Raw genomic sequence first — 60,948 nt, 5'->3', positions numbered from 1 at the left:
CAGACCACTTAAGATTTTCTTTATTTTTTATCTGGAACCAGAAAAGACCTAGAATTGCCAAAACGATCTTGAGAAAAAAGAACAGAACCGGAGGCATCACACTGCCAGATCTCAAACTGTATTATAGGGCCATTGTCATCAAAACTGCTTGGTACTGGAACATGAACAGACACACTGACCAGTGGAATAGAATTGAGAGCCCAGAAATGAGGCCCCACACCTATGGACATCTAATCTTTGACAAAGGGGCCCAGACTATTACATGGGGAAAGCAGAGTCTCTTCAACAAATGGTGTTGGAAACAATGGGTTGAAACATGCAGAAGAATGAAACTGAATCACTGTATTTCACCAAATACAAAAGTAAATTCCAAGTGGATCAAGGACTTGGATGTTAGACCAGAAACTATCAGATACTTAGAGGAAAATATTGGCAGAACTTTTTTCCGCATAAATTTTAAAGACATTTTCAATGAAACGAATCCAATTACAAGGAAGACTAAGGCAAGTATAAAGCTATGGGACTACATCAAATTAAAAAGCTTCTTCACAGCAAAAGAAACCACTACCCAAATCAAGAGACCCCTCACAGAATGGGAGAAGATCTTTACATGCCATACATCAGATAAGAGTTTAATAACCAACATATATAAAGAGCTTGCCAGACTCAACAATAAGACAACAAATAACCCCATCCAAAAATGGGGGGAGGACTTGGACAGAATATTCACCACAGAAGAGATCCAAAAGGCCGAGAAACACATGAAAAAATGCTCCAAGTCTCTGATTGTCAGAGAAATGCAAATCAAGACAACAATGAGATATCACTTCACTCCTGTGAGAATGTCACACATCAGAAAAGGTAACAGCAGCAAATGCTGGAGAGGGTGTGGGGTCAAAGGAACCCTCCTGCACTGCTGGTGGGAATGTCAATTGGTCCAACCTCTGTGGAGAACAGTCTGGAGAACTCTCAGAAGGCTAGAAATGGACCTACCCTATGACCCTGCGATTCCCCTCCTGGGGATATATCCTAAGGAACCCAAAACAGCCATCCAAAAAGATCTGTGTACACATATGTTCTTGGCAGCACAATTTGTAATAGCCAAAACCTGGAAGCAACCCAGGTGTCCAACAACAGATGAGTGGCTGAGCAAGTTGTGGTATATATACACAATGGAATACTACTCAGCTGTAAAAAATGGTGACTTCACCGTTTTCAGCCGATCTTGGATGGACCTTGAAAAAATCATGTTGAGTGAAATAAGTCAGAAACAGAAGGATGAATATGGGATGATCTCACTCTCAGGCCGAAGTTGAAAAACAAGATTAGAAAAGAAAACACAAGTCGAACCTGAAATGGAATTGGAGTATTACACCAAAGTAAAAGACTCTGGGGTGGGTGGGTGGGTGGGGAGAATACAGGTCCATGAAAGATGATGAATGAAATAGTGGGGGTTGTATTGTTAAATGGGAATCTGGGGAATGTTATGCATGTAAAAAAAAAAAAAAGAAGTAGAAACGCAAAGCAGAAATTGACTGAGTTTGGAGTATGGCACCAAAGTAAGAAAGCAGAAGTACACTATAGTTTGCAGTGAGTACCTCCCTAATACTTCCTCTCCACTTTTCCAAGCTTTGGGTCCATGATTGCTCAACAATTTGTTTGGCTTTGTATGTTAACTCTCTTTTCAGTCACCAGGTTCCAGGTGTCATCAGGATGCCGGCCAGACTTCCCTGGATTGAAGACCCCACCAATGTGTCCTGGAGCTCAGCTTCCCCAGAGACCCACCCTACTAGGGAAAGAGAGAGGCAGACTGGGAGTATGGACCGACCAGTCAACGCCCATGTTCAGCGGGGAAGCAATTACAGAAGCCAGACCTTCTACCTTCTGCAACCCACAATGACCCTGGGTCCATGCTCCCAGAGGGATAGAGAATGGGAAAGCTATCGGGGGAGGGGGTGGGATATGGAGATTGGGCGGTGGGAATTGTGTGGGGTTGTACCCCTCCTACCCTATGGTTTTGTTAATTAATCCTTTCTTAAATAAAAAAAAAAAGATTTTCTTTATTTTGCCTATTTTTTATATTTATTTATTTCCTTTTGTTGCCCTTGTTGTTTTTATTGTTGTAGTTATTATTGTTTTTGTCATTATTGTTGGACAGAACAAAAAGAAATGGAGAGAAGGGGGGAAGACTGAGAAGTTTAAGAAAGGCAACCCAGCCCCCCTGCCCCTTCCCCGGGGCCCAATCTAGGATTCAACATTTGTCTCAACTACAGCTGTCCAGGACAAGCCAGGTGAGGATAACTTCAGGGCCTATACTGACAAGCACAAAAACACTCCATCTATTTAAGCACCAGCTCGGTGTTACCCAAGAGAGGGATGAGTCAAGCTGGCGGTGCAGGTGACATCTGGGGAGGACATGGGGCTCCCTTGTACAGTCTTCCCTGTGGGAGCGATCTTCCAACTTCTACCCCTCTACCCCGTGCTCTTTGTCCACGAGCTCACAGAGGCTCAGCACACAATGTATCAGCAGGTGCCCCACTTGCTAAGTTATTTTAAAAAAGAAAAAGGAGACATGCAGAGGCTGGGGGAGTAAGTAACAAAGCCGGGCAGGAAAACAGAAGCTTCAAGGCCAGTGCTTGGAGATGAGACACCTCCCCCCAGAGCCGGGATGGGGCTTCAGAGGATCAAGAACAGCCCCATCTCTGCAGCCCCTGAGCAAAGCCTGGCCCACAGGGGGCCTCTTCTGGCCACTGTCATCATCTACCTTTTCATCTTAGCCTCCGGCTTAGAGGGCCCACCATTGTCACGGCGCCCAGGGGCATGATGCTCAGAACCGCTGTGACAGAAAGGACAAATGGTACTTTTTTTTTTTTTTTACCCCCCAGGCTTGTGAAGTAAAGCAGTTCAAACAGGAAGACCTCAGGCCCTAGCCTTTGGCCAGTTTAATATGTGTATGCTTAACCGGGTGTTATTGCCAGCCTCAACCCTGGCCAGTTTAAGATGAGAGCAAGTGATACGGCCAGAATTTTAACTGCTGGCTGCCTTAATTAAGACTGTCAGTGGGCAAGTTTCTATCCTGTCACACAACAGGCTGCCCACCCCCACAAGAGCTCAGGACACAGACAAACTTCTGCCTCTACACCCAGGGGCTGAGTAAAACAGAAGCAAGGCTAACTAGACTAACTAAAGATATGTAACCCCCAAACTAAAGACACTTCTGCCTACCCCAAAGGTCCTACTAAAAATTATACAAGGTGCCAGGCGGTGGTGTATTCCTTGTGCGCCCACTATGCACGAGGATCTGGATTTAAGTCCCCCATCCCCACTCCATTGCAAGGGGGAAGCTTCGAGAGCAGTGAAGCAGGTCTGCATGAATTTTTCCTTCTATTTTTGTTTTGTTTTTTACCAGGGCACTGCTCAGCTCTGGCTTATGGCGGTTGGGGTGGGGATTGAACCTGCGACCTTGGAGCCTCAGGCATCATCAGAGTCTGCTTGCATCATCACTATGCTGTCTCCCCCACCCGTCTGTCTTCCTTTCTATCTCCCCTTCCCTTCTCAATTTCTCCCTGTCCAACCAAATAAAAGGAGGGACAAAAAAAAAAAAAAAAGTGACTGGGAACCATGGATTCTTGATTTGCTGTACAGGCACTGAGCTCCAGCGAGACCCCATGGCAATAAAGTAATTTAAGTATTTCTTAATGTAAGCCGACAGCTTCTCCTAACAGTGGGCAGTTTTTACCTCTTTGCGCACACCAGCCTCACCCTCACAATGCTTAAAAAAAGAGGGTTGGGCACACAGCACAATGGTTCTGTAAGACTTTCCAGCCTGAGGCTCTGAGGTCCCAGGTCAATCCTCAGCACCTCCACCAGCTGGAGCTCAGCAGGGCTCTGGTAAGGAAAGAAAAAAAGAAACAAAAGAAGGAAGGAAGGAAGGAAGGAAGGGAAAAGAAGGGGCTGCATGACGGTGTACCTGGCTGAGCGCACATATTATAGTGTGCAAGGACCCGGGTTCAAGCTCCAGGTTCCCACGTGCAGGGGGAAGAAGTTTCACGAGTGGTGAAGCCGGTCTGTAGTTGTCTATCTCCCCTTCTCTCTCAATTTCTCTATCCGGCAAATAAGTAAAATTAAAATAAAATAAAGGGAGTCAGGTAGTAGTGCATGGCTTAGGTGCAGGTAGCACAAAGCACCGTAAGGATCCGGGTTCAAGCCTCCAGCTCCCCACCTGCAGAGTGGCTGCTTCACAGGCGGTGAAGCAGGTCGGCAGGTGTTTTTCTCTCCCCCTCTCTCCATTTCTCTCTGTCCTATCCAATAACAATACTAACAACAATAATTATAACAGCAACGATATACAACAAGGGCAACAAAAGGGGAAAAAATAGCCTCCAGGAGCAGTGGAATCGTAGTGCAGGCACCGAGCCCCTTAATCACCCTGGAGGCAAAAAAAAAAAAAAAAAAAAGGAAACAGAGGAATAGCATAATGGTTATGCAGACTCTCATCCCTGAAGCTTTGAAGTCCCAGGTTCGGTCCCCTGCACCAGCTGAGTAGTGCTCTGGCAAAAAAAAAAAAAAAAGGAAAAAACAGGGACCAGGTGGTGGCGCACCTGGTTGCGCGCACGTTACAGTCCAGAAAGACCCGCGTTCGAGCCCATGGTCCCCACTTGCAGGAGGAAAAGCTTCATGAGTGGTGAAGCAGGGCTGCAGGTGTCTCTCTCCATCTCTATCTCTTCCTTCTGCGCTCAATTTCTGGCTGTCTCTAAACAATAAAGATAATAAGATTTACAAAAAGACAAAACCCTAACCAGTCTTTCCTGTCCCTTTCCCTGCGGCCTTATTATTCCTGTCCCTGGTCCCTGCCAGCCGAGTGGGACACACACAGTGGGCGCCACTTGTCCAGTCCCCATTCCGGGCGGGGTGAGGTGACAGAGCCCCCCAGGCCTGGGCTGAGGTCCAGGTGGCCCCAACTGGGGACGGGATGGCCTGAGCCGCTTGCAGGATGGAAAGGGGGCGGCCGCACCCGGCTCAGGTGTTTTTACGAGATTTCTGACGACCACCATTCCATGGGCCACCACAGGGTCGGCCGGTCGCCACGCGTTAGCAAGTAGATGCCCCGGCCCGCCCACTTCCGCCGGAAGTCACTACGGATGCGAGCGCACAGTGTTGACGTCACTCCCGCCCGGAAGTCATCCGCCGGCGCTAGGTCCCCGCGGTAAGGCTGCCAGGTGGGGCTCTCGATCGCCGCTGCTGGCGCGTCCCCTACCACCCTCCCCCGGGTCCCCAGCGTTGGGACAGCGGCTCCCGGGTCGCCTCTGAGCTCACCCTTCTCCGGGGAAGCTCTGGTCGGGTCCTCAGGGACCCCCAGAGGACCCCGGGGAGCCGGGTGTCGGGTCTCCAGTGTGAACACCACGCGCCTCCTGCCCCCGGTTCCTTCCGTCCCCCCCCAACACAATAATGGACGGGGCAGGCACCCACCCTGCCAGCTGTCAGACCCTTCCTCACGAGCCCCCTGTGACTGTCGCCTTCATGTGTCTCCGCAGCCAGCTCCTGCCTTCCGCCCGAGGGGCCATGTCACTCGGCTGGGTGGGGGGTGGTCCTGCTGTGCCAGGCGCGCCCCGCTGCACAGGAGAGGACGCCGGTTCGGATTCTCCGGGAACGCCAGCAGGAGCAGCGCCAGAGCTGGACAGTTAACCAGACGGAAGGGACGATGTAGACCACCGCCCCAGCCCCCCAGCCACGGACCTGCTGAGAACTGCGCTTCCTGGGCCGCCTCCTTAGTTCTTGGATTTGGTGGCTCCTTTGGGATTCCGACCCAGATAGGAAGTAACTTCCGCTTTTTTTTTTCTTTCTTTCTCTCTTTTCTTTCTTTCAATTTACTTAATATTTGTGAAAGACAGTATAGATAGACGGACCAGAGCCCTGCTCAGCCCTGCCTGATGGTGGTGTTGGTGATTGAACCTGGGACCTCACAGCCTCAGGCATGGAAGTCTTTTGCAGAACCACTGTGCTGACTCCCCAGCCCATCTTTACCATTTCTGAAAGCAGGCCTGCCTCAGGGGTGGGCTCTTCAGAGGGGTGATGCCTGGTGTGTGTGTTTGTGGGTGCTCACTGCAGTAGCTAAGGCTGCAACTTCTTTGGGGTGTGTGTGTGTGGGGGGGCGGATTCTATACTGTCTGTGTGCTTCTGCTCAATGAAGTGAAGGGACACTTTGTCACCAGGGGGAGGGAGAGTGGATGCCTTTTTTCATATTCCCTACTTTTACTTTGGAATTGGCAGACAAGAAAAGCAGGCCACGATAGGTGTTTTTCTGGTATTAGAGATATTTATTTACTTAATGGGAGAGCAGAGCAGACAGATGCAATGCTGGGGATCGAAGATGGGGCCTTGGGTTTGTAAAGCATGTGCTCTACCCGCTGAACTACCTCCCCTGCTGCAACCACAGTGGAATGATTAGAAGTGACTGGGATACCATGAAAGGGAAAGCTCAGGGTTATCCGGAAGGTGCCACTGGCAGGCAGGACTCTCCTGTCCCTCCTCCTCAGCCCCCTTATTTTCTCCTTTTTAGTGGCATAAAGCTTTATTCGCATTTGTCCCCACTTTGGGAAAGACTCCAGGATGCTGGGAGTCGGGTGATAGCCCAGTGGGTTAAGTGCACGTGGTACAAAGTGCAAGGACTGGCTTAACGATCTCTGTTCGAGCCCCCAGCTCTCCACCTGCAGGGGAGTCGCTTCACAGGCAGTGAAGCAGGTCTGCAGGTGTCTATCTTTCTCTCCCCGTCTTCCCCTCCTCTCTCCATTTCTCTCTGTCCTAACAACGATGGCATCAATAACAACAGTAACTACAACAACAATGAAAAACAAGGGCAACAAAAGGGAAAATAAATAAATATAAAAAATTTTAAGTTGTGGTCCAGGAGGTGGCACAGTGGCTAAGGCACTAGACTCTCAAGCATGAGGTCCTGAGTTCAATCCCTGGCAGCACATGTACCAGAGTGATGTCTGGTTCTTTCTCTCTCTCCCCTATTTCTCATAAATAAATAAAATCTTTAAAAAAAAAAATTTAAGTTTTAAAATAAAAAAGACTCGAGGGTGGGTGCTGAATACCCACCTAGGGTCTGCCAGGACAGGTCCATGCAGGGCAGAGGTGCTGAGAGATTCCTCACTTAACAGTCCTTGAGTGGGAAGGGGATGTTTTAAGAGATACTGGCAGGGGCTGGGTGGTGGTGCACCTGGTTGAGCACACATTACATTGTGCAAGGACCCGGGTTCAAGCCCCTGGTCCCCACGTGTAGGGGGAAAGTCTTGCAAGTGGTGAAGCAGGGCTGCACGTGTCCTATCACCCCTTCCCTCTCAATTTCTGGCTGTCTCCATCCAATAAATAAAGATAATAATAAAAATTTTTTTTAAAAAAGGCAGGGGCCGAGCGATGGCACAGTGGGTTAAGTGCACATGGCATGAAGCCCAAGGACTGGTGCAAGGATCCCAGTTTGAGCCCTCGGTTTCCTACTTGTGGGGGGGCGGGGCTTGCTTCACAAGTGGTGAAGCAGTATACAGGTGTCTATCTTTCTCCACCCCCCCCCCCGTCTTTCCTTTTTCGATCTCTCTCTGTCCTATCCAACAACAACAAAAGCAATAGCCACAATAACAAGGGCAACAAAAATGGAAAAAAATGGCCTCCAGGAGCAGTGGATTCATAGTGCAGGCACCGAGCCCCAGCAATAACTGTGGAGGCAGAAAACAACAAAAAAAAAGTAGTGGCAAGACTCCCCCCCCTTTTTTCTCTAACTCCCCCCACTTTTTTTGTCTGGGGTGGGGAAATTTTATCTTCTCAATTCTGGAAGAATTAAAAAAAGATAACAAGAGCAGCACAACCGGAGTCTGGAATAGGACAAAATCCAGGGGAGGGGAAAGGCCACAGTAGTAGAAGGAAGAGAAGAGATGTGAAGTATTCCAGGTGAGAGCCACCTGGCCAACAGTGTCTAAGTCTGGGCAGCCCAGTGAAGTGGCAGTAACAACTGCCTTCTGCTTCTTTGCAGCCCCAGGATGGACTTCCTGTTTCTCTTCCTGTCCTATCTGGCTCTAATGCTGGTGGTGGTTGTCACCATCTGCTGCTGCTCGAGAACCCCTTACCCCACAAGGGGGGCACAGGTAATGAGGAGCCGCCCATAGCATCAAAGGAGCAGTGTTTGGGAGGGAGGAGGGTGCTGGCGAGAGCCCAGGCAGTAGAGAAGGAATAAATATGAACGCTTCCTGACTCTGCCCTCCACTCTCCTTCCTCTGCCTGAACACCCTTTTCCAGGGCCAGGTGGACATGGAGGCCTTGGTATCAAAGGACACATGACTGAGGAAACCCTCATCCTTGCCGACACCTCCTTCCCCACTCCCACCAGCTGAGCCCTCAGCATCTCCTTTGCCGATTGAGGGATGGGGGCATGAGGAGTCAAAGTGAATCTTTCCCTTTTCTCTTGTCCTAGATGCTGTCTCACATAGCTCCAGAGTGCCTTCAGAGAGCCGTGCCAGGACTGCTTCGTTACATCTTCCACACTCGGTATTTCACACTTTGCTTTTTGAATCTTACTCTTCTTTTCTCTCGAGCTTTGATTGACGCTGTAACAGTGCAGTGATGGAAGCTGGGAAGGGCCAAGAGTCCTAGGTTCAAACTTCTGCTCACAGCTTAGCTGCCTTTTAGCTCTGGGGTCGTGACAATCCTTTTTAATTTGTTTAATTAATTAATTAATATTATTTTTACCAGAGCACTGGTCAACTCTGGCTTATGATGGTTCAGGGGATTGAACCTGGGACTTTGAAGCCTCAGGCATGAGAGTCTCTTTGCATAACCATTATGCTATCTACCCATGCCCAGTTAATTATTTTTATTTACTTTTTTTTTTTTTTTTTTTTTACCAGAGTACTGCTCAGCTCTGGCATATGGTGGTGCTTGGGATTGAACCTGGGAACTCAGAGCCTCAGGCAGAAGAGTCTCTGGGAACTCATACTTGAGAGGCCAAAAGCCTGACTACTGCATCACCTCCCCAGCCTCAGCAGACATCACTTCTGAATACTGGATGTGCAGAATGTATCAGTTTCTTTTTTAAATTATATTTATTTATTGCATATACACAGCCAGAAATTGAAAGGAGGAGGGGAGATAGGGAGAGAGACAGAGAGACACCTGCAGCCCTGCCTCACCACTTGGAAAGTTTGCCCGCTGCAGGTGGGGACCAGGGGCTCGAACCCGGGTCCTTGTGCACTGTAACATGTGCGCTCAACCAGGTGCGCCACCACCCGGCCTCAATGTACCAGTTTCTTATGTGGTTCTTACTGTCACTACAAGCAGAAAGGCCGTGGTCGGCCCTTGGCCCACATCCCCGAATGCTGTGTGATCCTGTGATAACAGCCCTGTGACCACTTCCTTCCAGAAACCGTGCCTTCGTGGTCCTGCATCTCATCTTACAAGGGGCGACTTACACCGAGTACAGCTGGGAGATATTTGGCTGCTGCCGAGAGTTGGGCTTCTCCCTGGGCTGCCTTCTCCTGCCGTACCTGCTGCTGGCTGTCAGCATGGCATTTTTCACTTTGACCTGTGTGACCGACCCTGGTAAGTCCAGGCTCCTGGCTTACAGACAGGTGACAGCTCACCTGTGGGTCCCCGGGACTTTGCACTGTGCATTTTCAGTGGGCAGGTGGGGCTCATGAACTCCCACCAGGAAAGCTGTTGCCATTTTAAAGAAAGATTTATTTAAAAAAAAAAATTTATTTATTGAATGAATAGAGAGAGAAAATGAGAGGAAATGGGAAGATAGTGAGAGAGACAGAGAGACACCTGCAGCCCTGCTTCACTGCTTGTGAAGCTTTCCCCCTGTAGGTGGGGACCTGGGGGCTTGAACCTGGGTCCTTGAGCACTGTAACATGTGTGCGTAACCATGTTATTTATTTATTTATGCAAAAGAGAAGAGAGCAAGCCACAGGGCACCACGCAGGCACTGTCAGAGATGGAGCTGGGGACTCCCATGCCTGAGAAGCCACAGCTTTATCCACTGCGCCTCCTCCTGGGTTACAGCTGTTACCATTTACAGAGTGAATTCTTGGCCGGGGGTAGACAGCATAATGGTTATGCAAAGAGACTCTCAGACTTAAGGCTCCAAAGTCTTGGTTCAGTCCCCCCGCACCACCATAAACCAGAGTTGAGCAGTGCTCTGGTAAAAAGAAAAATAAATAAACATTAACAAAGGACTTACTACTAAAAATAAAAAAATAATAATAAGGGAGTCAGGCAGTAGCACAGCAGGTTAAGTGCAGGTGGCGCAAAGTGCAAGGACCATCATAAGGATCCCGGTTTGAGTCCTCGGCTCCCCACCTGCAGGGGAGTCGCTTCACAAGCGGTGAAGCAGGTCTGCAGGTGTCTATCTTTCTTTCCCCCTCTCTGTCTTCCCCTCCCCTCTCCATTTCTCTCTGTCCTATCCAACAATAATGACATCAATAACAACAATAACTATAACAATAAAACAGCAAGGGCAACAAAAGGGAATAAACAAATAGATATTTTTAAAAGTTAAATAAATAAATAAATAAAATGAATTCTTGCTGGCGCTGTGTGCTGAGCCAGCACAGGTCATGGGGACTCCAGGTCACCATTTCCTTAAAGATGACCCTGGTTCCCACCTGCTTCAGGCACCATCACCACAGCCAACGAGCTGCAGTTTCTCTGCGTGTATGAGTTTGACGGTGTGATGTTCCCCCAGGACGTGCGCTGCCCCACCTGCGACGTGAGGAAGCCAGCGAGGTCCAAGCACTGCAGTAAGTGGTGAGGCGCCGCCTTGCCATGACGACTGAAGGGTGCACTCTGCTAAGGGCGTGAGGCCGGGGAGTAGTTCCCCCAGCAGCCTGGGGGTGAGGCCTGGAGTTCGTGTGTAAGTGGGCAGCCCCGGCCCTGGTCCATTACAGTGTTTTGTGGCCACGTGGCAGGGCATGTGTCCCAGGGCTGTTTCTGTAGGAAGCACCCTTCACAGGAAGGGCCAAGCTCTTAGGCTAGTGCCAGCTAAGAAAAAGAGCAGCAGTAGGGCTGGGCATCAGCGCACCTGACTAAGCACACTACCTTGCGGGAAGACCTGGGTTCAAGCCCCCGCATCCCACCTGCAGCGTGGACTCCTCACAATTGTTGAAGCAGGGCTGCAGGTGTTTCTCTTTCTCTTGCCCTCTTAATTTCTCTCTGTCCTATCAGACAACAACAACAACAAATTGCGGAAGGTGGGCAGTAGTGCAGCAGGTTAAGCGCACATGGCGTGAAGCACCAGGACCAGCACCAGGACCAGCATAAGGATCCCACTTCGAGCCCCCAGCTCCCCTCCTACGGGGGGGGGGGGGTCACCTCACAAGCGGTGAAGCAGGTCTGCAGGTGTCTGTCTTTCTCTCCCCTTCTCTGTCTTCCCCTCCTCTCCATTTCTCTCTGTCCTATCCAGCAACAACTATAACAACAAGGGCAAGAAAGTGGAAAAAAATGGCCTCCAGGAGCAGCGGATTCATAGTGCTGGCACCAAGCCTCAGCAATAACCTGGAGACAAAAAAAAAAAAAAAAAAGCAAGAGCTGAGTATGTGATTTTAATTTCCCTAGTAGCCACATTACAAAAGTTACAAAGCAGGTGATGAAATAAACATTCATCCAGTTCATTTAGTCTATCGTTGCCTAAGATGGCTGTTAGCATATAACAGAAGTGACCCTTTCTGGCTGGCTAACATTCTCATGTGCACACAGTCTTTGGATCAGGGTTTACCTTTCATTTACAGCAGGCCTCAATTCAGACACCAACTTTTCACTGGAAATTGGTCCATTTGATTCACTCTCATACATGTGATGCCAGAGATTGAACTCTAGACCTCATGCTTGACTGTCCAGTGCCTTCTCCACTATGCCACCTCCTCGGCCAATAGGTTTATTATTATTTATTTACTTATTATGATTATATATTTTTTGCCTCTAGTCACTGGGGCTTGGTGCCAGCACTACCTGGTAGCCATTTCTTTTCCCTTTAAATTTTTTTTTTTTTAAATTTGATAGGACAGAGAAATTGGGAGAGGAGAGGGAGACCGAGAGGAAGAGAGAAAGATAGACACCTGAAGACTTGGCTTCACTGCTTGTGAAGTGACGCCCCTGCAGGTGGGGAGCCGGGGGCTTGAAACCTGGTCCTTGCGCTTAGTACTATGTGTGCCTAATTGGGTGCGCCACCATCTTCCCCCCATTATTATTTTAAATATTTATTCCCTTTTGTTGTCCTTGTTTTATTGTTGTAGTTATTATTGTTATTGAGGTCATTCTTGTTGGATAGGACAGAAAGAAATGGAGAGAGGAGGGGAAGACGGGGAGAGAAAGATAGACACCTGCAGACCTGCTTCACTGCTTGTGAAGTGACTCCCCTGCAGGTGGGAGCCAGGAGCTCGAGCTGGGATCCTTAAGCCGGTCCTTGTGCTTTGCGCCGTAACCCGCTGCGCTACCGCCTGACTCCTTATTATTATTATGGTTTTTTATATTTATTTTCTCTTTTGTTGCTCTTGTTTTTCATTGTTGTAGTTATTGTTGTTATTGATGTTGTCGTTGTTAGATAGGACAGAGTGAAATGGAGAGAGGAGGGGAAGACAGAGAGGGGGAGAGAAAGATAGACACCAGCAGACCTGCTTCACCGCCTGTGAAGCGACTCCCCTATAGGTGGGGAGCCGCAGGCTCGAACTGGGATCCTCACCGGGATCTTTATGCCGGTCCTTGTGCTTTGCACCATGTGCGCTTAACCTGCTGTGCTACCACCCAACTTGCCCTATTATTATTTTTTAAAGTTTTATTTATTTATGAGAAAGAGAGACAAGTGGAGCATCTCTCTGGCACATACATTGCCAGCAGTCAAACTTGGGAGCTCGTATTTTAGAGTCCAACACTTGACCCACTGTGCTGCCCCCCAGGCTCTGCATTTAGGCTTCATTTGTCACCAGGAAGAACAGACGACTGGGGCCAGGTGGCGGTGCACCTGGATGAGCACAGCTGACCCTGGGTTCAAGCTCTCAGTCCCCACCTGCAGGGGGACGCTTCAAAGTCGTGAGACTGTGCTACAGGTGTTTCTCTCTCTCCTCAATTTCTTTCTGTCTCTGTCCAAAAATAAATCATGATATTTTGAAAAGAATAGACTCTTATACTCTTATATGTTGTAGGCATTCTTTTTTTATTTTAATGAAATTTGTGTGATGAAATGTTGGTTTTCAAGACTGTCTTCACCTCCCCCAATATGTGGTTGTTCCAGATATTTATCTTCAGAGTCTCTAGAGCTGGCTGGGGAGTCAGCATCATGGTTCTCAAAGACTTTGAGGCCTGAGACTCGGAGTTCCCAGGTCTGATCATAATCCATAGCTGAGCAGGGCTCTGGTCTCTCTCTGTGTGTGTCTCTCTCTCTTTCTTGCTGTATTTCCCTTCATAAGTAAAATACATCTTTTGTGGTCTGGGAGGTGGCACAGTGGATAAAGCATGGGCTTTCAAACATGAGGTCCTGAGTTCAGTCCCTGGCAGGATGTGTACCAGAGTGATGTCTGGCTCTTTCTCTCTCTCCTCCTATCTTTCTCATGAATAAATAAATACATTCTTTAAAAGTAAATAAATAAAACATATTTTTTAAAGTTTTTCAATATTGAATCAAGTACAGAAAAAGGATTGCCCCTCATGTCCACGCCCACAAACCACAGCTGGCAGGATGGTTCATCTTTGTCAGGAGAACCGCCCAGACTTTCACACCAAAGCATCGGCGTCAGGTCTGTCCAAGATGAATGGTCACCAGTGTCACTGCCATTGGCCTAAGGGACGTGGCAGAACTTGAATACGTCTGAGCAGCCATAGGCTGGCTTCCCAAGCTTAGTGCCTGGTGTGGCTACTGGTGCCCATGCAGGTCTTTGGTTTGGTGGTCCTTGTGCAGGGAGCTGTGTTTAGAGTGGAGGCCTCAGCCTGTGACCCGACTTCCTCCACAGGCCTTTGTGACCGCTGTGTGCACCGCTTTGACCACCACTGTGTCTGGGTGAACAACTGCATCGGGGCACAGAATGTCGGGTACTTCCTTACCTACCTGGCCACCCTGACGGCCTCAGCCATGACCCTGACTGCCCTGAGCACCGTGTTCCTCATCCAGCTGGTGGTGACGTCGGGCTTGCACCGGGACTACTTCGTGGATGAGCTCGGGCGTTTCCAAGCCATCGACACTGTCTTTCTAATCCAGGTAATGAACGCTTCAGATGCTTCTCTCCTGGACTGTGTCTTCCTTGTTTCATTTCTCTTTCTTTCTTCTTCTTTTTTTTTTTTTTTCTGGCTGGGGAGGGGGGAGTTAACATTTTTTAGTAGTGATTTAATAGTGGTTTAACAAGGGCTGTGTGTTTTCTTTTCCTTCCATTCTTTTTTGCTTGTCTTTTTTTTTTTTTAAAGAATTATTTGTTAATAGAGAGACGCAGAGCATCACTCTGGCACAAGTTATGCCCGGATGCAACCAGGATCTCATGCTTGAGAACCCAAGGCTTTATCCACTGCACTGCCTCCTAGACCTCCATCCCATTCTTTAAAAAAAAAAAAAAAAAATGGGGCTGAGGAGATAGCATAATGGTTGTACAAAAGGACTCTCATGCCTGAGGCTTCAAAGTCTCAGGTTCTATCCCAGGCACCACCACAAACCAGAGCTGAGCAAAAAAATATGGGGGGGGGGGAGGGGATAGGTGGTGTGTGTGTGTGTGTGTGTAATCAAACTCAGGGTCTCACACACTCCAGGCACTCAATCTACCTCCACCATCTCTCCTTCTCTGGATGTCACTTTGATGCGTGCACCAGGGTCTCGGTGTTTGACTCTAAAGAGGCTGTATGTACAGCACGGCTCCCCGGGCCCCACTTGCCTGGGCCGCTTGCTGTGCTGCCTGAAGCTCTGGGCTGGGAGCAGCAGGTCAGAGGTGGTGGTGGTGGGGGGGGGGTTGGGGCAGCAGCTCTGATGGTCCTGAGCCAGCCTGGGGTAGGTAGGCTCTGGCCTCTCCCAGCAGCTCCTAACCCTGTTCTCCGTCCCCAGTACCTGTTCCTGACCTTCCCCAGGATCGTCTTCACACTGGGCTTTGTGGCCATGCTCAGCCTCATCCTGGGGGGCTACCTGTGCTTCATGCTGTATCTGGCCGCCACCAACCAGACCACCAATGAGTGGCACCGTGGTGACCGCATCTGGTGCCAACGCTGTCCCCCTGGGGCCAAGCCCCCTACTGCTAAGCCCAGGACCCACCGGAACATTTACTCCCACGGCTTTTGGGCCAACCTGGGGGAGGTCTTTCTGCCTGCAGTTGTGGTCGTGGGGGAGGAGAGGAAGAAGAGGTGACAATGGACACTGTTACTGCCTTCTGAGGGATACAGTTATTTATACAGATACTTTCTCAGCCTTGGCTGCTTTGTGCTTTTTTGCTTTTCCCTTGGTTTCCCTGTGGGGTCTGAGCTGGCTCTCAGTGCTTCCGGAAGAGGAGGGAAAGCACCCAAGTGCTGGGCAGCCTCAGCCTGTGTGCCCGGGCCTCTGCGATCTGGTGTCCGTGTGTCAGGGCTGTGGCTTCTCCCGCCCTCATATCCTAGCCCAGTACCAGAGCCCCCCACGCCCACGAGGCCTTGGGGATGTGTCCCACCGGCAGGAGGACCTTCATGTGCTCGGAGGCCTCCCCACTGAGAGGAAGACCTGGGTTTCTATTCCCATATCCTAATCACACCCAGAGGCCTCTCTCAGGCCACAGGCAACTTCCGGTCGTGGGGCCTCCACCTGCCTACTTGTGCCTGGGGTGGCCACATCCCAGCCTTTTCTGCCCAATTCAAAAATCACCTACCAGGGAGCCAAGCAGTGGAACTCAATGTTACCATGCTCAAGGACCTGGGTTTTAGCCCTCTCCTCACCTGCTGGGGGAAGCTTCACCAATGGTGAAGCAGAGCTGCAGGTGTCTCTCTTTCTCCCCCCTCCCAGTTTCTCTCCCTCCTATGAAAATAAAATAGCAGAAAAAAAAAGTGGCACCAGGAGCAGTGGATTCATAGCGCTGGCACGGAGCTTGAGTGATAACTCAGAAGGCAAAAAATAATAAATAAAAGCACCCTTCCACCCCTGCTGGTGCTGGGGACCGTCACAGACAGTGGATCGGAAGAGGGGTACACTGCGGGCTTCCCAAGACCCTCCTGGCCAGGGTTCCCGGGAGCCACCATCTATCATAGGCGACTGTCGGCCTCCCCACCCCAGTGCGAGTGAGACCCATAGTGAGGCCGCTCCCGGGTCCCCGCAGGAGGCCCCACTGCTCTGACCCGTGGGCGTGGCCAGCGGCGGTCACGTGGCGGGGCGGGGCCTCCTCCGGCCGCCAGGGGGCGCCGTGGGCGGAGCGCGGACGGCGGGGCTTGGCCCGTGCGGGCCGCCGTCGCTTGCGTTTGGCCGCGGATCGGCTCGGTGGCGGCGGCGGCGGGACCGCGCTCTCGGGGGCGCCGCGGCCGGCCGGGAGCGGGCGGCGGCCATGGCCCGGTGAGCGGGGCCCGGCGGCGGCGGGCGGGCGGGTGGCGGCCCCTTTGTCTCCCGGCGGAAGTGCCCGCGCCCGGCGGCATGAGCGACATCCGCCACTCGCTGCTGCGGCGCGACGCGCTGAGCGCCGCCAAGGAGGTGCTGTACCACCTGGACATCTACTTCAGCAGCCAGCTGCAGAGCGCGCCGCTGCCGCCGCTCGTGGACAAGGGCCCCGCGGAGCTGCTCGACGAGTTCGTGTTCCAGGCGCCCAAGGTGCGCGGGGCCCCGGCATCCACCCCAGGGCGTCCCCCAACCCGTGCACCTGCCCCCCCCAAGGCGGCACCCAGCCCCGGGACCCCCACCCCGGGGATAACACCCCCTTGCATCTGCTTGCCCCAAGGCAGCACCTAACCCTGGAACCCCCCACCATGGAGTGTCCTCCCCCGCACCTGCCCCCCAAGGCAGCACCCAGCCCTGGTATCCCTGCACATGGGGGCACCCTCCCCTGTGCACCTGCTCCCCCAAAGCAGAACCCAAACCCACCCCCTCTCAGTGCCCCCCCCCCCCCCCCCCGGCAGCACCGAATGGCAGGATCGCTCACCCTGAGGTGCTTCCCCCGTGGCACATGTATTTCCCTCCCCAGCGTGCCCCCTTCCCCCTAACTCCCGGGATCCCATACTAGGAAGCTCCATCTCCCCCCAGCACCCCTGCCCCCTGGGCTCCATATCCCCCCAGGACCCCCCAGCCTGTTGGCATCTCTCTTCTTGCCCGTCCAGGGCACTATATCCCCTCACTACCTCCCTGACCCCCACCTCCCAGCACCTCTCCCCACTTTTTTTTATACCAGAGCCTTAGTCTGGCTGATGGTGTGCCAGGGATTGAACCTGCGGCTTCACAGTCCCAGGCATGAAGGTCTGCTATTTTCTCAGCCCCAATTTCCCTGTAAAAAAGTGATTTTGTTTGTTGTGGGAGAGAGAGACCAGAACACCATGCTGGCGTGTGCACTGCGAGGGGTCGAGCCTGGAGCCTAAGGTTTGTCTGCAGAACCAGCTCTCCCCGCTGGCCCTGCCTCTTATTGGGTCAGAGATGTGTTTACTGAGAGCCTTCAGCAGGTACCCCAGGGCATCAGGGAACAGGCTCCCACAAGTCCCCATAAGTCCCGGGGAAGAGCCCACCTCCCACTGCCTTGCCCTGGAGCTTCCTCGCCTCTCACCCCTCCCCTGGGTTTGTCTTCACAGAGACTGAACTCGCTGCAGGAGCTTCAGCTTCTCGAGATCATGTGCAATTACTTCCAGGAGCAAACCAAGGACTCTGTCCGGCAGATGATTTTCTCCTCCCTTTTCAGCCCGCAAGGGAACAAGGCGGACGACAGCCGGATGAACCTGCTGGGGAAGCTGGTGTCCATGGCGGTGGCCGTGTGCCGGGTCCCGGTGCTGGAGTGCGCCGCCTCCTGGCTCCAGGTACGCCCGGCCTCCCGGGCTCTCCCAGGGGCTCAGCGAGGGCTGCGCCTCTCGGCCCTGCTCTGGGGCCTCTTGCACAGCGCCCCTCTCCCGTGCCCCTGCCCCTGCCCCACATGCTGGCAGCAGAGGTCTTTCTGGCTACCTTGTTCACAGCCATTCTGGAGAGAACGGTGTTTCCCGTCGGTAAAAGAGTTAAAAACAGTCCTTTTGCTGAGTGGGCAAAGGTCAGTGGGGTTTTGGGATTGGCTTTGCGTGCAGCTCCAATGCTGGGATCGTTATGTTTGTTTCTTAGTCATTTGATTTTTTTTTTTTATTATTTCTTTATTAGGGAATTAATGTTTTACATTCAACAGTAGTCATTTGATTTTTTAAAAATATTTATTTTCCCTTTTGTTGCCCTTGTTTTTTCATTGCTGTAGTAGTTGTTGTTATTGATGTCGTCGTTGTTAGATAGGACAGAGAGAAATGGAGAGAAGAGGGGAAGACAGAGGGTGAGAGAAAGACACCTGCAGACTTGCTTCACCACTTGTGAAGCGCCTCCCCTGCAGGTGGGCTTGAACCGGGATCCTTATGCTGGTCCTTGCACTTTGCACCACCTGTGCTTGACCTGCTGCACTACTGCCCAACTCCCATTTGATTTCTTTTAATGAGAGAGAAAGAGAGACCAGGGCCCTGCCAAGCTTTGGCTGATGGCAGTGCTGGGGATTGAACTTGGGACCTCAGAGCCTCAGGCTTGAAAGCTTTTGCAGAACCATCTTGCTATCTCCCCAGCCCAAATCCCCCCCCCCCCCGTCTCTCTTTCTCTTTCTCCTTTTCTTTTTGTTTTTTTATAGTGTAGTGCTTGTGGTGAATCCAGGGCCTCATGTGTGTTTGATACTGTCCTTCCTTGCTCAGTTTCCAATTCTGTGTTTATTTTATTTTATTTTATTTTATTTTATTTTATTTTATTTTATTTGAGGCGGGGGAGACAGATCACAGCATAGCTCCACCACCCATGAAACTCCCCCCGGTGCCATCCATGGAGCTCCCGTGTGATGCCAGTCTCAAACCCAGGACCTCACGCAAGGCAAGGCCCCACTGAAGGGTGAGCCTTCTCCCAGTCTCTAGACAGCATTCTGTTTTATTTTGTTTTGTTTTTTTCCTCATTACTCAGAGAACCAGAGCATCCCTCTGGCACAAGCGGTGCTGGGGGTCATACCGGAGCCCTCAGTACCCCATCCACCGAGTTGCCTCCCAGTAGGAGTTCCCCAGGTCCACACTAGTCCTGGGTACTTGAAATCTTTTATAATCACGTTTGCTCTCCAGTGCTCGACTAGCAAATTGTCTCTTTACCTGTGTAGTAGCAGCAGGGCCTGTACCCTTGAGGAGCTGGGGCTTTGGATGTACGCAGTTAGGCCAGTTCATGGTGAGAGAGGGAAAGTCATCTTATTGGAGTTCCCCCCTCCCGCTCCGTGAAAACTCCCACGTGGTGCTGGGGCTAGGCCCTACTCACTGAGCTGGCTCTCGGCCCCTGGAATCTGTAACTTAGTTCTCAGCACTGAATCCAGAGAGAGGGAAAGACACCATAGCTTCCTGCTGGGGTCCAGTGGGTCATGTGCATAAGTAGCAAGGAGCGCTATCCAGGGAGCCACCTCGCCAGCCCCAACCAGACATTTGAATCCTGGGGTGATCGTAGATTTTCCCCAGCAACTGGCTTTTGCTTCGTCCTTTTTTTTTTTTTTAATTTTCCCTTTTGTTGCCCTTGTTTTTATTGTTGTAGTTATTATTGATGTTGTCATTGTTGGATAGGACAGAGAGAAATGGAAAGAGGAGGGGAAGACAAAGACAGAGAGGAGGAGAGAAAGACAGACACCTGCAGACCTGCTTCACCGCCTGTGAAGCGACTGCCCTACAGGTGGGGAGCCGGGGGCTGGAACCGGGATCCTTATGCTGGTTTGCACCACATGCGTTTAACCCGCTGCGCTACCGCCCAACTCCCTACTTCTAGTCTTGCTGCAGAGTTCCAAAAGCCTCCGTGTCCTCATCTGAGGTTTAAAAAGGTTTTTGCTGAGGAAACCCCAAAGCAGTGGTGTGGCGGGGAACTGTCGGTTGGAGACCGTGTCCCGGCCTCGTGGCATCGCCCTCACCCTAGGAGACAAAGCACAAGGACGGGAATAAGGGTCCCGGTTTGAGCTCCCGGCCCCCCATCTGCAGGGGGGGTCGCTTTACAAGTGGTGAAGCAGGCCTGCAGGTGTCTGTCTTTCTCTCCCTCTGTCTTCCCATCTTCTCTCTCGAGGAGCAGCTTGGCGGGAGGCACACATGTGAGTGCCAGACGGGATGGGTCTGCAGGCCCACCCTGCTCCAGCCAGGCTTCTTTCTTTTCTCTATTCCTTCCTTCCTTTCTTTTCTTTCTTTCTTTCTTTCTTTCTTTCTTTCTTTCTTTCTTTCTATATTTCATCTATTATTATTATTATTTTTTAGTTATTGGCTAGAGGGACAGGAATCCAGAGGGAAGGGGGAGATAGAAAGGGGAAAAGAGAGACACCAGCAGCTCTGCTTCACCACTTGTGAAGCTTCCTGCCTGCAGGTGGGGACCAGTAGCTTGAACTCAGCTCCTTGGGCATGGTGCCAGCTGTGTTCAGCTGGGTGCACCACCTCCAGGCTCCTTTTTTTTTTTTTAACCGTTATTTTTTATTTTTCCCTTTTGTTGCCCTTGTTGCTTATCATCGTTGTTATTATTGTTGTTGTTATTGCTGGATAGGACAGAGAGAAATGGAGAGAGGAGGGGAAGACGGGGAGAGTAAGATAGACACCTGCAGACCTGCTTCACTGCCTGTGAAGCGACTCCCTTGCAGGTGGGGAGCCGGGGGCTCCAACCAGGATCCTGATGCCGGTCCTTGCACTTTGCGCCATGTGTGCTTAACCCGCTGCGCCACTGCCCGACTCCCCCAGGCCTTTCTTTCTTTTGCTTCATGAGCTTCAGGCCTGGTGCTTGCAAGGCACCACCCAGTGGCCTCGAGGCCCAAGCTTACTGTTCTTCATTTAGAATGAGGCAGATGGAAGAGAGGGATACATAAGAGACACCACAGCACCGCTCCACCATCTTCGGGCACTCCCCCAGGGTGGTGCCAGGGCTCAAACCCAGGGCCCCTCTCCCGCCTGCACCTGGCACATGGTGACATGTGGCTTTCCGCAGCGCACGCCCGTGGTGTATTGTGTACGGCTGGCCAGGGCCCTGGTGGACGACTACTGTTGCCTGGTGCCGGGCTCCGTGCAGACGCTCAAGCAGATCTTCAGCGCCAGCCCGCGCTTCTGCTGCCAATTCATCACAGCGGTCACCGCGCTCTACGACCTGTCTGCAGGTAGGGCCCTGCCCCATCCTGCCCTGCCCCTAGGTGGCCGGTCCCACGTGGAGAGGCCTGTGGCCAATGGCCACCTCCGCTTCTGCCTTGCTCCTCTAAAGACGTGGGGTCACTGGGGCCACTGGGACTTGTGGAGAGACATCCCTTAATAAGCACCCTGGGCACCTCCCGCCGGCCTGGGGCGCAAGGGGGGTTGGCATACAGCTGAGAAGCTGGGGTCTGGGGTCAGGTCTCCCTGGGCATGGCTGGCTTTGAGTTTTACTATGACTATTTGTTTATTTTTAAGTATTTCATCTACTTACTTAATTTATTTATTTGCCTCCCTGGTTATTGCTGGGGCTCTGTGAATCAATCCACTGCTCCTGGAGGCCATGTTTTCCCTTTTATTACCCTTGTTGTTTTATCGTTGTTATTATTGTTATTGCTGTCATTGTTATTGGATAGGACAGAGAGAAATCGAGAGAGGATGGGAAGACAGAGGGAGAGAAAGACAGACACGTGCAGACCTGCTTCACCGCTTGTAAAGCGACCCCGCCTGCAGATGGGGGGCCGGGAGCTTAAACCGGGACCCTTACTCTGGTCCTTGTGCTTTGCGCCATGTGCACTTAAGCTGCTGTGCTACCACCTGGCCCCCCATTCATCTACTTATTTTATTTTATTTTTTTAAATATTCCCTTTTGGGAGTCGGGCTGTAGTGCAGCGGGCTAAGCGCAGGTGGCACAAAGCACAAGGACTTTGGAGCCTCAGGCATGAAAATCTGCAGAAGCTTTAAGCCGTCTACCCAGCCCTCGTCTTTTTTTTTAACCAGAGAACTGTTCAGCTCTGGCTTATAGTGGTATGGGGGATTGAACCTGGGACTTTGGAGCCTCAGGCATGAGTCTGTTTGCATAACCATTATGCTATCTACCCTCCGTCCGGCTTTTTTAATTTTAATTTTATTTTTTATATTTATTTATTCCCTTTTGTTGCCTTTCTTTGTTTTATTGTTGTAGTTCTTATTGTTACTGATGTCATCATTGTTGGATAGAACAGAGAGAAATGGAGAGAGGAGGGGAAGACGGGGAGAGAGACAGACACCTGCAGACCTGCTTCACCGCTTGTGAAGTGACTCCCCTGCAGGTGGGGAGCTGGGGGCTCGAACCGGGATCCTTTCGCCTGTCCTTGCGCTTTGCGCCACCTGCGCTTAACCCGCTGTGCTACCACCCGACTCCCCCCCCTTTTTTTTAAGCCCTCATCTTCTGGTGTGGTTCAGGGGAATGACCCCACGGCCTTATGTGTATTGCACTGCTTCAACACTGGTGAAGCTTCTTCCCTGCAGGTGGGATTAGGAACTTGAACCCAGGTCCTCAAGGTTGGTCACATGCACCTCCACCAACCCGTGTTTAGAGACAAAGGGCCGGAGAGACTTGAGCACCACAGCCCTGCCCCTGGGGTCCCTTTGGCACCATCCACGTGTCCCATGTGGAACTGGGCAGTTGGACTAGGGGCTCAGGCCTGGCAAGGCCGTACCCACTGCACTGCTGTGCACCACCTGACAGATGGGGACAACAGACAGACACCAGAGCGCCTGTCAGACAGTTCTAGGCAAGGCAGGGAGTCCAGCACACACAAGGCACATGCTCTAACCACTGAGCAACCCCTGGCCCCTGCGTTGTGTTGAGGTGCCTCAGGGCCTAGTGAGTGCCCAGGAGTCACTGAGCCTATGGTGAGCCTCCCTCTGGCCAGGCAGCCTGGGGCCTGGGCACCAAGTTAGACAAGAGTCCTAGGCCCCATGAGGGGCATGCTCTGGCGGAGGCCACAGGGGGTCAAGCTGGCCGTGCCCTGCTCCGTGCCCTGTCCCCACCCCCACCCCTCAAGACTGCTCCCTCTGAGCCCGGCATCCCTGCGTGCAGATGAGCTCATCCCACCGCTGGACCTGCTGGAGGTGGTCGTGGGCTGGATTCTCGAGGACCCCAGGCTGACCCTCATCACCTTCCTGAACACACCCATCGCCACCAACCTCCCCATCGGCTTCCTGGAGCTCACACCACTCACGGGGCTGATTCGCTGGTGCGTGAAGGCGCCGCTGGCCTGCAAGCAGAGGAAGAAGCCGTGCCTGGCCGATGGCCATGGCCATGCCAAGGCCCCCAAGGACCCAGTGGGGCCGGAGCGGGACTCCCCGTTGCTGTACTCCCAGTTGCACCTGAGTGTGCTGCAGGTGCTGCTCCTGCTGCAGGCGCACCTGACCGAAAAGAACCTCTACGGACGCCTGGGCCTCATCCTGTTTGACCACATGGTCCCGCTGGTCGAGGACGTCAACCGGCTGGCCGACGAACTGAACCCCCTCAACGCCTCCGCCGAGATCGAGCTCTCTCTGGACCGGCTGGCACAGGCCTTGCAGGTGGCCATGGCGTCTGGGGCCCTGCTGTGTACTCGAGGTGGGTGACTTCTGGCCTCGGGAGGTGGGGGGTGTGATGTGGACTGATGCCCCTTCCCAGACTTCTTTGCTTTTTTTTTTTTCTTAATTTTTTTTTTTTTTTTTTTACCTCCAGAGTTATCGCTGGGGCTTGGTACCTGCACCACAAATCCACTGCTTCTGGAGGCCATTTTTCCCTTTAAAAAAAATTTTTTTTTTTTGACAGGACAGAGAGAAATTGAGAGAGGAGGGACAGACAGAGAGACACCTGCAGACCTGCTTCACTACTTGTGAAATGACCTCACTGCAGGTGGGGAGCCAGAGGCTTGAACCAGGATCCTTGTGCGGGTCCTTGCACTTCGTGCCATATGCGCTTAACCTGCTGCACTACCACCTGCTCCCCCCTTTTTTCTTTCAAAAGTAAAACTTAACCATTTACTTATTTTATTTTTTAATTTTATTTATTTGATTTTAATGAGGAAGGTAATAGAGGAAGACCAGAGAGCCCTGGCGGTGCTGGGGACTGAACCTGGGACCTCAGAGCCTCAGGCGGGAAAGTTGTTTGCAACTTTTGCATTATGCTATCTTCCCAGCCTGCTATTTATTTATTGAATTTTATTATTTATTTTATTCCTACCCAGGGTTATTTATTGCTGGGGCTTAGTGCTAACATTATGAATCTACCATTCCCAGCGGCCCCTTCCTTCCTCCCTCCCTCCCTCTCTCCCTTCCTTCCTTCCTTTTTCTTCTTTTTCCTATTTGATAGTGCAGAGAGAAATTGAGAGGAGAGGAGAGAAAGACACCTGTAGACCTGCCTCACCATTCCTGAAGGCTTCACCCTGCAGATGGGGAACGGATGCTTGAACCTGGGTCCTTGCATGCGGCAGTGTCTGTGGTCACCTGGGGGGTACCACTGCCCGACCCCAGTTTTAAGTTTGATTTACTTACCTTTTTTAGATAGAAAGCCATAGAGAGAAAGTAGAGAGTAAAAGAGACCACAGCGCCAAAGCTCCTTTCCATGTGGTAGGTGGGAGCCGGGCTCGAACCTCGGCGGCCCATGTGGCATAGGAGTGCACTGTCCCTGCGGACTATCTCCCCAGCCCCGAGCTGCCCATTTGCACGGGGAAACAGAAGAAGGGATCACGTCTTTATGGGCAACCCCAACCCTGTATCTGCTTAGTTATTGCGGAGAGCTGGGGCCTGAGGTCTGACCTCCTTTGCTCTGCCCGGCCTGCCCTGTGATCCATTCAGATGGAGGAAACACTCTGCGCCAGGGTACTGGGGCGCCCTCTTTCCTGGAGCTTCCCTGTGTGGTGCCCCCGAGCTGAGTGCATGGTACGGAAGGTGCCCTGCTGCTGGACTGTTCCACCCTTCTTCCGTTTATTGACTGTAACAGAGATAGAGAGGGGGAGACCGGCACACTGCTGAGTTCTAACGTGGCAGTGGCAGGTGTAGAACCTGCAGCCTCCAGGGCCTCTCAGCCCAGGCCTCTTCCTCTCTGCCAGCAGGGCTGTGGCTCAGAGAAGGCGCAGACTGCTGTGAGCATCCCCAAAGCCCAGGGCTCACTTTTTGGCTCAAATACTCGCAGGGCAAATGCAGCATTTTTTTTCTAATTTAAAAAACCGTATTATTTATTATTGATCAGATAGATAAATTGAAAGGGAAGGGAGGAGGACAGACGGACAGACACCTGCAGCACCGTTTCACTACTCATGAAAATTTCTCCCGTACGTGGGGACACCGGGAGTTTGAACCCAGGTCCTTGCGCATGGTGACGTGTGTGCTCAAACAGGTGCACCACTGTCCATCCCCCTGCTCTTATTTTTATTTTGTTTTGTTTATTTACTTGTATAGCATTTTACTTGTTTATTTTTTAAAATTAATTAATTTATTCCCTTTTGTTGCCCTTGTTTGATTATTGTAGTGATTATTGTTGTCATCGTTGTTGGATAGGACAGAGAGAAATGGAGAGAGGAGGGGAAGACAGAGAGGGGGAGAGAGATAGACACCTGCAGACCTGCTTCACTGCCTGTGAAGCGACTCCCCTGCAGGTGGGGAGCCGGGGGCTCGAACTGGGATCCTTAAGCTGGTCCCTGTGCTTCACACCACGTGTGCTTAACCTGCTGCGCTACCTGACTCCCTTACTTGTTTATTTTGGGTGGAGACAGAAAATTTGAGTGGGAAGGGAGAGAAAGAGAGGGAGACACCTCCATCCCTGCTTCACCACTCCTGAAGCTTCCCCCCTGCAGGTGCGAGAGTGGGGGCTTTAACCTGGACCCTTGTAGACCGTAATATGCTCACTCAGCCAGGTACCCACCACCTGGTCCCTTCTTGTTTTATTTTTCTGCAGCTCCAGGGGGTGAATCCAGGGCCTTGCACCACAGGGAGGCCCCCTCCGGCCAAGATCCTCACTCTCTCCTTTGGGGTGGGGTGGGAGAAGAGAGACACCACAGTCTTTCCACCCACGTGGTGTCGGGGCTCCAGCCCAGGCCCAAGGCAGGGGACAGTGAGAGATGCCTCAGGCCCCCTTTCTCACTTATTTATCAATGACCGAGAGAGCAGCAGAACACCGCCCTGGCTCATGCAAGGCTGAGGATTGAACTCAGGACCTCCTGCTTGTGAGTCCAGTGCTTCATCCAATGCGCCCCTCCCTGGCTCCTGGCCCCTGGCTCTTGGCCTCTGGCCCCTGGCCCCTTTTACTGAGGCAGGATTTGCACCTAATCACACACACATGTCGAAGCACCTTCTCCCAGTCATTCTGCAACATTCCCTCCCCCCTGCCCGGGTCAGGTCCCTGCGCGTCTCTGCCTCAGCTCCCCTGGAGACCAGCCTGGCCCTTTACCACAGAGGTAGCTGGGGCCCGTGATGGCGCCCACCCTCCCGTTGCTGACTGGCCTTGCTCTTTGGGAACAAAGTTGTTCAAAACGGGAGTGAAAATAGTTTGGTGGGCTGAGAAACCTTCCGTGCCTGAAGTGTCGAGGTCCCAACACCATCAGCCAGAGCCGAGCAGGGCTTTAGTAAAAACAACAGCAACAAAACAAAAACACCTTTTGGGGAGATAGCTCATCCATGTGGGCAGCCCCAGGTTCAAGCCCCAGTGCCTCATGGGAGCACCACAGCACCCTGGGAAGCTCCAGGGCTGCCCCCCACACACACCACACACACACATTGTTTCTGACTGAAGTGAAAAGAATGAGGAGAGAATGAAGAACAGGGTTTCTACATGGTGTGGGGACACAGAGGGCACTGCTCCAGGCACATTGGTGCTCTGGCCAGGCGGCTCAGTGGGCAGCTCACCTGATCCTTGTTCCGTCTCCTCACTTTTAGATGACCTGAGGACCCTGTGCTCGCGGCTGCCCCACAATAAGTAAGTGCCCCATGGCGGGGGTGGGGGAGCGGAAAGAGTGCCAGGAGCCCTGGGGGTCCCAGGGTGGAGGGACAGGTAGTTCTGATGAACAGGGGCGCCCTGTGACCTCAGGAGAGAAACCCAGGTGGGAGCCATCTTGGTGAGCTGCACGGCCACAGGACCCCACATCCTGGGGACACCAGGGGCCAGTGAGGCCGCCAGCAGTGGGGGGTCAGTCTCTGAGGAGCCCTCTGGCCTTCCAGCCCGGGAGATAGGGCCAGTGGCCTCACAGTGCACTTATCAGGGTGGAGGTGTAAATAAGTGTCACTTGGGACTGTATGGTCACGGCGCTTCTGGACAGACTCCCAGCCTCACCACTTCCTGTCTCCGTGTCCTTAGGCAAGTCCATTCTTGCCCACTGCCTCCAATCTCCCCCTAAGATGAAGACTTCACAGCTCACCCACCCTCTGATGACTGGGAACAGGACTCAGCTGCTGTGACTTGAGGTGCTTGGGAACCTCACCCAGTCCACAGTCCACAGCGCAAACAGCTACACGTGCTCAGATGTCCTGTGCAGGCATGACTTTTTTTTTTTTTATCCCTCACCTGAGCCCTCCCCAACTCTGGTTAATGGTGGTGCAGGGGATTGAACCTGGCTCCACATCTTTAAAACATTTATTTACTAATCTATTTTTATTTTATTTATTTTTTTAATATTTATTTCCTTTTTGTTGCCCTTGTTTTTATTGTTGTAGTCATTATTGTTGATGATGTCATCGATGTTGGATAGGATAGAGAGAAATGGAGAGAGGAGGGGAAGACAGACGGGGAGAGAAAGATAGACACCTGCAGACCTGCTTCACTGCTTGTGAAGCGACTCCCCTGCAGGTGAGGAGCTGGGGCCTCAAACCAGGTTCCTTATGCCAGTCCTTGTGCTTTGCACCACGTGCATTTAACCCGCTGTGCTACCGCCCGACTCCCATTTATTTTTTTTTCCTCCAGGGTTATTTGCCTCCAGGGAATCCACTCCTCCTGGAGGCTATTTTTTCCCTCTTGGTGCCCTTGTTGTTTATCGTTGCTGTTGTTACTATTATTCTTGTTATTGCTGTCATTGTTGGATAGGACAGAGAGAAATGGAGAGAGGAGGGGAAGACAGAGGGGGAGAGAAAGACAGACAGACACCTGCAGACCTGCTTCACCGCTTGTGAAGCGACCCCCCCTGCAGGTGGGAAACCGGGGACTCAAACCAGGATCCTTACTCCCCGGTCCTTGTGCTTTGCACCACGTGCACTTAACCCACTGGGCTACCACCCGCCCCCCATTTTATTTTACTTTTAATTGCCAACTGGGGGTTGTCACTGGGGCTCAGTGCTGACACTGTGACTCCACTGCCCCCAGTGGCTTTTTTTCCCCCGTTTTCTGTTTGATGGGACAGAGAGAAATTGGGGGGGGGGCAGATAGAAAGAGAGAGAGGAAAAGAGACTCTTGCAGACCTGCTTCCCAGCTTAGGGATCAGGGTTTCGAACCCAGGTCCTTGAACATGTGCTCAACGGCCCCCTAAAACGTGTATTGAGTGACAGAGCATCATCCCTCTGCTCTCTCCGCAGCCTGCTGCAGCTGGTGATCTCAGGGCCCGTGCAACAGTCCCCCCACGCCGCATTGCCCCCCGGCTTCTACCCGCACATCCACACACCCCCCTTGGGCTACGGGGCTGTGCCTGCCCACCCTGCAGCCCACCCCGGGCTGCCCACCCACCCTGGGCACTCATTCCTCTCGGGTATGACCTTCCCGTTCCGGCCCATCCGCTAGGCACCCTCCTGAGGAGGTGGAGGAATCTTCTGGAGAAAGGTCGGCTGGCGGTCCCAGAGGAGGGGCCCCTGCAACTCCTGCCTGGGGTGGTACTTGGAGTGACGATGTAGAGGAGGAGCCTGCCCGGTCCCCCCGCCCCCCATCAGAGCCCTCCTGCCCAGGACAGACTACCGCCTCGGGCCCACACAGGCAGCCCGGCCCCTCCCTCAGGCATGTGCTGGGCTCACAGGCCACCCACCCTGGCCATGGGGGCTCCCTGAGCCTGGAAGCCAGGATGGGGGCCAGGGGCACCCTGCCAGCGAAGGGAGGAGTGTCTGTTCTATGGGGTCTCTAGATTTCTCTTTCATATGTTCCAATAAATTTTTCTAAACAGTTGATTAACTCCCAGGAATGCATCTTCCAAAAGCAGGAGTGCCCAGGAGATGGTTCACCTAGATGTAAGGCTTGCACATGCTGTACCAAGCAGGATGCCTCGGGTCCAAGCCCTACCAGTTTCAAGGCCCCAGGTTCAAGCACAGGCACCTCATGAACGGCCCAAGGGGAGCTCCGTGGTCGGCATAGTGGTGCAGTGGGGTCTCTCTTCTCCTTCCCCTCTTCTCTCCGTTGCCCTCTTTCTTTACCACAAGTACCGTGGCCTGACCACAGCTGGCACCACCAGCCAGTGCTAGGGTGAAACAGATGCTCAGCACCACACCTGCATCACCAGGCGAAGGTGGAGGAGATGGTGGCCTGCAAGTTCCACTGCCCGCCATCAGGTGGTTCCAGGCTCCAAGGTGAAGTTGCCGCTGCCGTACTGCATCCTGCGGCACCACCAGGAGCCGGGCTTCACCACCGAGAGGCCCAACTCCTTCTAGGCCCCTGAAGGCTACCTGCTCCCACCCCACAAGTGTTCCAATAAATGTTCCGTCTACCAAATCGAAAGAAAAAAGAACCAGAGCATCACTGCCCCGTGTGATGCTGAGGACTGAATTCAGGACCTCCTGCTTGAGGGGCCGACACTTACCTGCTACACCACCTCCTGTGCCACCAGAGCCCACCTGGCTGGAAGCACCCTCCCCCTGCTTGTTTGCCCCCGGCCTCCACCTGGGGGTATACAGCCAGCCTGCAGGCTTTTCAGGCTAGAGTCAAAGGGAACCCCACATCCCAGCAGCTGGGGAGCCAGGCAGCCTCCAACTTGCAGGGGGTGGGGCAGTGTGAGTGGAGACAGGAGAAGGGGCACCTGAGGGTCCTGACTGGACACTGGCCTGGGCCTGGAGTTGTGTAGTCTGTAGCCAGGAGAGTGCTGGGCTGTGGGGACCCTCCAGGAGGAGCCCTGGGCCTGGCAGGAAGCAAAGAAGCTCCAAACTGGCCTTGTCAGGAGCCCCAGCACCCAGAGCTGGGTGCACAGAAGAATCTCTGCTGCTCTCTCCCTGGGGCCCCACCTGGTCCTTAAGGTGCCCAGCTGGGCCCCAGCTGACACCCCACTGCCCAGCACATCAGGGCCCAGGATGGAAGGGTGTAGGGGAAGCCTTTTCCTACCAGCTGGGGCGGTCCTCTTGGCTCACTCATCACACTGTGAGTTGTCCAGGAGCAGGGGGGTCCTAGGCTGAGGTGACTTGTGGGGGGCGGGGGAGATGAGGAGCCTCCTATGCCCCTGGGCAGCCATAGTGACCCCACCAAGTGCACACCCCGTGCCCTGTAGTGCGCTTCCCAGGGCCATTGCAGCATGCACCCCTGCACCCAGACCCATAGCCCTGCACTCACAGCACTATGCACCCCTGCACCCAGGGCATAGTGCACCTGTGCACTCCTGCATCCAGGGCTAGAGAACTATGAACTGCTGCACCCAGGGTCATGGCCCAGGTGCACCCCTGCACCCAGAGAGGCGTGCACCCCAGCCCATAGCAGCATGCGCCTTGCATCCTGTGCTTAGGTACCCTGCCTCCCCCACCCCCCGTGCCCAGGGGACCCATGCGACTCAGCCCATGCGCCCTGCGCCCTGGGCTTCGGCACCATGCACCCCGCACTCAGAGACCCGTGCACCCCGCACCCAGGCCCCGCCGGCACCGGGCCTGGAAGAGTTAAGCCCACCGAGCTGGAGCGGCCTAGAGCGGCGGCGGCGGCAGCGGGGCCAGGGCGCGGGGCGCGGGGCGCGGGCGGGGGACAGGATGCGGCTGTCGGGGGACTTCCTGTGCCGGCCCTCGCCCCCGCCCCTGCCGGCCGCTGCCCGCACGGACACTCGGGCGGGGGCAGCTCTGGGGACCCCCGGCCCCGCCGACACACACCGGGAGCCCCAGTCCCCGCGCCCCCAGCCATGGGTCTCTGCTGAGCCCCGCGCCCCAGTCGGAGAGCCACCAATTCCGCCCGCGCTGCCTCCGCTCCGCGCCCCGCCCCCTCGGCGGCTGACAGCGGACCAGGAGGGCCGGCGGGGGCCGGGTGCCCCCAAATCCGAGCCGGATGGGGACGCCCCAGGAAGGAGCAGGCTGATCGCCGCCTCGGGCCTTTACCTGCTGACCCCTGGGACCACACCTGGGGGTGGAGGGCTACCCGGAGCAGGACATGTTTCGCCAGGTGAGAGGGCAGCCCCGTGAAGGGGCAGATAGTGAGGGGAGGACTGGGGGAGGGGGTATCCCGGTGAGGGGGACAGAGCCAGTTGGGGGGCGAGCAGAGCCAGGTGAAGGGGTAGCCCTGTGTGTGGGGGGCATAACCAGGTGAGGGGGGGCATCCCTGTGAGGGGGGGTCCAGCCAGGTGGGGGGACAGGGGGAGCAGAGCCAGGTGAAGGGAGCAACCAGGTGAGGGGGCAGTCAGGTGGGGGGGGGCAGAACCAGGTGAGGGGAGAAACCAGGTGAGGGGGCAGTCAGGTGGGGGGGGCAGAACCAGGTGAGGGAGCAGAACCAGGTGAGGGGGGCAGAGCCAGATGGGGGGGCAGCCCTGTGAGAGGGGTTCAGCCAGGTGAGGGGGAACACGATGAGGGGGAGCAGAGCCAGATGAGGGGAGCAGCCAGGTGAGGGGGCAGTCAGGTGGGAGGGGGTAGAGCCAGGTGATGGGGCAGTCAGGTGGGGGTGGCAGAGCCAGATGAGGGGGCAGTCAGGTGGGGGGGCAGGCAGTACCCCCAGGGAAGGAGCCTGTGTTCCATATTCTGAGGACTGGAGGGACTGGCAGAGGGAGGACTAGTGTGAGCACACCTTTTTAGGGTGGGAGGGTGGCCACCAAAGCAGCAGCGTCCCTCCAGACCCCAAGACATGGGGCACAGGCCCAGCCAGGGCTGCTGCTTGTGAGGAGCTGGGCCAGGAGACCTGGCACCTGGCAAGCCCCTGGGAGGCCAGGCAGCAGGGAGGTGACAGGGAGGTGGTCAGTGCCTGGCTGGGGCAGGTGTGACCTGTAGGCTCGCCCAGTGCCCCTCTCTACCTGCGACTGGATGTGGGGATGGGTGGCTGTGTGAAGCACAAATGGTCTTGGACCCCAAAGCTATAGAACTGTCTCATTTGCAGCACTGGTGGCACCATTCCTGCGGGGCCAAGGTGGGGGCAGGTTCTGGCTACCCATGTACCCCCCATCTAGACAGTCCGCATCTTTTCTCTCAGCGCAGCTGGCCCCCTCTGAGATCTCCCCCAGACCGTTGGGATGGAAGTCGGGCCGGCCACACAGACCTTTGTGCTGGAGCTCCGGTGTCTAGAAGATGGGGCCCCCGTCCCTGGCACTCTCTCAGGTGAGGGGCCCAGGGGGCTCCAATCTCCTAAACCAGGAGATTCTGTGGCTGGAGTCCCCTGTCAAGAGTGGTGTGTGTGAGCAGAGCAGGGGTGGGGGGCAGCTTGCCGTCTGGATTAGTGTCACCGGCAGTTTGAGGGCCTGGGGGAAAGTGCACCTCCCCACACTGGCTGGCTTCAGCAGCCTCTAGTGCCCCCCAGCATCTTTGACTCTGGGCTCCAGTTCTCAGACTGACTCCAGGGCCTGCGGGTCAGTCTCTCTCTTGTCTCCTGGGCCTCTAGGCTGGTCTTATGACCTCTGACCCCACTGTACTTCTGGCCACCTGTCCCCTCCTTTGCTCAGCAGTGCATGTGGCTCCAAGAACCTTCAGAGACAGGCAAGCATAGCTACACCCTTGGGGTTCGCTTGCCAGCTTTTTGCTTTCAGAGTGCATGGCCAGGGCAGGTTAGATGACCCCAAGAGGACCAAGAGGATGCAGGGCTTGGAGGCAGGAGTGACCAGGGCTAGCAGGGCGCCCTGCCATGGAAGCCCCAAGAGGGAGAGTGTTCTGGGTTCTCATATGTCGCTGACCCTGACAATCACTCCCTCCCTCCCTGAATCCCAAGTCCCTGAGAAATAGTTTATCTGCTTGTGTACAAGGGGAAACTGAGGCAGTATGGTGGTGGTGGTTGGGAAAGCTAGTCATCCCCGACCCAGGATGACAGGCCCCAGGCCCCTGCAGGCTCTGGGCTCTTTTTAGTGGAACTAGTGAACCCTGGGTTTCCCACCAGCCGACAGCCTTCAGAGGGGTCTGAACCCGTGGGACGCAGTGGGATGTTCACACCCCCTCTCCAGGTTCTTGGGGGTTCAGCAGGATGCCTTCATTGGTCTCTTTAAGCCGGAGCTGTAGTGGCCTGGCCCTTGCCAGGCAGAAAGGCCCAGGGCTACAGAGTGAGTGATTAAGGATGTGGGGCAGGGGGCTCGGGGCCTTGCAGGGAACACTGGGACCCCGTGGGCTCATTGAGGCTTGGTGACTTTTCCTGGAGGGGGCATGTAGGTGGGGTATGGGGTGGCAGGGTCTGTTGCTCTATCTGCAGGCACCCTGACATTCTCCTTGCAGGTGGCAGCAGGAGCAGTGAGAGTCAGGAGGAAGAAGAGACTCAGAAGATCAGCAGCAGCCCCCCGGGGCCAGCAGCCCCGGCCTCAATGGGGAATGGCGACCCCACTGAGGATGCCCGGCCTGAGGAGCAGGAGCTGTCGCTGCAGCCAGGGAGCCAGGTGGTGGGACATCAGCCAGAAGTGCAGCAGCAGGGCCACAAGGAGCAGGGACTGCAGCCTCCACAGCCGCAGGCTCTACAGGACAGAGAGCAGCCCCTGGGCCATCAGCCGCTGGGGCCACCGCAGCAGCAGGAGGAGCGGATTCAGACACAGTGGCCGGAAGGGGGACAGCAGCAGCAGCCATTAGAGCAGGAGAAGCCGCCACCACAAGAACCTGCACAGCAGCAGCTGCAGCTGCAGCAACCACAGCAAGAAAAGGAGCATCTGCAGCAGGAACAGCAACCGTTGCTGCTGCAACAGCTGGAGCAAGGACAGCTGACAGAGGGACAGCAGCTGCAACAGCAACAGGAACAGGCACAGCAGGAACACTTACAGCACCAGTTGCAGCACCAGCGGCTACAGCAGCAGCTGCAGCAACAGCAGCAAGAACAGTTGCAGCAGCAACTGCAGCAGGAACAGCTTCAGCAGCAGCTAATGCTGCAGCAGCTACAGCAGCAGCAACTGTTGCTGCAGCAGCAAGAACAGTTACAGCAGCAGCAGCTGTTGCGGCAGCAGCAAGAACAGCTGCAGCAGCAACTGAGACAGCAGCAGGAGCAACTACAACAGCAGCTACTACAGCAGCAGCAGTTACAGCAGCAGCAGCTGCTGCAACAGCAGCAGCAAGAACAGTTACAGCAGCAGCTGTTGCAACAACAGCAGTTACAGCAGCAGCAGTTGCTACAGCAGCAAGAGCAGCTGCTGCAGCAGCAACAGCAGGAACAGCTGCAACAGCTACAGCAGCAGCAGCAGCAAGAACAGTTGCTGCAGCATCAAGAACAGTTGCAACAACCACAGCAGCAGGAACAGCCGCAGCCGCAGCCCGGGCCCCTGGAGCCCGAGGAGGAGGAGGTGGAGCTGGAGCTTATGCCCGTGGACCTGGGGGCCGAGCAAGAGCTGGAGCAGCAGCGGCTGGAGCTGGAGCGGCAGCAGGAGCTGGAGCGGCAGCAGGAGCAGCGGCAGCTGCAGCTCAAGCTGCAGGCAGAGCTGCAGCAGCTGGAGCAGCAGCTGGAGCAGCAGCAGCAGCAGCTGGAGCAGCAGGAGGTGCAGCTGGAGCTGACGCCCGTGCAGCCCGAGCTGCAGCTGGAGCTGTTGCCCGCGGGCCCGGCGGCAGCGGCGGGCGCAGGGGGTGAGGCTGTGGTGGTGGCGCCCCCCGGCTACGTGGTGCTGCAGGAGCTGGTGGTGCTACCCGCCGTGGCGGCGCCCTCCGTGATGCCCATTCCGGGCCCCGCAGGCAGCGCCGCCCTCACCCCAGCCCGCCAGCGGAGGAGGCGACGCGCCAGGGAGCGGCCGACCATCTGCAGCGAGTGCGGCAAGGGCTTCAGCCGCAGTACCGACCTGGTGCGGCACCAGGCCACGCACACGGGGGAGCGCCCACACCGCTGCGGGGAGTGCGGCAAGGGCTTCTCGCAGCACTCCAACCTGGTCACGCACCAGCGCATCCACACAGGCGAGAAGCCGTACGCCTGCAGTTACTGCAGCAAGCGCTTCAGCGAGAGCTCGGCCCTGGTGCAGCACCAGCGCACGCACACGGGCGAGCGGCCCTACGCCTGCACTGACTGCGGCAAGCGGTTCAGCGTCTCCTCCAACCTGCTGCGCCACCGCCGCACGCACTCGGGCGAGCGGCCCTACGTGTGCGAGGACTGCGGCGAGCGCTTCCGCCACAAGGTGCAGATCCGCCGCCACGAGCGCCAGCTGCACGGCGCCGGCCGCTCCCGGGGGCTCGGCCTGCTGCGCACCACGCGGACGGCCGGTACGGGGGCTGCGCGCCCTGACCCCGCACCCTGAGCCCGTGTGCGCCCTGAACCGGCGGCGTCTAGGCCCGGGAGCACCCCATGCGCCCCCTGCCGGACGACTGAGCCTGCAGGCCAGGAAGCAGCCAGTGCGCCCCCTCCCGGAGCCTCCGGACTGGGAAGCAACTCGTGCGCGCGCCATGAGTCGACCCTGGGGCCAGGGAGACTGTGAGCCCCCATCCCGGAGACTCCGGGTGCCCTGAGCCAACTCTGGGGACGGGGAGCCCGTGCGCACGCTTCTGGGGCGTCCAGGCCAGGAAGCAGCCCGGGCGCCCTGATCTGGGAGGTCCCAGGTCGAGAAGCAGCCTGGGCGCCCCTTCCGGGAGCCTCCGGACTGGGAAGGAGACGACTGCACTCGCCTTGAGCCGGTTCCCGGGGCCAAAGAGCCCGTGCGCCCCCTGTTGGAGCGTCTAAACAGGGAGGCAGGTCATGCGCCTCCCGCGGGTTCCTGGGGCCCAGGAGCCCGTGCGCCCCCTAATGGTTCCCGGAGCCAAGGAGCCCGTGCGACCCTTCCTGGGTCTTCTAGGCTGGGAGGAAGCCCGTGCGCCCTGAACTGAGGGCTCCCAGGCCCAGAAGCAGCTTGTGCACCTCTCCCCCCACCCCCACCCAGCCTCCAGGCTGAGGCAACCCCTACTGGTTCCCGGGGAACCAGGCCTTGCGCCCCAGCGTGCGCTCTTAAGCCATCTGCTGGGGCCAATGAGCCTGTGCACTCCCCTCCCGGGGTCTTCAGGCTGGGAAGCTGCTTGAACTGGGGGCTTCCAGGCCCAGAAGCGGCCCTTCACCTGCCCCCTCGGAAGGGCTTATCGACCTCGCTTCTGTGTCCTGTGTCCAAGGATTTCCCCAGAAAAGGTTAACACCTTGAACTACCGCATTCACGGAGATGGAGGAGAAGGAATTACACAGCCCCCTGGTGACCTAGACAGCTCCTTCATGGCTCCAGCAGCACAAAAGAAAACAAAAAACAAAACAAACAAACAAAACAACCAAGAAGTGCCAACTGGGTTTGGGGCATGGAGGGACGAGAGGTCCAAGTGGTTGTCACCAAGAACTTGGGACCTAACCCAACAGGAGCCAGAAGAGAAGATTTGGAAGTTGGACGGTAGTGAAGTGGGTTAAGTGCAGGTGGCGCAAAGCAAGGACTGGTGTAAGGATCCCAGTTCCAGCCCCCGGCTCCCCACCTGCAGGGGAGTCGCTTCACAGGTGGTGAAGCAGGTCTGCAGGTGTCTATCTTTCTCTCCCCCTCTCTGTCTTCCCCTCCTCTCTCCATTTCTCACTGTCGTATCTAACAACAACGACATCATTAATAACTACTACAACAATAAAACAAGGGCAACAAAAGGGAAAATAAATAAATATTTAAAAAAAAGAAGAAGAGAAGACTTGCCAGTGATGCCATGTGACACGATGGACCACTCTCCAGGGGAAGAGCCGACCAGCCGGCAGGAGAGTGGAGTCCTCAGCGGCAGTCTCCCTGCAAAAGCTTCCTAGAAGGGAAACTGGCATCAGCCTGCTTGAAATGAGTGTTCACACGCATACGGTCTCCAGGTCCGCCATGTCACTGTGCAGTGACATGGGGCCCAGCTCTGAGGGCCCGGAGTGACAGCTCTCCCCCCACCCCCCCACCAGCAACAAAGAAGCTCTGGGTCTCTTAGCTCCCTTGTCCACAGCGACCCCTGCAGGTCCAGGGTGGAAGTTGCAGTTGAAGCACAGAACATTCTGGAAGTTTCTCCAGGACCATAAATCACCCTTCCACCTCCAAGAACCTGACTTAGGCCTCCCCGTGTCCCCGAACTGAGGCTTGTGGGGGGCGGGGTGCTGACCCCAGGACTCTTCTAGGTCAGGCAACAGGAGTGAGGGGCAGGGGCTGGCCTGAGCAGAACCCCCCCTCAGTTGCAGGGAGAGAGTTTGGATGACAGGGATGTTCTCCCCAACATTCACAAAGCATACCCTAGGGTCTGTAAGAGCAGCAGTGTTAATAGCTGAGGTCTGTGGGGGAGGTGGGCAGTGCAGGAGGCTGACCCCCCTCACCTCTGTCCCCCCAAACACTCCCTGCTGGTCAGATCCCACGCACACAGCTGCTTGACGCGTGGGCAAGTGAGAGGCAAAAAACAGGGAAATAAATGGAAAGGAAGAATCCCCCCCAAGAAATTGTGTGTGTGCGTGCTCTGGCTGTGCACCTCTCTCCTGGATGCACGAGAGGCTGGCACCTCTCTCCCAAGTCCTTACCCAGACATCCCCGGGGGAGAGCTGGGGGGGGGGGGCTGAGGAGGCTTGGCTGTGAGTCCACTTGGACCGAGACAGGGGAGTGCTGGGAGGGTGAGCCTGTGCAGGGTGGCCACACCAGAGGGGTCATGAGATGGGGGACCCTGCTTGACCCTGTTTTTCCCTTGATTCTACATACTTAGTGATGTCCCAGTGCCTAACACTCCTTGGTTCTAAGACTCAACTGGTCTGATCCCATCAGGTCCTTTTTTTCTTTAAAGATTTAGCTATCCAGAGGCCAGGCAGTGGCGCATCTGCTTAAGCACACACATTACAGTGCGCAAGGACCCAGGTTCAAGCCTCCAGTCCCCACCTGCAGGGGGAAAGCTTCAGAAGTGGTGAAGCAGGGCTGCAGGTGTGTCTCTGTCTCTCTTCCTCCCTATCTCTCCTCTCAATTTCTCTGTCTCTATCCAATAATAAATAACATATTTAGCTGTCCATGAGAGACACACAGAGAGAGAGACAGACAGACAGACATACACAGGACACACACCAGAGCATCGCTCTGGCACAGTCAATGCTGGGGACCAAACTCAGGACCCCTTGCTTGTGAGTCCAGCTCTCTGTCATGGAGCCACCTCCCAGGCCCCTTTGCCAACCCTGCCTGTTTGCTTCAGTCGCTTATGGGGGGCCCTGGAGCTGTGGAGCCGTGCAGTACAGAGTGCTGGCTCTTCTGGGGGTGGCCTCCTCTGCCCTCTGGAGTCTGCACCTCTCCTATTCCTTCTCCCTGGAGGCTCCTTGTGGTGAGTGGTGACGCCTGTGATGGCTGGGACTGGACACCAGGTGGCGCTCCAGGTCCACCGCTCACTCCAGCTACTGGGAGCAGTGGTTATAGTCCATTGAGTGGGAGACCTGGGGGTTCTTGCTGAGCAGTTAACTGGGTGATGGGGAGCAGGAGAGGGTAGTGCCGACAGCCACCAACCTATGGCATAGGGAGAGCTGCAAAGCCAGGGGCAGTGTGGTGTTTCTGTATCAAGGCAGGGGCAAGACAGAGCAGAGTGGTGCTCTGGTTTCTCCCTCTCTTCCTCAGGAAAATATTTCTTCCCAAATAACCAAAGCAAGGTGGTCTGGAGGGTGGCACAGTGGATAAAGCAGTGGACTCTCAAGCAAGAGGTCCAGAGTTCAATCCCCAGCAACACATATACCAGAGTGATGTCTGGTGCCTTCTCTCTCTCTCTCTCCTCTTTCTACCTTCTTTATGAATAAATCTTCTTCTAGCGTTTGCCCTTCTTCCATAGCCAGTCAACAGCAAAGCTGTCAGGAGCTGCTTGTTGCTGGCTTTGAAAGTGACTGGGATCCATGTGGATTCAGTCGGCTAGGAAGGATCGTCAGTTTCCCCAATGAATGGGTACTCACGGGATGCACCACGAGAAGGTCGATCCAATGCAACCCTATGAATAAATAATAAGATATATATATTATAGCGCAAGGACCGGAGTAAGGATCCTGGTTTGAGCTTCTGGCTCCCCACCTGCAGGGGGGGCCGCTTCACAAGCAGTGAAGCAGGTCTGCAGGTGTTTGCCTTTCTCTTCGCCTCTCTGTCTCCCCCTCCCCTCTTGATTTCTCTCTGTCCTATCCAACAACAACAACAGCAGTAACAACAATAACAACAATAATAAACAACAAGGGCAACAAAAAGGGAAAAAACAGCCTCCAGGAGCAGTGGATTCATAGTGCAGGCACCGAGCCCCCAAAAATAAACCTGGAGGCAAAAAGATATAAAAATTATAAAAAGAAAAAAAAAGTGGCCTCCAGGAACACTGGAGTTGTGTACACCCCAAGTCTCAGTGACAGCTCTGGTGGGAAAAGAATAGAACAGAAACCTGGAACAGTCTGGGAGGTGGCACAGTGGGTGGGGTGTTGCAAAGAAAAGGGACAAGGGGTCCACCCATGGGGAGGGGGACAAGGACACTGTGTGTGGGGGGATAGTAACATCTAGCAGGTGCTCGAGATTCAAGATTCGAGTCCGACAGACCTGACTTGGGTGGCCGGGAGAGGAACTCATGGGAGTGGGGGGAGGAGGTGGATCAGATAGGGAGGGTGGGGCAGGGTAGGGGGGTCCTGGCTCAACAGACAGGATTTTCGCTGAAATTCAGCAAACTCAAAGCAGAGCCAGGAGTTCAGACACTGAGGCCCGACTGAAATGGGCCTCCAGCGAGTCTGTCCTTGGAGAGACACTGTGTCCCCTTCCTCTACATCCCTACCTGTCTGAGTCTGGACCCCACCCTGCCCTGCTGCTTTCTGCTTCCTTGCAGGACCCAGATTGGTGACACTCTCAGAAGCCCCTGCCCCAAGCCTATGTCCCCTTCCATCTGTGTGTGTGGGGGGGAGGGTTTGATCAACCCTACCTGCTGGGGGGTACTGCCTGGTGCCTTGGGGACCCCTCCGAGTCCCGAGGCTCCAGCCCTGCCCCACACCTCCAAGCTCAGGCTCAGGTCCCCTCTACCCCAGTTTCTGGTCACCAGTTGAGCTTGGCTGAGATGCCACCTGTCCTTGTGGTCCTGGGACCCTTTACCACTGCCCCCTTGGCTCCTGGCCCTCCTCTAGAGGACATTCATCCCTGGGCTTCCAGATTTGCCCTGTCACAGTCTCAGGAGTCACTGGGCCACTGAAAGCGCTGCCTGGCCTGGGAAACAGGCGCGTGTTGGGGATGGAGGATACAGTGCACCAGGGGCCACGCATAAGGAGCGCAGGGGAGAGTGGCACCAGTGAGGGGTGCCGGGGGAGGGTGCAGGTGGGGAGGTTCAGGTGAGAAGGTTCAGGTGGGGATACTAGTGGGAGGATACAGATGAGGATACCAGTGAGGGGGTGCAGAGAAGGGGTGCAGGGGAGGGTGTACCAGTGAGGGGGTGCGGGTGAGAGAGGTACAGGTGAGCGGGTGCCGTTAGTGAATGCAGGGGAGGAGATACAGTTGGGATGCAGGTGAGGGGGTACAGGTAGCGGGTACAGGTGAAGGGGTGCAGGGGAGGGGATACAGTGTGGGGATCCAGGTGAGGTTCTAGAGGTGAGGGGTGCAGGTGAGGAGTGTAGGTGAGGGGGTGCAGGTGAGAGGGTCCTTGCGGTGGTGGGCACACTGCCCTTGTTGGGGATGTCCAAGGGGAAATAGGGTTGGGGGAACAAGGGGTACTGGGGAATCTAGTTGGGGGCATGGGCTTCAGGGGGCATTGCCTTTGGAGGGAGTAGGGGTCTGCAAGCCGGAGGTGGGGGATCTTCTGGGGGGATTGGTCTCAAGAAGCAGGGGTGTCTAGCAGGTTGGTGATCTCCAGGAGGGATCGAGTCTTGGGAGTGGGGACCAGGCTGTGGAGGCTGGGGGGGGGGGCAACAGGTCTGCGGTGAGCAGAGGCCTGCAGGGGGGGCACGGTCTGGGGACACGGGGTCTCCTGGGCAGATCGAGCTGGGGGGCAAGGGTCTTGGGGGCCATTAGGTCTGGGGAGCAGAGGTTTTAGGGGCTATGGGTCTGGGTGTGCAGGGGTTTCTGGGGGCAAGGGTCTGTGGGAGCAGGGTTTTCTGGGGCATGGTCTGGGGGGTCAGGGGTTCCTGGGGTCATGGGTTTGGGGGAATCAGGGATATCTGGGAGCCATGCGTCAGGGGGAGCAGGGTTTCTGGGGGCCATGGGTCTGGGGCAGCAGAGGTTTGGGGGGGCATGGTCTGGGGATGCAGGGGCTTCTGGGGCACTCAGATCTGCGGTCCTGCGGAGGGCTGCACAGCGGGTGAGTGGGCGCGTGGGAGACCGGCGCGACCCTCCGTCCCCCGCCCGCCGCAGCTCCGCTGGCCGTGTGACCGGAAGTGCCCCCCCGCGGGCGCGGGCGAGGCGGGGCGGTGCCGGCACTTCCGGTGCCCACGCGCCGCCGCGCACTCGGGGCGTCACTTTGTGTCGGGGGGCCGGGGCGCGGGCGGCGTGGCCGCGGTGAGTGCGCGGGGCGGGGCGGCTGTCCCGCACGCCGGGGGCCGCGGGGTCGGGACGGGGGCCCGGGTGCCGCTCCCACACTGCTGCCGCCCGCGGACCCGCCAGGGGCGCCCCGGGGGGCGGGGACCCCGGGGACGTGCCCGCAGCCCCCCATCTCCCCGCGGCGGCGGGCGGGGCCGGGCCCGAGTGGCCCCCGGGGACACACCCATCCGGGAGCGGCTGTCAGTGCCGCGGGTCTGCGGGCAGGGGGCCTGGGCCGGGGACACCCCGAACTGGCTTTGTGCCCTGGGGGACTGGCGGGTCCCCCGCCGCTGCACCCGGGAATCCGGGCCGCGGTGCTGGGCTCGGTGCTCGCCTTCGTTGCTCTCTTGCATGGACGGGCGGTTTGGGTGGGGGTGCAGGGGACGGGAAAGGGGGGTGGGGGTGCACCCCGAGGCTCAGGGCCCATGAGGGGAGACCTTGGTGCTTGCTCTGGTTCAACAAGTGTGTGCAGCGTCGGGGTGCTGCTGGGGTGGTTAGGGGCGCCCGGGGGGGCATTTGGGGGGGCTCTGCTGGCCCTCGTGCACACACCTGACCCGGGAGCCCACCCCAGGGCAGCCAGGGAGCGCGATCTGCAGACCAACTGCAGGAAAGGAGGGCTTCCTGGAGGAGGTGAAAACCTGGATAGGCACTACCTGCTGCAGATGCCGCCCTTTCTTTGCCCGATATGGCGACATGTCACCGCAGCTCGGAATGTCTGGAGCAGCGAATCCCAGGGCGCCTAGCCCCTAGTGGCATTGTTCAGAGTCTAGCAAACGGGGGAGGGGGGGATACTTGGGTCTGGGGGTTCAGGGCTTCACGATCTCTGACCTGGAAGGGCTCCAGAAGAGGAAGGCTTGTGTTTTGGGGGTGGGGGTGGGGGCTCTGACCCAGCATCCACCAAGCCCAAATCACCGAGATCCATTCTTCACTGTTCTTGAGTTGGGGGCTGGGGTTGGGGTTGCTACCCTGTTCCTGTCCACAGGTGGCCGAGACCTCCTGAGTCCTGGGCCTTTCCTGTCTCTGGTCCCTGCGTGGGCCCTTGGGAAAAGGGGCAGCAGGCTGAGTTCTGTCTTGGGGTCACCTGGGGCTCTGTCCTGTCTCCTCAAGGTGGATGCTGGACTGTGCACAATGTGAGGTTCTCACTCTGGGCGGGTTCTGGCTGGCTTGGCCCCGAGCTCAGTGGACATGGTGGTGGTGGAGATGCTGAGTGTGGGTGGGTTTCCCATTTCCCACCCACACTCAGCATCTCAGCACCACCCTCAGGGGCTGCAGGCAACAGGGCCTCTGTGGAGTCAGTGGGCATCTAGGAGCTTGTGTGTCCGGCCTGGGCATGGGGCCACTGCCTTGGGGATGACAGGCAGTGAGCAGACCAGGGCAAGGGCTCCAGGCCGGCCAGGAAGGCAAGTGCAAAGGCCCTGAGGCAGGAGGAATTTCCTTTGTACCTGGTCCTGGGCTCTCAGCTCCACTGGTGGTCAGGTTCAAGAGAGCACAGCCCTGGGCTCAGCCTGGGTGTGTAGCCTGGGCCCTGGAGGGGAAGGCATGAGGCGTGTGGGCCAGGAGGTGCGTGGGCCAGGTTGCAGCAGCTTTGCCTGCCTTTGGTGTGTCAGGTGTTGAGCAGGGCTTCAAGAAGTGGCAAGGGTGACATCTGTTTCTATACCTCACTCAGCACCTGGCACACCCAGAGAGGTGAGGGACTTGGAGCTGGGCTCCTGGGAGAGGCTGGGGGACCCCCCTCTCCTGGAGCACCCCGTCCCCAGCCTGGGTTTGATCCTGTCCCTGTGGGTCCATAGCCTGCCCTGCCCTTGTAGCTTGTGCCTGTGATGCCCGTGTGACAACGGGAGCCTCACGCCACTGGGCTTCCTGGCCCTCAGCGTGCCGTGTACCAGGACCTGGAGAGGTGGTACAGGCTGGGGACCATCCGTGGGGAAACTGGGGTTGCAGGGAAGGTCATTCTCAGGCCTCTCCTCTCTGGGTGAGCTAGGCTAGCATAGGAACACACCCCTCCACTGCCTCGCTTCCCCCCTGCCCTGCCCACCTTCTGGCTGTGGAGCTCCCTGGCTCTGCCCACCCATGCGCAGAACCCCACCCCCACCCCGGCCAAGTAGCTGGGACCCTTCCTGCACAGCAGCAGGGAGCACCCCTGACCATGGTTCCAGCACCTGCCTTGGGGAGAGCCCACGACAGAGCTTCAGGTGACCCCAAGAAAGAAGACGGCACCTTCAGGAATGCAGGGGCAAACTTCCCTGGGGCCACCAGATGGTGGGAGAGCCTGGTACCAAGGAGTGTGTGTTTGGGGGAGCCTGTTGGAGCAGGGCCATGGCTCACCCTCCTCCACTTCTGTGTTCTAGGCCACGCTGAGGGCAGAGCCCATGGCCGCCCTTCACACAGGCCCACAGGCTCCGGCCACCCCGCTGGAGGGGGCAGAGGGCGGCCCTGAGCAGGAGGACAGTGCAGTGCCAGAGGAGGAAGAAGCCGGGGGTCAGGTGGAGGTGGAGCTGGAGGACGAGGAGGATGTGGAGGTGGTGGCCCTGCCGCAGAGCCCAGTGACAGGCACCCCCAGCCCTGGCGGCAAGACCTGGTGCACGGCCCCCCGGGAAGAGGGTGAGTGAGGCACTGCCAGGAGGATGGGGAGATGGGTGGGGACTTGGACACCCCGAGGATGAAGCTGCAGCCCCAGCATTTGGCCCAGGATGAGGGCTGACCCCACTGAGCATGGACGCAGGTGGTGCTGAAGGCCACTGAGCCCTGGCCCGTCCCACAGCCCTGCAGGCCCGGGTTCCCACCCCATGGAGGGAGGATGCCCTGGAGGAGGAGGAGGAGGAGGAGCTGGAGGACGACGATGAGGAGGAAGAGGATGAGGATGCGCTGATGGCCGGGTCTCGGGTGAGCTTCTCCCCACTAGCACTCAGGTAGCAGGTGGCGCTCCCCCAGGGGCCGGGCCCCGGCACCATGGCCCTAGCTGCGTGCTGGCCATGAGTGGATCAGTGTCCAGGCCATGGCTTCTGGCTCCAGCCTCAGTGGACAGCAGTCGTTCATCTGAGGGCTCCCATTGTGGGGACACTCAGAAGTTATCTCTCAGGGCCCTGGGGGGCTGCCCCTCTTCCAGTGCACCACCCAGGGCCAGACAGTCGGGGCTGTTTCCCAGGGGCTGGTGACCTTCGAGGATGTGGCTGTGTACTTCTCTCTGGAGGAATGGGAGAGGCTGGACATGATGCAGCGGGACCTCTACCGGGACGTCATGCAGGAGAATTACGGCATCCTGGTGTCCCTGGGTAGGTGGCTGTTTGTGGCGAGGAGCCTCAGGAAGGAGAACACAGTCTCTGCCTAGTGGGGGGCCCGGGGTCCCCTCCCTGCCACCACGTGGCCATGCCACAGACAGCACCGAAGGAAGGCCTGCACAGAACCCTGAGGGCTGCAGCCAGCCCACCTACAGGGGAACCCCAGGGCCCCCCAGCTCTGACTTGGGGTGAGTCCGGGGGCCCAGCCGTGGCCTGGCAGCTCACTGAGCTGCAGTGCTACCTCTGTACCCGCCTGGGACCCCAGGGGTTGGGAGATGTGGTGAGGGTGGGAGGAGAGGGCTGGCGAGAGGGTTGGGGATGTGGAGGGAGGGATGTGGGGTCTCTGGGTGGACATCCCCCTGCAGCTGCCCACTGTGTTCCTCTCCCGGACAGGATACCCGATCCCTAAGCCCGACCTCATCGTCCGGCTGGAGCAGGGTGAGGAGCCATGGGCCCATGATAGTCCCTGCCCAGAGGAGGGAGACATCGTCACAGGCGTTTACACAGGTGGGCACCAGTGAGGCCTCCCTAGCAGGGGAGGAGCTCTGGGGGGTGGGGTGGACAGTCACCTCATGCTGCGAGGTGACCTTCAGTCTTTGAGGACTGAAGGTCCTTAGAGAAGCTACAGGTGGCCTGGAGCCCTGCTGTGCAGCCGCTGATGGCCCAGTCCCCAGTCCTGTGAATGTCCAGGCCTTTCTGGGCCTTTCTGGTCCCAGGTACGAGACAGCCTGGGTCTCCCAGCCCCTCTCCCCAGAGGACTGGGTCAGGCTGTGGAGGACGGAGTCTTTCTGTCCAGGATGGGCAGCTCTAGGCCCTGGTGGTGGTCATCACAATGGGCCAGGTCCTTGTTCCCCAGGCAGTCATAAGAGGTGTGGACTTGGTTCTCAAGCAAGGCTTTGGTCGCTATCACAGGGCACTGGCTGGAACTACTTGGGTTACTTCTTTCTGTACAGCCCCAATGCCCCCCAAAAGCAGCTCTGTTCCCCAGAAACAGTGGCTGAGTTTGACCCTTTGGGTCACTGCAGAACAGCACCCCCACCCAGTCCCTCATCCTGTTTGCTTTCAGTTTCTGATACCCAGGCAGCTAGATCTGAAAGCCATACTCTCCCTACTGCCCTTCCCTGCCCCAGAGCCTGACCTCGGGTGGGTGGCATCCCTGGGCTCCTCCTTTGGCCCCACTCCTTCCCATCCCATCTGGGGGTGTAGTCAGGCCTGCCCATGGCCATCGTCCCCTGTAGAACTGGTGAAGAGGCCGCACAGTGTCCCTGCAGCATCTGACCCTAGCCAGGGCAGGGGGCACGGGCACCTCTCCCGGCTGCCCCTGGACCCTCGGATCAGGCGTGGAGTCCCCAAGATGAGGGTATCTGTCTGTTTCTTTGAGGCTCCTCTTGGCCACATTCGGGGACATACAGTCCACTAAGACACACAGGCCCTGACTTCAGGACTTCAAATCCACTTGGGGCCCCTGAGGTCTGGAGGTCAGGTCCACAAGGACGTCCAGCTGGTCCTTTAGGGAGCAGCACCCTCCTGCTGGGCTGTCCCGGGGGCGGGGCAGAGCCACTGAGTGTCACAGTGGGGCAGCCAGTGGAAACTCAGCTTAAAATGTGAAATTGTTTTTTTTGATCCTGGGCCTTTTTTTTTTTTTTTTTTAACATTTTTCCCTTTTTTTTTTTCTTTTTTATTGTTGTTGTAGTTATTATTGTTGTTGCTATTGGTGTCATCATTGTTGGATAGGAGAGAGAGAAATCGAGAGAGGAGGGGAAGACAGAGAAGAGAGAAAGATAGACACCTGCAGGCCTGTGAAGCAACTCCCCTGCAGGTGGGGAGCCGGAGGCTTGAACTGGGATCCTTACTCCCCAGTCCTTGTGCTTCACGCCACATGCGCTTCACCGCTGTGCTACCACCCGACTCCCTCCCCCCTTTTTTTCTTTTGCACACAGCCATGATTTGTACACTCCTGCGGACTTTTATGTATCTTATTCCGTTCAGTATCAGAGACAGGAGAGAGAGGAGGAGGGGGAGGAGAGCCTCTGCAGCGCCGCTCCACTGCTAGGAAGCTTCCTCTTTGTGTGATCTCCCATGTGTTGGGCAGGGACTCGAACCCCCCCCCACCCCCCGGCCCTTGTGCACAGGGAAGCGTGACCTACTGAGTGAGCCACCTGTGATATTTTAGTTATTTGCTTATTTTAAAAATAGTTTATTTATTATTACATAGAGACAAATTGAGAGGGGAGGGAGAGATAGACACTTGCAGGCCTGCTTCACCACTCATGAAGCTTCCCCCCCCGCAGGTGGGGACCAGGTGCTTGGACCCCAGTCATTGTGCACTTAACCAGGTGCACCACCGCCTGGCCCCTTAAGTTCTTTAATAGGAACAGAAATTGAGAAGGGAAAGACACCTGCAGCCCTGCTTCACCATTTGTGAAGCTTCCCAGCCTGCAGGTGGGGATGGGGTATTTGAACTTAGTTCCTTGCAGACTGGTAATATAGTGTAGTGGCTCTGCAGAAAGCCCTTCATGCCTGAGGGACCAGAATTTCAGGTTCAAACCCAGTCTCACCAGAAGCCAGAGATACATACACCTCTGGTAGGAAAAAGCCCAAACACCCAGGTCCTTGTGCACTTGGTTTTGGATCCCGGAACACACCAGGGTCGCCCCAGTTGGCCTGAGTGCGGTGCTCTGTGTGGCACTGGTGATGAAGCTACAGTGCCATGCTGATCAACAGTCACTGTGGAGCTCAGGCTTAGACCTGCCCTTGGGGGCAGGACTCAGTGCTGGGGCTCACTCGTCCTTGGTGGTAGACCGAGGGCAGGAGAGGGACTGCTGCTCTGCAGGGGACACTGGAGCTTCTGAGGCAGAAAGCCCCTGGCTAGGCAGCTGAGGCCACAGCAGCCCCTCTGGCTGGGTGCACATGGGTATCCGGCACACCTGCGCCCTGGGGAACTGGGATTCTCCGCTTATATGTGGACAGAAGGGCAGAAATGGAAGGGGTGACTTCATCTCCTGTGGTGGGAAGCTACTACTCGAAGCCCCCATGGCCTCAGGGGACCTGGGCAGGCTTCTCCAAGGCTCAGCCCCTCGAAAAGAGCTGGATCAAGGGAGCGGGTGGGACCTTGTCCTGGATCTGCCCTGGGCGGGGAAGGGGTTCCCTGCTGCTAGCCGCCTGAGGCCAGGGGGGAAGAGCCGGGTGGGAGGGATGCTGGGTGTACGAAGGCGCTGGCTGGTACTAGCATGGCGCTGAGGTGAAGCTGGGGGAAAGGTTGGGGGGGTGTTGGGTCTGGGGGAGACAACCTGTCGCCAGTGACAGTTCCTCCAGGCACATCCCCAGCTGCATGGGCAACTGCAGACAGGTCACTCAGCTGCCACTGGGGCTTGAAATGGACATTAGTGGAGGCCAATTGAGGGGCCCTTGAAGGACTGGGGTGAGCCCCCCCCCCAGTGCAAAGAGCAGGTTCCTTCGGCTGCAGATATCCAGGGCTGAGGCTGGAACCTCTTGGATTCGAGAACCCCATGTCATCAGGGGCTCCCAGATCTGGTCCCTCTGAGGGAACCATGCTGCGGGCTCTCCTCACCTCCCTGTTGGCCCTCCCTTTGCCTCTGCAGGAGACTGGTTCTGGACCGATGACATGGAGGACCACGAGGAGGAAGATGAGGAGGACTTCCTGGCAGAGGTGGCTGAGGAGGAGAACGAGCCCCCCGGCCTGTGGTCAGCAGCCTACGGCGTGGGGGACGTGCCTGGGACGTGGGGCCCGGATGACTCTGATTCTGCACCTACCCCAGAAGGCTGGGAGCCCGACCCTGGCGGCCTGGATGAGGGGACCGAGGGGGCCGAGGGCCAGCCCTTCCCGCCAGGCCAGGCACCCTGGGCCTTCCCAGTCGTGGCAGCCCCCGCGGGGAGGCCAGACACCACATGCGACGTGTGCGGCAAGGTGTTCCCGCACCGCTCTCGCCTGGCCAAGCACCAGCGCTACCACGCGGCCGTCAAGCCCTTCGGCTGCGACGAATGCGGCAAGGGCTTCGTGTACCGCTCACACCTGGCCATCCACCAGCGCACGCACACCGGCGAGAAGCCCTTCCCCTGCCCTGACTGCGGCAAGCGCTTCGTCTACAAGTCGCACCTGGTCACACACCGGCGCATCCATACAGGCGAGCGGCCCTACCGCTGCGGCTTCTGCGGCGCGGGCTTCGGCCGCCGCTCGTACCTGGTCACGCACCAGCGCACGCACACTGGCGAGCGGCCCTACCCCTGCGCGCACTGTGGCCGCAGCTTCAGCCAGAGCTCGGCGTTGGCCCGCCACCAGGCGGTACACACGGCCGACCGCCCGCACTGCTGCCCTGCCTGCGGCCAAGCTTTCCGCCTGCGCGCCGACTTCCAGCGCCACCGGCGGGGCGGCGGCTGCGTGGAGCTCGGGGAGCGGACTGCGGCGCCTGCGGAGCCCCAGCTCGAGCGCCCAGAGCCCGGCCCAGAGGACGCGGGGGCCCCGGAAGTGCCCACCGGTCTGGGGGAGGTGCCTCCCCCCGAGCGCAAGGAGCCCCCGGAGCCCGAGCCGCCCCGCCGCTTCTTCGCGCTGGGCAACGGGCTGGGCGAGGGCCCGTCCGCGCACCCACTCGGCTTCCACTTCCCCGCGCACCCCAAGTCCTGGCTGCACCCCGACGGCTTCCCCCTGCTGACCCTCCCGGACCTGGGTGGGCGCCCTCTGCCTGGCCCCCGGGTCGGCGCGCCCTTCGGCGGCGGGGGCGGCGCGGGCATGGCGGGGGGCGGCGGGCTGCGCGCACCGGGGTCGGCCACGGCCGTCGGGGGCCTGCTGGCCGAGCCTGCGCCTGCACCCGGGGCCCCCGTGCTGGCCGACGAAGAGAGCCCGTGGATCTGCTCCGACTGCGGCAAGACTTTCGGGCGGCGCGCGGCGCTGGCCAAGCACCAGCGCTACCACGCGGGGGAGCGCCCGCACCGCTGCGCCGACTGCGGCAAGAGCTTCGTGTACGGCTCGCACCTGGCGCGCCACCGCCGCACACACACGGGCGAGCGCCCCTTCCCCTGCCCCGAGTGCGGGGCGCGCTTTGCCCGCGGCTCCCACCTGGCGGCGCACGTGCGCGGCCACACCGGCGAGAAGCCCTTCGTGTGCGGGGTGTGCGGGGCGGGCTTCAGCCGGCGCGCGCACCTGACGGCGCACGGGCGAGCGCACACCGGCGAGCGGCCCTACGCGTGTGGCGAGTGCGGGCGGCGCTTCGGCCAGAGCGCGGCGCTCACCCGTCACCAGTGGGCACACGCCGAGGAGAAGCCGCACCGCTGCCCGGACTGCGGCAAGGGCTTCGGCCACAGCTCAGACTTCAAGCGCCACCGGCGCACACACACGGGCGAGAAGCCGTTCCGCTGTACCGACTGCGGCCGCGGCTTCGCGCAGCGCTCCAACCTGGCCAAGCACCGGCGAGGCCACACGGGCGAGCGCCCCTTCCCCTGCCCCGAGTGCGGCAAGCGCTTCTCGCAGCGCTCGGTGCTCGTCACACACCAGCGCACGCACACGGGCGAGCGGCCCTACGCCTGCGCGCACTGCGGCCGCCGCTTCTCGCAGAGCTCGCACCTGCTCACGCACATGAAGACGCACCGCGGCGTGCAGGGCCCCGCGCCCAAGGCCAAGGCCGCGCCTGTGCCGCCGCCGCCAGCCCCTGTGCCTCCGCGTGCTCCCGACGGCGTGGCCGCACTGCTGGAGTTCGCGGGCGGCACCAGCTTCGGGTCAGAGCCCGCCGCCTTCGCGGGGCCCTCGGGCGCCTTCCCAGGGCACTTGCTGTGAGCGCCCCCTGCACCCCGGGCCTGGCGCTGCTCCTCCCCTCGGCTTCCAGTTCAGGGGGCAGGGGGAGGCATAAGCGGCTGGCCCCCGCGCCCTAGGGACTCCAGAGGGCGGGTGCAGGGCCCAAGCCTGGGGAGACCCCGGGCATCTTCTGCTCCAGGGCGGCTGTGGAAGTTAAAGGGCTTCATGTGCTCCTTCTGCAGAGGGTTGCGGGCGGGAGGGTTGGAGGGTCCCCGGGACAGGGGTATCGCCCCACTGGCAAAGCACAGCCCGGGAAGGAGGGAAAGCCGGACACCAAATGCATGGCCCCGAGCAGGCAGGCGGCGGGGTGGCAGCATCCCAGGGCGCCCCAAGCCTTATTCTCCCAGACCTCACGCCCCTCCCGAGCCCAGACTCCAGCCCCGGCTCGGGGGTTATCCTCAGCCTCTCGAAGGCCTCTGGTACTCTCACCTCGGTGGCCAACAGGCCCCGGGGAGCCCCAGCTTCCACTGCCCAGGCCGCAGAGGCCCGCTCAGCCCTGAAACCGCAGGGCTGCGGTCACCACACACACAGTCAGGGTCCGGTGACCAACCGCGGGACCTTGTCCCTCGCTGCCATGCCCAACTCATGGGCCCCAAACTCCAAGACACACAAAGCACCAACTATGCAAGACCCGGGGGGTTGGAGGGACCCACACTCATTGACACCCCCGAGGGGTCACAACAGATGGGACCAGAGAAGAGATTCAGAAAGAATCGCATTCCCTTGTTAGAGCAAGTTCCTCCTGTAGTGTAGACAGGGCCTTGGCAGACAGCCTCAGGCAGGGCTGGGAGGCTCAGTGGTCTGAGGCAGGTGTTAGGGTAACCCTGTGAGAAGGAGACAGCGGGAGTGAGTATCTGGTGATTCCTCTGTTCCCAGTGCTGAACTCTCCTGAGACACAGGAGAGGGTCCAGGGTCTGGCTCCATCATCAGGGCCCCCCCACACCCGGTCCACCTTTGGGTGCTTATCATGGGCCCAGCTTTAATATGCGGGGCAGAGACGTGCAGCCGCTGTCCCTTGGGCCCAGCCCGAAACACTTCTGAGTGGTTTCCCTCCAGGAAACTAAGCCAGTGAGGACTCCACCTGAATGAGCTTGGGCCCCTGCTGCCTGTGTTCACCACCTCTTACAGGGAGTCCCCAGTGGGACCCCTACACTGCCAGGTACTCCTTAGTGACACACTGATCTCAGGACAGCCTCCCTGTGGTCCCCGCCAGGGGCCAGCCTCTCCCTGGAGGTCCAGATCCGTGCCTGAGTCACTGACCTTCCCTCCAAGGTCCCTCCCCACAACCACAGGGGAGCACTGAGCCAGGCCCCCCCATTCCTATCTTCCAAACAGTCCATCCACCACACCAGATCCCACCCCTCCTTATACCTTGGGTGTGAAAAAAAATGAACTATGATACCAAGTAAATGCTCTTTGCAAATGCAGCTTGGAAGTGTGAGGTCTGAACTTGCCATTTCAGTTCTAACAAAATGAAGAAAACGTTCTGAGTGGCAGGTGCGTGTGAAGACCTGGTCTGGGAACCGTGACCTGGAGGAGCTCGGGAAGCTGGAGTGGGCCCGGGTAGAGCTTACAGTGTCCAGCCAAATAAAAACTTTTTTCCTAAATGTTACTTTAATTTTATTAATATTAGGGAGTCAGAAACTCAGTCGTGATGGTCTTAGAGAAAAAAAAAAAAAGTAGGCAGCCTTCCTTGTTCTGAGAAGATTCTGGGTTTTAGGATTCCTTCTACACAGGTCAGTGTGGCTTCTCTCCTCTTGGCCAGGGAGGGGTGGTGGTCTTCAAGAGGTGACCTCTGGAAGGTGGCGCCTGAGTGTCGAAGCCCCAGAACACCTCCGGTCTCCACCTCTGTTGTTATCTCCCAGCGTCTCTGTTCTCACCCACACAGACCTCATCCTTTTGCTAAATCTCTCCAGACATTCCTTCCTGACACTTCCTTCAATTGGCCGTGTATGGAGTAAGTATTTTCGAGGGGGGGTGTATTTATTAAATAAAGCTTTATGATCCTTGTTCACTGCCTTTCTCCTGGCTGTCAGGTGCATGTCGCTCATGGTTCCTGCAGGCACCGGGCAGAGTCCTGTGTAGGAAAAGGTCTCAAAGCCAGGGACAGACGTCGCCGATACTCTTGCTCTCTTCTTTCTCATTCTTTTTTTTTTTTTTTTTTAATTTTTTCTATTTTTGTATTCCCTTTTGTTGCCCTTGTTGTTTTATTGTTGTAGTTATTGTTGTCGTCGTTGTTGGATAGGACAGAGAGAAATGGAGAGAGGAGGGGAAGACGGGGAGGGGAAGACAGAGAAGGGGAGGGGGAGAGAAAGACAGACACCTGCAGACCTGCTTCACCGCCTGTGAAGCGACTCCCCTGCCGGTGGGGAGCCGGGGTTCGAACCGGGATCCTTATGCTGGTCCTTGCGTTTTGCGCCACCTGTGCTTAACCCGCTGCACTACAGCCTGACTCCCTTTTTTTTTTTTAATTTAATTATTATTGGATAGAGAAATTGTGAGGGAAGGGAGATTGAGAGGATAGAGGGAGAGAGACAGACACCTGCAGCCCTGCTTCACTGCTTGTTAAGCTTTCCCCTGCAGGTGGGGACCCCAGGCTTGAACCTGGGTCCTTGTGCTCTGTAATGTAAACACTTAACCAGGTGTGCCACCACCTGCCCCCTTTTCAAATTCATTCTAATTTAATTTTTTAAATTGTTACTTATTGGATAGAGACAGCCAGAAATCAAGAGGAAAGGGAGAGATAGAGGAGAGAGACACCTGGCAGCCCTGCCTCACCACTTGTGAAGCTTTCTCCCTGCAGGTGGGGCCCAGGGGCTTGAACCCGGCTCCTTGCACACTGTAACGTGCGCCACCGCCTGGCCCCACTCATTCATTTTTTTTATTTGTTTTTAAGACAGAGAAATCAAGCACTGCAACTGTTGCATCAGCAGTGTGGGGGCATCAAACCTGTGGTCTCTGGCGTAAGAGTCCTTTGCTCTACCACTGAGCATCTCCCTAATTCTGCCATCTGCTTTTTTTTTTTTTAAATCTAGCACTAGATAGAGAGTCGGGCCAGGTGGTGAGGTGGTGGCACACCAGATTAAGCGTACATAATACGAAGTGCAAGGACCTATGAAAGGGTCATGGTTGCACTCCTGTGGGGGGGGGGACCTCTTCACAAGCAGTGAAGCAGGTCTCCACGTATCTCTCTCCCTCTGTATCTCCCCTTCTCTCTCAATTTCTCTCTGTCCTGTACAATAAAATGGAAAAAAATGGCCAGCCAGGTGGTGGCGGAACCTGGTTGAGCCCATGTTACAATGCGCAAAGACCCAAGTTGGAGCCCCTATTTCCACCTGCAGGGGAAAAGCTTTGCGAGTGGTGAAGCGGGGCTCCAGGTGTCTGTCTCCCTCCCCCCTTATTTTTAAATGATACAGCAGCCACTTTCTTTTTTTTAATTTTTATTTATTTTCCCCTTTTTTTGTTGCCCTTGTTTTTTATTGTTATAGTTATTGTTGTTGTTATTGATGTTATCATTGTTGAATACAACAGAGATAAATGGAAAGAGGAGGGGAAGACAGGGGGAGAGAAAGAGAGACACCTGCAGACCTGCTTCACCGCCTGTGAAGTGACTCCCCTGCAGGTGGGGAGCCGGGGGCTTGAACTCGGATCCTTAGGCCGGTCTTTGTGCTTTGCACCACATGCGCTTAACCCACTGTGCTACTACCCGACTCCCCCCACCTCTTTTATCTATATTTTAAAATCTTTATTTATTGGATAGACACAGGCAGGAATTGGGAATGGGGTTATAGACAGGGAGAGAAACAGACACCTGCAGCACTGCTTTACCACTCGTGAAGATTTCCCCCTGCAGGTGGGGACTGGGGACTCAAACCTGGGTCCTTGCGCACTGTAACATGTGCACTCAACGCTACCACCCAGCCCCTCTGCCTATCTCCCCCTTCCCTCTTGATTTCTGGCTGTCTCAATCTAATAAAGATAACAAAAAAAATTTTTTTTAAATGTCCACCAGGAGCAGCAATAACCCTGGAGGCAATAATAATAATAATAATAATTGAGAGTCAAGAGACATCTCACCCAGTAGAGAACAAGCCTTGATGTGTTTCAACCCCAGCGCCACGTGGGAGTGCCACGGGCAGCACTGGGGGAGCTTCATGGATGGTGGCACAGTGCTGTGGTATCTGTCTTCTCTGTCTCCCTTCTGTCTAAAAGAAAGGATGGGGGGCAGGCAGTAGCACACCAAGGTAAGTGCACACAGTATGAAGCACAGTCCTGGTTTGAGCCCCTGGTTCCCCACCTGCAGGGGGTTGATTCACAGCAGTAAAGCAGGTCTGCAGGTGTCTGTCTTTCTCTCCCCCTGTCTTCCCCTTCCTCTCTTGATTTCTCTCTGTCATATATCCAACAACAGCAATAACAAGGGCAACAAAAATGAGAAAAATGGCTGCCAGAAGCAGCGAATTCATAGTACAGGTACTGATCCCTAGCAATAACCCTGGAGGCAAAAAAAAAAAGTCAATGAATAAAGCAAATGAGCCGGGCGGGGGTGGGGGGGAGGGCGGCAGAAGATAGTTCACCCAGTAGAGCAATTTACTGTGTGTGAGGCCCTGGGTTCCAGGCCATATTTACACACACACACACACACACACACACACACACACACACACACGTCTGTGTCTGTGTGTGTAATATATACATAAGGGGGACCAGGTGTTGGCACGGCTTGTTGAGTACACACATAACAGTGTGCAAGGACCCGGGTTCAAGCCTCCAGTCCCCACCTGCAGGAGTAAAGCTTCACAAATGATGAAGCAGGGTTGGAGGTATCTCTATCTCTCTCCCTACCTAGCCCTTCCTCTCAATTTCTGGCTGTCTCTATTCAACAAATAAAGATAATTAAAAAAATTACAAGAAGGGGGTCAGGCAGTAGCGCAGCGGGTTAAGTGCACATGGCACAAAGCACAAGGACCGGCAGAATCCCAGTTTGAGCCCCTGGCTCCCCACCTGAATGGGAGTCGCTTCACAAGCAGTGAAGCAGGTCTGCAGGTGTCTGTCTTGATCTCCCCCTCTGTCTTCCCCTCCTCTCTCCATTTCTCTCTGTCCTATCCAACAACAAATAACATCAACAATAACAATAATAACCACAACAAGGGCAAGAAAAGGGGGAAAAATGGCCTCCAGGAGCAGTGGATTCATGGTGCAGGCACTGAGCCCCAGCAATAACCCTGGAGGCAAAAAAAAAAAAAATTAAAAGAAAAAAGATCTTTCTCCAAGTTTCTTCAGCCCTACATTTTGACCCCCACATTCCATCTGAAAGAGGAGGCTGTAACTTTCTATAATAATTTCAGGTTTCATTGGAAAGGTTCCTAACTTTCTTGTCCTGGTTTTGTCTTCCCAATACCAGGGACCATGTATTCTAACCTCTACTTACACTATAAGAAGTTGCTTTTGAATTTTATGCTCTTCAGCTGAGGCCACATCAGTGCTCCATTCTATGAGCTGAGACTTCACGTGCACTATTCCTGAGCTTGGTCACCAGACAGACCGACACAGCCAGGAGCCTCCCTTTGCAGGTGTCTCTCTTTCTCTATCTCTCCTTCCTATTTCTCTTTATCATGTCCAATAAGATGGAAAAATTGGGGTGGGGTAGATAGCGGAATGGTTATGCAATGAGACTCTCAAGCCTGAGGCTCCAAAGTTGCAAGTTCAGGGAGCCGGGCAGTGGCGCAGCGGGTTAAGCGCATGTGGTGCAAAGCACAAGTACCAGTATAAGAATTCTGATTTGAGCCCTCGGCTCCCCACCTGCAGGGGGGTCAATTCACAGGTGGTGAAGCAGGTCTGCAGGTGTCTTTCTCTCCCCTTCTCTGTCTTCCCCTCCTCTCTCCATTTCTCTCTGTCCTATCCAATGACAGCAATAACAACAACATCAACAAACATAAACAACAAGGGCAACAAAAGGGAAATAAAAAAATAAATAAAAATTTTAAAAAGTTGCAAGTTCAATCCCCTGAATCACCATAAGCCAGTAAAAAAAGAGAAAACAAAAAGAAAGAAAAATTGGTTGCCAGGAGCAGTGGATTGAGGCAAATAATTATCCATAAGAGAACTCACACTGAAAAGAAGCCCCTTTTAAATGTCTTGAGTGTAAAGGGTCCTTTTGGAGGTGCGGGTGGTAGTGCAGCGGGTTAAGTGCACATGGTGCAAAGCACAAGAACCAGTCTAAGGATCCTGGTTCTAGCCCCCAGCTCCCTCACCTGCAGGGGGTTGCTTCACAAGTGGTGAAGCAGATATGCAGATGTCTATCTTTCTCTCCCCATCTCCCCTCCCCTCTCGATTTCTCTCTGTCCTATCCAACAACAACAACATCAGTAACAACAATAATAATCACAACAATGATTAAAAAGAAAAAACTAGGGCAACAAAAGGGAAAATATAGCCTCCAGGAGCAGTGGATTCATGGTACAGGCACCAAGCCCCAGCAATAACACTGGAGGCAGAAAAAAAAAAATGAAAGAATAAAACTGATCTGGCTACATTGTGAAATTTCTGGGACTTTATTAAGAGAAGGAAAAGGTGGCTGGGCGGTAGCCCAATAAGTTAAGCACATGGTGCAAAACACAAAGTCCAGCGTGGGGATCCCGGTTTGAGCCCCAGATCCCCACCTGTGGGGGGGCACTTCACAAGCGGCGAAGCAAGTCTGCAGATGTCTTTCTCTCCCCATCTTCCTCTCCTCTTTTGATTTCTCCGTCCTATCCAAAAACAACAGCAATGGCAATAACAACAAGAGCAACAAAAGTGTGGATAAAATGGCCTCCAGGAGCAGTGGATTCATAGCGTAGGCACCAAGCCCCAGTGATAACCCTGGAGGCAAAAAAAAAAAAAAAGGGAGAGAGAGAGAGATAGAAGGAAGAGGAAGAGGAGGAGAACCCATAGATAGCTCAATTAGAAGGTGTGCATCAACTAGGCTGGGGAGCTAAGATAATGGTTATGCAAAAAGCCTTTCATGCCTGAGGAACCAAAGCTCCCAGGTTGACCTGCAGACCTGCTTTGCGGCTTGTGAAACTTCCCCCTGCAGGTGAGGAGTGTGGGCTTGAACCGAGGTCCTTGCACTCTGTACTATGTACTCTTCACCAGTTGTGCCACGACCTGGCCCCCTGTGCCATATTCTACATTAAACAAATTTCATGTCTGGCACCAGCCCGGCATTACAGGAATAGCCCCACTTCATCGCAATGAAGCACCGAGCCTTGCTATAGTGCTGCATCTGTTTGGTGTAGCTCTGCTGAGAACATACACATACATGTGGATTGAGTGGCTTCGCTCTGTAATTATTTTGTTGCACATTCTCTGGTCTGTACTTCTCATGGTTTTGCTACCATGGGAGAGTATGGGTGTTTTTTTTAATTAATTAATTAATTTATTTATTTATTTATTTATTTGCCTCCAGGGTTATTGCCGGGGCTCAGTGCCTGCACCACGAATCCACTGTTCTGGAGGCTAATTTTTCCCTTTTTGTTACCCTGGTTGTTTTGCCATTATTGTGGTTAATAACGTTGTTATTGATGTCATTGTTGTTGGATAGGACAGAGAGAAATGGAGAGAGGAGGGGAAGACAGAGAGGGGGAGAGAAAGATAGACACCTGCAGACCTGCTTCACCGCCTGTGAAGCAACCCCCCTACAGGTAGGGAGCTGGGGGTTCAAACAGGGATCCTTCCGCCGGTCCTTGTGCTTTGTGCCACTTGTGCTTAACCCACTGCGCTACCACCCGACCGCCGGTTGTTTTACATTATTATTATTATTATTTTAAAATTACCTTTATTTATTAATTGGGTAGAGCCAGCCAGAAATTGAGAGGGAAGAGGGAGACAGAGACACCTGCAGCATTGGTTCACCACTTGTGAAGCTTTCCCCCTGCAGGTGCAGACCAGGGGCTTGAATGTGGGTCCTTGCACACTGTAACATGTGTGTTCAACCAATTGCACCACCACACAGGCCCACGTTTGGGTGTTTCTAGTAGTGATGTTCAGGTTTGTCTAAGTGTAATGTAACTTCACCAGGATGTCGTCTGTCTGGGCTTTTACTCTTTGGAAGTCTTAATAACTCAATTTACTTGCTAGTGATGGGTCTGTCTTGGTTCCCTGTTTCCTCTCAAAACATTGTATGTGCTTCTGGGATTTTTTCAATTCATCTACTTTAGATTGTTTTACTTTTAATCACAGAGACAGAAACCAGAGCACCTCTCAGTTCTGGCACTCCCAGCAAAAATCTTATCTTCCTGGTGTTTTTAAGTTTGGGCCTAGATTCTAGAGTTCTGCAAAAACTGACAGTCCATTTGACTGGCCCATTCCTTCTTGATGTTGGGGGAGAAAGAGACCCCTAGATATCCCTATGATACCAGGTTTGAAGTCACTTCCCACTGGGTTTTAAATGGTCCCTCAATTCTTTTTTTTTTTTTCCTCCAAAGTTATTGCTGGGGGCTTGGTGCCTGCACTACAAATCCACTGCACCTGGAGGCTATTTTTTCCCCTTTTATCATTGTTGTGGTTATTATTGATGTTGTTGTTGGATAGGACAGAGAGAAATCGAGGTGGGGAAGACAGACAGGGGAGAGGAAGATAGACACCTGCAGATCTACTTCACCACCTGTGAAGGGACAACCTCCCCCCCCCCCCTGCAGATGAGGAGATGGTGGCTCAACTGGGATCCTTACACCAGTCCTAGCACTTGGCACCAGGTGTACTAAATCCGCTGTGCCACTGCCCGACCCCCCCTCAATTACCTTTTTTCCCCCCTTTTGTTGTCCTTGTTTATCATTGTTATTGATGTTGACATTGCTGGACAAGACAGAAATGGAGAAGGGGAAGACAGAGAGAGCAGAGAAAGATAGACAAACTGCTGACCTGCTTCACTGCCTGTGAAGCGACGCTCCTGCAGGTGAGGTGATGGGGGCTCAAACGGGGATCCTTATGCCGGTCCTAGTGCTTGGCGCCAGGTGCACTTAATCCGCTGTGCTACCGCCCATCCCCCATCACTTTTATAAGTGTATTATGCAATCTTATTTTGCCTGATGAACTTTTTGTATGGAGGCAGTTCCTAAGAGAAAAACAATGTGGCAAGCACTGAAAGTTCCCAAATACTTTACCTTAACTACACGATATCTATTAAGGTAACAGTGATACTGTGGTATCGGAAACCCTTGGAGATACCATTTCAACACAGACGCTGCAGATACGTACTCCTTACATACAACTAGTCTAGCAGGCATTAACTTGTTATGTATCACAGTCATCTAGAAAAATATGGGGGAAAAGTGCTGAGTCAAAAAAGAGAAGCCATGAATGATTTTAATACATCTCAGTGATAAGAGAGTGAATTCCTTAAGTAACACAGGCTACCGGGCTAACTGCTGGAGAGCAACAAAAACAGATCTTTCCTACACAACACATAATCTCAAGCAGCATTCTGACAATGATCCGTGAATAACAGACATGAAATTCGAAACAAAATCTAGGTCATGCCTGTTAATTCCAAAGGTTAGCTCATTAGGTCAGAGACAAAAACAAATAAAGGGATCCTACAGATCTTTGCCAGGTTGACTTCTTTTTTGATTTTAAAATATTTATTTATTCATTCCCTTTTGTTGCCCTTGTTGTTTTATTGTTGTTGATGTCATCGTTGGATAGGACAGAGAGAAATGGAGAGAGGAGGGGGAGGACAGAGAGGATGAGAGAAAGACAGACACCTGCAGACCTGCAGGTGGGAAGCTGGGGGCTTAAGCCGGGATCCTTATGCCGGTCCTTGCACTTTGCGCCACGTGTGCTTAACCCACTGCGCTACCGCCCTACTCCCTCCAAGTTGACTTTTTATTTTTAGTTTATTTATTCCCTTTTGTTGCCCTTGTTGTAGTTATTATTGTTGTTGTCGTCGTTGTTGGATAGGACAGAGAGAAATGGAGAGAGGAGGGGAAGACAGAGAGGAGGAGAGAAAGATAGACACCTGCAGACCTGCTTCATTGCCTGTGAAGCGACTCTCCTGCAGGTGGGGAGC

At 55.5% G+C, this 60,948-nt stretch overlaps 3 protein-coding genes and 1 long non-coding RNA gene across 5 annotated transcripts; 3 read left to right on the top strand and 1 right to left on the bottom strand.

The window, feature by feature from the left end:
• Positions 1-2,078: 2,078 nt before the first annotated feature.
• LOC132533127 (uncharacterized) lies at positions 2,079-5,087 on the bottom strand. Its single transcript, XR_009545018.1, has 3 exons — positions 4,800-5,087; positions 3,740-3,888; positions 2,079-2,836 (listed from the first exon to the last, which is right to left on the bottom strand). It is a non-coding gene; the product is annotated as an uncharacterized LOC132533127 (long non-coding RNA).
• Positions 5,088-5,183: 96 nt separating this feature from the next.
• ZDHHC4 (zinc finger DHHC-type palmitoyltransferase 4) lies at positions 5,184-15,425 on the top strand. The gene is made up of 8 exons (XM_016189081.2): positions 5,184-5,206; positions 5,535-5,817; positions 8,030-8,141; positions 8,468-8,541; positions 9,413-9,591; positions 10,665-10,790; positions 13,992-14,236; positions 15,065-15,425. The coding sequence occupies exons 3-8, from the start codon at positions 8,037-8,039 to the stop codon at positions 15,359-15,361; spliced, it is 1,026 nt and encodes a 341-aa protein (XP_016044567.1). The 5' UTR covers positions 5,184-5,206; positions 5,535-5,817; positions 8,030-8,036; the 3' UTR covers positions 15,362-15,425.
• Positions 15,426-16,457: 1,032 nt separating this feature from the next.
• On the top strand, positions 16,458-29,230 carry INTS15 (integrator complex subunit 15). 2 transcript variants are annotated; one of them, XR_009545007.1, is made up of 7 exons: positions 16,458-16,777; positions 17,743-17,964; positions 21,140-21,305; positions 23,198-23,722; positions 27,028-27,067; positions 27,446-27,552; positions 28,654-28,781. XR_009545007.1 is itself a non-coding variant. In XM_016189077.2 (6 exons), exons 1-6 carry the CDS (start codon positions 16,604-16,606, stop codon positions 28,853-28,855), a joined length of 1,329 nt encoding a protein of 442 aa, XP_016044563.1. In that variant the 5' UTR covers positions 16,458-16,603; the 3' UTR covers positions 28,856-29,230. The 2 variants fall into 2 exon arrangements, 1 of the variants encoding a protein (XP_016044563.1); XM_016189077.2 differs by lacking the exon at positions 27,446-27,552 and having other exon boundaries at positions 28,654-29,230.
• A 1,722-nt stretch (positions 29,231-30,952) lies between these two features.
• On the top strand, positions 30,953-52,917 carry LOC103115327 (zinc finger protein 316). The gene is made up of 9 exons (XM_060172310.1): positions 30,953-31,405; positions 32,420-32,544; positions 33,643-35,615; positions 41,655-42,032; positions 44,168-44,420; positions 44,581-44,702; positions 44,965-45,091; positions 45,491-45,604; positions 48,700-52,917. The coding sequence occupies exons 2-9, from the start codon at positions 32,460-32,462 to the stop codon at positions 50,883-50,885; spliced, it is 5,238 nt and encodes a 1,745-aa protein (XP_060028293.1). The 5' UTR covers positions 30,953-31,405; positions 32,420-32,459; the 3' UTR covers positions 50,886-52,917.
• Positions 52,918-60,948: the final 8,031 nt, after the last annotated feature.

The sequence above is a fragment of the Erinaceus europaeus genome, chromosome 15, assembly GCF_950295315.1.
Source record: "Erinaceus europaeus chromosome 15, mEriEur2.1, whole genome shotgun sequence".
Lineage (NCBI taxonomy): Eukaryota > Metazoa > Chordata > Mammalia > Eulipotyphla > Erinaceidae > Erinaceus > Erinaceus europaeus.
Note: the sequence above shows the minus strand (reverse complement) of the source record. Positions and strands in the feature narration are given on the sequence as shown.

Coding starts and splice junctions, on each gene's coding strand:
- LOC103115327 (XM_060172310.1), top strand. CDS start 32,460: ATGGAAGTCGGGCCGGCCACACAGACCTTTGTGCTGGAGCTCCGGTGT. Junction 32,545..33,642: donor CGTCCCTGGCACTCTCTCAG/GTGAGGGGCCCA, acceptor TTCTCCTTGCAG/GTGGCAGCAGGAGCAGTGAG. Junction 44,421..44,580: donor CACGGCCCCCCGGGAAGAGG/GTGAGTGAGGCA, acceptor CCCGTCCCACAG/CCCTGCAGGCCCGGGTTCCC.
- INTS15 (XM_016189077.2), top strand. CDS start 16,604: ATGAGCGACATCCGCCACTCGCTGCTGCGGCGCGACGCGCTGAGCGCC. Junction 16,778..17,742: donor TCGTGTTCCAGGCGCCCAAG/GTGCGCGGGGCC, acceptor TTGTCTTCACAG/AGACTGAACTCGCTGCAGGA. Junction 17,965..21,139: donor GCGCCGCCTCCTGGCTCCAG/GTACGCCCGGCC, acceptor GGCTTTCCGCAG/CGCACGCCCGTGGTGTATTG.
- ZDHHC4 (XM_016189081.2), top strand. CDS start 8,037: ATGGACTTCCTGTTTCTCTTCCTGTCCTATCTGGCTCTAATGCTGGTG. Junction 8,542..9,412: donor CGTTACATCTTCCACACTCG/GTATTTCACACT, acceptor ACTTCCTTCCAG/AAACCGTGCCTTCGTGGTCC. Junction 14,237..15,064: donor ACACTGTCTTTCTAATCCAG/GTAATGAACGCT, acceptor CTCCGTCCCCAG/TACCTGTTCCTGACCTTCCC.